Source organism: Nicotiana sylvestris, chromosome 2 (genome assembly GCF_000393655.2).
Source record: "Nicotiana sylvestris chromosome 2, ASM39365v2, whole genome shotgun sequence".
In the NCBI taxonomy this organism is placed as follows: domain Eukaryota; kingdom Viridiplantae; phylum Streptophyta; class Magnoliopsida; order Solanales; family Solanaceae; genus Nicotiana; species Nicotiana sylvestris.
In genome coordinates, this window is record NC_091058.1 from 68,425,479 (window position 1) to 68,488,167 (window position 62,689).

General features: G+C 39.4%; 3 protein-coding genes across 4 annotated transcripts; all 3 read left to right on the forward strand.

The window, feature by feature from the left end:
• The first annotated feature begins 4,926 nt into the window (after positions 1-4,926).
• Positions 4,927-11,338, forward strand: LOC104249617 (diacylglycerol O-acyltransferase 2D). The gene is made up of 9 exons (XM_009806086.2): positions 4,927-5,540; positions 5,640-5,714; positions 5,819-5,904; positions 7,633-7,739; positions 7,834-7,989; positions 9,443-9,529; positions 10,104-10,201; positions 10,710-10,797; positions 11,009-11,338. The coding sequence occupies exons 1-9, from the start codon at positions 5,341-5,343 to the stop codon at positions 11,108-11,110; spliced, it is 999 nt and encodes a 332-aa protein (XP_009804388.1). The 5' UTR covers positions 4,927-5,340; the 3' UTR covers positions 11,111-11,338.
• Positions 11,339-11,381: 43 nt separating this feature from the next.
• Positions 11,382-18,451, forward strand: LOC104249625 (protein PIN-LIKES 4-like). Of its 2 annotated transcripts, none has more exons than XM_070167955.1 (5): positions 11,382-11,509; positions 12,606-12,760; positions 13,170-13,249; positions 13,345-13,470; positions 18,120-18,451. In XM_070167955.1, exons 1-5 carry the CDS (start codon positions 11,416-11,418, stop codon positions 18,166-18,168), a joined length of 504 nt encoding a protein of 167 aa, XP_070024056.1. In that variant the 5' UTR covers positions 11,382-11,415; the 3' UTR covers positions 18,169-18,451. The 2 variants fall into 2 exon arrangements, with proteins under 2 accessions (XP_070024056.1, XP_070024057.1); XM_070167956.1 differs by lacking the exon at positions 18,120-18,451 and adding an exon at positions 14,411-14,850.
• On the forward strand, positions 18,237-24,973 carry LOC104218919 (protein PIN-LIKES 1-like). Its single transcript, XM_009769523.2, has 6 exons — positions 18,237-18,249; positions 19,367-19,467; positions 19,634-19,686; positions 19,770-19,824; positions 24,285-24,350; positions 24,916-24,973. Exons 1-6 carry the CDS (start codon positions 18,244-18,246, stop codon positions 24,971-24,973), a joined length of 339 nt encoding a protein of 112 aa, XP_009767825.2. The 5' UTR covers positions 18,237-18,243.
• The last annotated feature ends 37,716 nt before the right edge of the window (positions 24,974-62,689 follow it).

Consider the following 62,689-nt stretch of genomic DNA (forward strand, 5'->3'; position numbering starts at 1 on the left):
AAAGATATTTTTTGTATTCATTTATTATTTTTATAAATTATTTAGTTATTAAAATTAGCTATTTAAATCTGGCCCTATTTTTATTCAAATTTGACCCAATACCTAGCCCAATTCTTAACCTAAACCTACCCAGCCCAAAACTTAATGCCCGACTCGGCCCCAATCTCATTCAATCTTGGTCGTTGATCATAGAGATCAATGGCCACAATTAACCCTTTTCTAAATTAAACTAAACGACCCCCCCCCCAAACCCGGTCATTCTCACCCACACAGCCGCCCTAAAATCCCTTTCCACTCCAATGCTCTCAAAAACTAACCCTAATCGAACCTCACTGTCGCTCATCTATGGCTATTCATGGTGGTTTCTCACCACCCCCGGGCCTCTAACGACCTCTCCTCTACTGGTATCACCATTTCCAGGGTCCTCAAGGGACCAAGGTTAGTCTGCTTGCATCTATGGCCCTTTCTCGCCTGGTTTCAGGCAGTTCCGGTTTGATTTCGAGTAAGATCTTTCTATATCGCCTTAGATCTATGGGTTTCTAAACTTGTTTCTTCACCTCTGTGTGGCTCTTCTCGAAACCCTAATTTCTTCCTTCTGAACTTCTTAGATCTGTACAGATATGAGATGTTTGGACCTATTTCATATGTTCTTTTACAAAAAAACCTTCTGATTTTTACAAGGATCTTCTAATTTTCGAATGGCTTTTCATTTTACTAAACTAGGGTTTCTCGAAAATTTCTTTTCAAAAAATGTTTGATAGTTTTGAGTGTTTGATCTTCTACTTCTTATGTGCCTTGACTGATTTTGTAAGGTTTGCTCTAACTTTAACTCATTTATACTAAAAGCCCTAATTTTATCGACATTTTTGTTTGGTTTCTGAGTTACTTGTATGTTGACTTTGTCCTTGCTTTAGTTCTTGTGATTTTCTTTAGCTAATTATATGTCTTATAATTTTTATCCTGATATGCCTCTGCTGAGTTTCTTGGTCCAACTTTTCTACTGATTCTACATGTCTATATTCATTTTGGTTGTTCATGGTAAACCTATATTTTTCTCCGTAAATCAGTGTTGTTTTCTTGATTTACCAATTTGTTTCGTTAAAATTATGTGTCAAATCCTGACTATTCATTTCTTGCCTTATTTTTGTCTGCGAGACTTGCCGACTCTTTATGTGATTTTTGTCTTTGATTGAACCCTTGACTATTTTGAAGTTCTTATTTTCTGGTTTGATTTGAAGTTTTTTCCTTAACAAAACCTTTGATTCTTACTTCTCTACTCAGTTTGATTGAACTTCTTGCCTTAATTAGTTTTTTCTTGCCTTATTTGTTATTTACTGATTGTTTCCTTAATTGAAACTCTTGTTCATTCACCCCTAATTACCTACTTTGTACCTAAGTCTTACTTGATTTCTTTTCTTAAACAACTGTCCTACTTTTTACCATTGATTGATTATCCCTTGATTAAGGGGAAGACTTACTGATTTTACGTGAGTGACTGATTCTGTGAATTTCCTTAATTTCTATATAATTGATTCTTTACCTTATTTTTTTTAATTCTTGATTAATATATAAAGTCCCTCTTATTTTAACTTCTGGACACAAACAATAGTTCAAAACTACCACTTTTACACTCTAAAAAGGCTCTCTCTGCACTCCTTGCTGCTTATGATCTCTATTGTTCTAGCCGGCTGCAAGCCAAGGCTGGAAATTGCACAATACCTTTCTCACATCTTGTATATTTCATTCTTTAACTAGGAATGCTTCTGATTAATTTTAAGAATCAAAACATATGTGTTTGCTTACTGCTTTAATCCATATGGCATGAGTCCATTCTTGCCCTTGTTTACTGCTTACCCAGCATGCCTAATATTGCATATTCAAATATGTAATTAGCATGTTTCCACTTTACTTGTTTGTTTGCTATCTTGTTTAACATGTCTACATATAAAATTAGCCTGTTTGACTGATTGTTGTTTATCTAGCATGCCTAGACTCTGCCTTTGTGTAATTAGCATGCCTTCACCTGTTAATACTTGCCTAGCATGACCATCTAAGTCTTTGCCTACTCTGCCTCACTCCTGCTAAGTTAATTACTCTCCTTATAATGGCTTCAACATGTTTTTGTTGTGATCTTTGTTGCATGACTTGCATTCCAGTTCTGTGGAACCCCTTTAAGAGTTCTATTGAGGTGTATCCTCTGTGTTCCCAACCCCTCTTCCCTTGTGTGATGGTTGTTTGCCAAAGTACTTCCTAAAACTGTTTGTTCTATGACTTATGTTCTGATTGCAACTTGGTCCTTTACACTTTCCTCAAACTGTTTTATCACTAATGATTTTCAGAAGTTCTTTTCAGTCCTAAGGCCTTTCTTTTAAACTCTTTCAAACCATTATGCACTTTCACTTACTCTTAGAATACTAGGTCCTGCCCCTCTGGTATGTGTACTGCTTAGAGACCCTTGATATCTCTTTGAACTCTGGCATATCAGGGATGGCACTTCCACACTACACAATAATCAGTTGTTATTTGAGAAAAGTCTAGGTGTGAGCAGTGTCTGGGATCCTTGAGGTCCTTAGGGAACTCTAACACACCTAGACATGAAATTGGTTATGGAACTTTGGGTATTTAAGACTATTGGAGGCTTGGAAATCACTTTGGGCCTACTTCAGGCTCCCTATAGCTTAATTCCGGTTCTATTTATGTAATTTTGTTAATCATTGGTCTGTAATAATTAATTGTAAACGAACAGTGGGGTGATTAGTGAAAAGGGGAGGGTAGTTGTATATTATGAGCAAATTGGGTAGATAACATGCCTATAGGGTCTATTTTGATTCAAATGTGTTTGTTAGATAATATGCCTATAGGATCTGCTTGGGTTTAAATAAATTCTGCATGTTTTACTTTCACACAATTAGAAGTCATGCCTATAGGATCTAAATCAGCTTTTACTTATTAGATACCATGCCTATAGGATTTAAAATCAGTTGTAATAGAAATCATGCCTATAGGATCTAAAACCAATTTAGTTAGATCTAAAATCAATTTGACTCGTGCTCGTCAGTTCTGAATCAGATTAAATAACCTACTTTTTTCGTGTTACTCAATATCACTAGAAAGCATGCCTATAGGACCCCAAATTGCCCTTTTAAAAATTGTTTACTGTTTTACTGCATTCCTAATCAGTAATAGATACCATGCTCATAGGACATCACCATTATACACCTAGAAAATCCTATAGGACGATTAAAGATCCAGCAACTGCAAAATTGTGTTCTGTTATCTGTGACTGCTCATAACCTACAGGTCTAAAATCAGTAGGCAAGCTGAATAGGTCTTTGACACTTTGGTCCAAATTCAGTACTGCATGTTCTCTGCTCACGTAGATATCATGCCCTAAGGTTTTCGCTTAAATACCCGAAACTGTTGTTTGAGACGTGCACTTACTTGTTCTGTTTGTGGAGGTAAATGTGAGCCTTTAATTGTTCCTTCTTTAAATGCAGTCTTAATTGTTTTGATTGACGCCTAGATTTTTCTCCTTTATGTACTTTAGGATGGTCTAGAACTACCTAAATTTGAAGTCCTAGATACCTCCAGGTCCACCAGGAAGGGACGGGCAGTGCACGCATAGGACATCTTTCAAGGTTGCTAGGGCGCTTTAGGCTATGGCCAAGGGGAGGGAATTGGGTAGTAAGGATATGATGACTACGCGCTAATGTCACGTGTAGCCCCTCACTGAGGAGTGATTGTCGGGCATTGTGTGGGTATGATCCTATAGGCTAACTAACCTAGGACCCTCTTTCCTAACTCTCGCTGTTTAAATAAAGTTACTTTTTTATATATATGTGCAACTTGTTCAAGCCTTTTCCCTTGTTTCATTACTTGAATTATACACGTGCTTAGAATGTCAAAACATGTCTTTACTTGCAAGTATGTGTTAAAACTGTTTATTTGTAAAAGGACTAATTCACATAGTTTAAGTTCGATCGGGACCCACCGTTGTGGACCACGAGGGGTGCTTAACACCTTGTTCTCAAGGTTATTTCAAACTCTTACCCTAATCTCTAGTAATACAAACTAGTTACATGAGTTAATCGCTCTAGGTGCCCTAACGCACCATAATTCATAAGGTGACAACTCTTCAAATACCCAATTCCCAAAAGGAAATGAGTTTTTCCCCCATGAATGTCGAAACCCAGACTTCCCCGTCAAAAAAGGAAAAAAGTGGGCGCAACAATGCTCGACTATATCAAGACATATCAGTGGGACGGAAGAGCTTCACATAGCTCGGCCGCAGGAGCAATAATCAGGCAAACCAGCTTTGAGCGCGTCGCTGTATGCCCTCCATACAAACTATTTATTAAACACAAGAATCATGAGTAAACGCAACACATATCAAGCCAGGCCAAATAAACTTAAGTATATATGTACCTGCGCGCCTTCAAGTAAATCCAACAAATTCCTGTAATAAGAGAGATGATGTCGAGCCTCGACCTCGCGGGCGTAGCCTCGCCTATCAACCCACCTCCAAGCTAAAGGGAGAAACGGTGGAGGTGGTGCATCCGGAGCTATCGGTAGCAGAGGTGGCTGGAACTGCTGGAACTGCAGGAACTGCTCCCAGACCCAAACCTAATATAGATTGTGGACATAAAATTTAAGGTATTTTTATACTATGCATGTTATAATCATGAAAAGAATTGACTATGTTTTCACCTGTATCAGCAGTAAAAATTCGGCAACATCTTTCTGGGTGTCCATACAAGCCCGACACATCTACCTATACAAGTAACCTAGAACAATTGTACCCCAGCTGTAACTAGATAAATCATCTAACCGGATAAATCATCTAACCGCTCCAGATGACGTAGAAATCTTAAGCTAACTAGGTTTCCCATATATTTAAGTTAGTGTTAGGCTAAAATGTTGGGTTAGAAAGAGACTTTTGTTGGTAGAGAGTAGAGTTCAATTTGGATTAAAGAATTGGGCGGTCGCTTGTGACCAATAATATTTAACTCTATAATTTAACAGGCTGTGATCCTCTGTTGAAACCACGTGTTTTTATCAAAGTTGTGAATATACTCCGTAAATAGATCCAATCCACACTCTGACTTTCAACTCTCATAATCACAAGTCAGAAAGAAGATTAAAAGAAGACGATGATTTCCAAGCGAAGTCACTGGAACAACAAGAAAGCCTTCTCGTTATTTTAAAACTTAGCTAATTCCCACCTTCTTCCTATAAATTAATATACCTTTCAACCAATTCTTTACATTCACATTCAATTCTGTTTTATATTCGGTTCTGTTTATCTTTATAGTTGTTTGGATTTGGATTTGGATTTTGGCCATGGCTATGGAGGAGGATGGTGTAATTGATCAAAAACCAGCGGCGCCGTCACCTCCAACGCCGGTGGAGTTTAAAGGGACGGATTCTGGTTCTTTGCTTCACACCGTAGTAGCGCTGGTCCTATGGCTTGGCTCTATCCATTTCAACTTCATAATCGTTCTTGCTTCCTTTGTCTTTCTTCCTTTCTCTAAAGCTCTCGCGTTAGTTTCTCTCCAATTTTATTTTTACTTAACCTGCTCATGTTTCTTTATTACCCAGTTGTCTGATTTTGACTTTTCTATTATTGATATTTGTTTCAGAGTGATAGGAATATTGCTTATACTTATGCTGATTCCAATTGATGAGAAAAATAAACGGGGGCGAAGATTATCGAGGTTAGATTGCTGGTGCAATTATGCTGATTATTTATCTGATTAATTGGTAAAGATTGGTTTTTTTTTTTGCTGCTGGGTTAATAGTGATTATTGGGGATCTTCAGGTACATATGTAAGCATGTTTGTGGTTATTTTCCGGTGCATTTGTACGTGGAGGACATCAAAGCATTTGATCCTAACGAGGCCTACGGTATATTAGTGATTTCTATTCATCTTCTCCATTTCGAAAGGAATAAAGAGATCAACTTTCTGTTTGTGTTTTCATTCTTTATTCTCCAAAAATGTTGTCATTTGTTTGAAGACTTTAATTAGCTATGATAATTCAGCTGGAATCAACTAACGTATCATGCACTTCCCATTATAGAACTATAACAGTTATATTTATACTAAGTTGGAGTTGGTTTGTTAAAATTGGTTTGTCAAATTCCAGTTTTCTTTCCTACAGAAGGATAAGCATTTTGACACATTGATAGAAACTAGCAGAAATTTGTGGTCCCCACTTCTCTATATTAGCAGACACTCCCAGAAAACATTACTGTCTGGTTATTGCTCTTATTTTGTGAAAGTGTTAGTGAACTTGTAATTTACTGATCATTTGGAAACATTGGATAAATAGAGGAATATGAAACAGCTTACTACCATCATAAGCCATCCTTTTTTTTTGTTGGATAACCATGGCGTCCAGGCCAGCTTGCGCGCACCTCGATTAATTCCACTGGATACCTGTCACCTCCCACCAGCAACAGATACCAGTTAACTCTATCACCAAGGCTTGGATAGATGAGAAAAAATCACCTAGTGTTTTTTTGCCTCCTCTAGGGATTTGAACGAGGGACCTCATGGTTCTCACCCACTTTATTGACCACTAGGCTACACCTTTGGGTGCATAGGCCATCCTTGACTTTTTTGATAAAGTAAGAGATATTATAAATGGCATCGAGAAGATGCAAAAACATAGATACAAAAGATTTGTTAGCTCCAGTACAAAGAGTCCTATACTAGTGTTAAAGAGCTAACAAAGTCCAAAAAGTTGTCATGGGAGTTTACAGGTGTTAGGGTACGGTACTCCAACTGTACAAAAGTTAAAGACATTTACCCTTAAGGAAGTGGTTAGGAGTTGCTGTAAAATCAAAACATCTCCTGTTCCTCTCATTCCAAATACACCAAAAAATACAGAAAGGGATTAGTTTCCAGATTTTCTTGATGGTTGTACCAACTTTCCAGCTGTTCCAGTTCAAAAAGGCTTCCTTTAAATTCCCAGGCATTACCCAGTCCATTCCAAAAAGAGACAAAACATGTTCCATAAGCCATCCTTTTCTTGCATAGTAAGTATTGAGGTTTTCTGCGTCTACCTAAGTTGAGCAATGCTTTTTGCTTTCAGATGACAAGTTATGTAAACCCGAGTCAACATGCTAGCTTTGCTTTTGTCTAAACCATAGATGACATCTAATGACCATAAATGCTATGTAGATGACATCTAATGGTTTGTGTTCTAACTGACTTGGTCCACATCTCTTACTTTTTTGCTTGTTGAGCTTTCTGTATCTTTTTTTTTTTTGGAAGAAGTAAGGGAATTTCATATAAGACATCACGGATATGCAGGTAGTACTTGTGGAGCTTTCTGTATCTTGGATCATTCAATCCTCTAACTTTTGTTTCTCTCGTTTGCTTCTGTTCTAAATTTTCCCCTCACTATTTTTTGTCCTTTTTTCCAAAGCCTACCGCTGTGTAATTTTAATATTTGATTTCCACTCCTTTCTAAATTGGTACTTATAACTTCTTCTGTGGGCTGATGAAGTCTGTTTCTACACTTCTTGAAGAAACTATATACACCATTCTGTGTTACAACAGTATTAATGAAAAAGCAGAAATCAGTGGCCGCTGTTGTTCATACTAACTTGGATGTTGTTTCTTACAGTTTTTGGATATGAGCCACATTCTGTTTGGCCAATTGGGGTGGTTGCGCTTGCTGACCTTACTGGTTTCATGCCTCTCCCAAGAATCAAAGTGCTAGCAAGTACAGCTGTATGACTTGATGCCTCGTTCTAGTAATTGTAATTTTAATTGTACTTGGTCCTATTTTCAACAACTAGCATTTACTGTGAAGAAAATATGACAGGTGTTCTATACACCATTCATGAGGCATATCTGGACGTGGTTAGGACTTGCACCTGCAACGAGGAAAAGTTTTAAATCCCTCTTGGCTTCTGGTCACAGTTGCATCATTGTGCCAGGTGGAGTTCAAGAGGCATTCTATATGGAGCGTGGTTCCGAGGTTCAATTTTGAAACTTGATTGCAGTTTACAAGCCGATATATTATGCTATACTCACTGCATCTCCTCCTATCCTTGCTCAAACTTAGATGTAGCTGCATAAATGAATTTTGATTAGGAATAGCTAGTAATCACTTATTACACCTTGTTACAAGCCCATTTGATCTAGGCAGCTACTCAACTATTCTAATGAGAGTTAACCTAGTTTGGCTTTTTGAAAGATTGAGAATGTCAATCAACTAATCAACTACACCTTGTTTATAAAACATGTGAATAAACTATTTAGCGTCATTTGTCCCAAGCAATAATAAACTGACTAGAGGTTCTCTAAGTCTCAATAGTTATAGAGTTAAGCTATAGAAATAGAGTTAAGAGATTGTTCAGAAAAATTATATAAATAGTTTGGGTACGTTTTTTGATAAAGTATATAGTTGAGTATGTCAACTCATACCAATTTGTATGTTTTTGTTTTTCATTATATTCTATTGTTAGTCAAGGTTTCGGTGATTATGGAAGATTTTAGGTTGTTTTGGATTATTCTCTTCCGATTTTTGGTCTTCCTGGTCTATTTCTATACTTTTCATCATTTTCACTCAACGGCCAGTGCATCTTTAGCTTTATATAGGATGTGGTCTAACGATCACGAGCCTCTTTTGTCTCCTTTTATCCTCTCTATTTGCTATTTGTGCTCTTTGTTAGACAAGATCATATCCAGTTCTCTAGGATAGAACATCCATCGTTTGTTTTCTTATTTTTGTGTCGTTTCTTATTGATATGTTATGCCTTAGTGGCTGAATGTTCACTTGCTACATTAATAGTCTTACACTCTCACAACCTTTTTATAAAACTGTCTTTCATCTTGTTATTTGTTTTTCTGTTAGCACTCCTATGAAGCTTCTCCTTGTGAATCATTTCAATGTAGTCATTTGTGTTACGTCTTCATGGCTTCATCTCCGTAATCCCAGGTTTTAGTTGTCTCAGTTGTCTATTAGTCTCATCAATTAACAATATAATCTGCAAACAGCATGCACCACAAGAGCTCATTATGTGCATTACTGGTTAGCTCACTCACAACCAGAGTGCAAGTTCTTTCTAAGAGCTCAAATTCAAGACCTCTTATTTAAGATAGATCTTTGGTGTAAGCCTGTAGTGATGAGATAATCAATGGTCGCGTCAGCGTGAAAAGTTAGTTGTGAGAGTGGCTTGTCGTTAAATTTGTTTGAATGCTGGTGGGTAATCGAAAAGGTTTTCCTATTTGAGTAGAGAGGTCAAGTTTTTTTTTTTGGGAGCAGAAAGGGAAGTGTGATTTGGTACAGATGGTGTGGTATTTACTATATATCTTATGTACCTATTGGGGATAATGGTAAGTGAGAGTATGAGATATTTAGTATCCTTTACTTGTGTATGCTGGGATGGGAATGTGTTAAATCTAATTGCCCTATTAATCTGTGATAGATTGCCTATCTTCAAAGAAGAAAAGGATTTGTACGCATTGCCATGGAGATGGGCAAACCACTGGTTCCTGTATTCTGTTTCGGCCAGGTGATATTTTCTTCGTCTTTGGTTTTCTTAGTTTTCGGTTATTCACTTCAACTTTCTTGTGCTTCAATGCTGGCGAACTTGAAATGTTTCCTATCCTACGTGACTATTTCTATCACTTTATGTGATTTAAATTTAAATGAGGACTGAAATTTGCATGCAAGGTATTAAGATACTCAGTTTTCATATCTTTGATATATATTTTGTCTGAGGAAATCTTGTTTGATTTTATTATACTTTGCACTCTTTAAGGAAAGATCATAGCTTTGCATGTGGTGATAATTTCACAAGCATTGGCTCATTGGGTAGAGTTCACAACTGGGTTGTCAAGCTTCTCTTGTTTCTGCTTTGTGGTATTATTTTGTAATCATGTTGCTAATGTGGTGTGGAGAAACTCCTTTTCTCGTGTGTGCTTCATTATTGTCTTTTCAGAATTTTCCTCGGTAAAGTAACTGTCAATCTCCGTCTTGGTTGTGATACTTTTATCTTCATATTGTTCTTGCTTTTGTGCTCATTTTGGTTGAAAAAAATATCCTGATATGTGCTTAGTGCTTACTGTTTTATCTAAATTCTGCAGTCTGATGTCTACAAATGGTGGAAGCCAAGCGGGAAATTGTACTTGGAATTCTCTAGGCTCATTAAGTTCACTCCAATACTTTTCTGGGGCGTCTTGTGGTATGTTATGCGACCTTATTCTTTCAACTTCACACCAGGAAGGCAATATAGAATCTTGACCTTTTTGTTTGAGGTTCTATTATCTCCCACACCAGAAGGCCAGTACTAAATCCTTGAAGTCAGTTATTTTAACTCATTGCTTATGGAAGTAATAGCTGTAAATGGCCTGCTACAGTCATTAGGCATGGTTAATGTTTCCGAGATCATTTAATTTGAAAACTAGAACTAATTGGTTCGAGTTTGTACACTATATACTCATGTAGGCCATGTTATTCCTTACTGCTAAAATTGGTTCCCTATTCCAGTTTAGTAGAGCTGCCACTATCTCCACCAACCGTGAAATAGGACATAGTTGTATTAAACAGAATAGGTAAATTGATTATAGTACATGCGACCAGTCATATGATGGATTGCAACCTATCCCTGGAATGTACTTGGAAATGTCCTTTCTTTTGCCACTCATCTGTTTCTAGTTTCAACTTTGTAATATCTTGGTGTTTTATTGCAGTTCTCCCATACCGTTTCAGCGACCCATGCATGTTGTAGTTGGTAGGCCCATTGTGCTCAAGAAAAATCCAGACCCTACTGCCGAAGAGGTATTCCAGTTGACCCTCCTAGTTTCTGTCTCTCTTTCTGCAGTGGGCTTGTGAATTGTGCACTACTCATGATGCAACAAACAATGGGGTGTTTCCTTGTGATGATGGGGTCGGGGTATTACGAACTATTGTCTAAACAGTTTGCCAGTAATTTTTTTTTTTTTTTTTTGTATTTATTTAACTTCCAGTTTTTTTTTTCCTTTTCCTGAAGGTCGCTGAAGTGCATAGTCGGTTTATTGAAGCACTAGAACAACTCTTTGAAAGGCACAAGAAGAGGGTTGGTTATGATGATCTCCCGCTGAGAGTTCTTTAATGCTTGTCACTTGGCTGTACTGCTTATCATGTGTATCTATTCTTCAGCAGGGTAAATTTGTATAAAAGGATTTGTTCCTTTCTTTTCTTGCTTTCTCTCTCTTGTGTGTGCATGTAACTGTATGCTTGTGCATGTCTTGAAGAGAAGGAGATGGGAAAGAAATAAATGGAAGTTGTAGTTTCGCCCAGCTTCTTATTTTGATAATGAAATTGCAATCTCTAATGTGTATATAGGTCAATCATAATGCGCTTAATTCTTACGGGCGTCAACTCTTACTTAAGCTACAGTGCAGCTTCTTTAAAGAGATGGAAGCAAACAAATGTTCTATATGTTGGGAACTTGGGATCAGCAGTTGTAATGCACATGATATTTCAAAAGGAACCTCCCTTAAATTCACTGGTACGCTCAAAGAATACCTCATGTCTAAAGGACTTAAGAACTAGTGGTGAGGCCCCCTAATTGTTGTATGTCTATTGTAATTAAGGTTGGAAATTACGGGTTTTACCCTATGATCACATCTAAAATAATATTTTCCAAGTCTATGGCAAGTCAATTATTGCAAGTGGATTCTCATTTAGCTATAGAAAATTTGCAACGCGAATGGCGTGGGCAGTAGGTGTAGCCGTGTAGACGCTAAATAGCAGACAGAGACGTCTTCAAGTATCTTAGTTCATCACATGGTTCACTTTCAAAATTGCCTTCCCTTCAAAAGTTCCGCGAGATTTTGTTCTCACAAGAAAATCTAAAAAGAAAACAAACCATATTCTGCGCCAGACGTCGCATTGAACGTGATTACTGTTTTGTAATCCTATACTAGTATTCTTAATGAAATTAGACACATTCTTGTATGGGCCAAAATCTATCTTTAGGATATTTAAGCCATGATAGTACTAGGGGAAGAGTTCTTAAGTCGTCGTTTGTCGAAATGGTCCAAGAAGCGGCGAAGTCTGTGATCGGAGAGTTAATAAGGTCCGAAGTCGAAGAGTCAACAAGGGCAGAAGTCAAGGTGTCAACAAGAGTCGAGGCCGAGGTCGAGTACCTTTAATTTGTTATAACGGCTAGTTTCAAGATAGTATATTAAAGAAAATATTCTAATGGATATTCTCTGCACTTATACTATTAAGGTTTCTTAGGAGCATGTTCTCTATAAATAGAAAAAGACATAATGATATGGGACATATGATATTCATTTTGTAAAGAACACACTTTGACTTGAGGAAGAGAATCGGATCTTACTTGCTAAGATACAAACATCACATTTTCACTGAGATTCTTGTCTATACTTTTCCACTAGATCCGAGAATAACTCAAATATTCAAGGGATTATCTATCATTCATCATTGTCAGAACGAACATCCACTTATTTCATCCTTTCTTGAGTGACCAATTCCTTCAATTTACTTAAATATCATTTATTGTTATTCATTGATATTGAATGCGACATTATTGCCTCTTATTCCCGGATTATTTATTGAAGATGAGTTTCTTTTTGCAGAAAAACAGACATCGGCAATCATGGGATTCCTCGAGTTGTTTGTCGTGGCATTAATGCCTGTTCTAAAAACGCTGATCATAACTGTGGTTGGCTTATTCCTTGCACATGAACGTGTTAATCTCCTTGGATCTTCTGCAAGGAACCATTTGAACAGTGTGAACCTTCATTTTTTCATCTAATTTATTTTCGCGGAAGTTATGTTTCAAGTAAAATATTTTTTGGTGTTTGGTTGGGGAATAGAAAATATTTTTTGAAATATAGTATATCTTAAAGATTATCAAATCGAAAAGTATTTGATGAAAAATTCCAGTCCTAAAGATTAATAGTACTAGTTGTATCAAGTAATATGAAGTTAAAAGTTAAAGTATTGGTAAGCAAAATGATTTCCATCCGTTTAGTAATCAAATACAAGAAAATGACTTTCTCGCAAAAAAGAATTTCAATAAAAATGACTTCCATCCTATCAAACACATCTTTAATTCATAAATTTTATTTAAATAAAAAAATAATACTAGTACTACTACTACTATTATTGAAGTGTTGTTAAAACTTTGATTGGACCAGCTTGTGTTTTATGTTTTTACACCGGCAATGGTGGCAAGCAGTTTAGCTGAAACGATAACAGCGAGCAACATAATCACAATGTAAGTGTTGAATGTTTTCACTTCCTGTAATTGTTTAAGTCCTAGATTCATATTTTTCTAAATCTGAATCAAGATGTTTGGCATTTCATGTGTAGATTGTTCATGCCTGTAAACATTCTTGTCACATTTACTATCGGTTCAGCACTGGGTTGGATACTTGTAAAAATCAACAAAAACTCCTCAACAACACCGTGGCCTCGTCATTGCTTGCTGTGCTGCAGGTAATACATGTAGTAGCTTACTTGACCAAATTAGTATTATTACCAACAGCTCATACTCTGATAAGCAGGGGCGGATCTACGGTGTAAATTGGGGTTCACGTGAACCCATGGTCTTCCCAGCAAATCAGTTTTTCCATGTACATAATTTAAAGAAAGGGTCTAATATTAAATTTGGGAACCCATGCTCTATAAAGCTAAGTGGTTCACTAGTTGTCCGGTTGTTTTACTTTCCCAACAGCAAGGGATAAGGGTGTTTATCGGGTGGGCTGGGACGGGCTGAACGGGAAAAACCCCAGCCCGTTCGGTTAGCGGGCGGGTTGTTAGCGAGCTGGGGTTAACGGGCTGTTATAGGGCTGGGATTTTTCGGGTTTTCGTGGGCCCGTACGGGTTAGGGCTTACACGGGCGGGCCGGGCTCAATTTTTTTTTTTTTTAATTTAAATTTTATTTTTCTTATTCAATGTTATTGATAGTTAAGTATTTGCAAACTTTTAAGGGTTAGAATTAAACTTTGAAGTTTAAAGTTTAAAGTTTTAAATTTGAAATTTGTATTTTATAATTATAAAATTGAAATTGGAAAGTAAGTGGCTACAAAAAATTATTTAATAAGAGTATAAGACCAATAGGCAAATGTAAGGAACAAACTCCGAAGGCTTTCATTTATATTTTTAATATTTCAAATTAATTTGCAAGTTCTTTTTTTATTTTTTTATTTTTGAACTTGCAAATTAAAACTTAAAAGTTTACAATAATTATAAAAAATAAGAAATAGTACATCACATGCTTTGCATCATTTTTATAAGTTCTTCCATGTCAACATGAGGTTCTTGGTTTCCGGGATTGGTTGAATCGGAACCATAAACCATTATATCTCCAATTTCTTGGTCCTCCTCTTCGTCTACCTCGTCACGCCCTTGATTTCGCCGTTCTGATCTTATCCAGTCTCTGAAGCACACTAGAATTTCCAAAGCGTTGCTGCCCAATGAATGACGGGTATCTCCTAGTTGCTGCCTTGCTTGGCTAAATGCGCTCTCTGATGCGACTGTTGAAATCGGCACATTTAGCACGTCTTGAGTCATGGCCGAAAGAACATGAAATTGATTTGAGTTGCTCCTCCGCCAACTCAGCGGTAGAAAATCCTTTGTGAGGGGCTCTGGTGACTTTTGCAAGTAGAACTGTAGTTCATCAATATTTCTGCTACTGGTTTGTTGATGCTCTCCTAGTGTAGACCAAATCTGATAATCTTGAACACAATCATCATCATCCATAGTTGTTCCAGATGTTGAAGGATTAGTTGAAGGAATATTTGCATCTACAACCGAAGAAGCATCAACAATGTTAGCATAATAATTATATAAAGTTTGTAAATGTGTGTGTAGCTCAGAAATACAAGTGTCAATATCATGAGTTTCAGTTGGACCAACATCCATATAAGTATATAAATCTCTAATTAATTGGCGACACTTTATCATTTTGACAGTAGGATTTAAAATAGCACCAATTAGGTAAATATAGGGAATTGGGTAGAAATACTTTTTAAACTTATCTAGCATAGATTCAACAATAGTAGCATATCCTTCTTTCTGCTTCAAATTATGTAGTAAAAGAGAAATTTCAGCAATATGAACTAAACCATTTGAAATGGTAGGATAATAAGCTCCAGAAAATAGCCACATAAATTTTTTGTAAAAATTGTATAATATCATGAATGACTTCCCAAGTTCTAGATGTTAACAAACAGTTAGGATCGGTACAATGAGAATTAGCAACTTCAGTTATAGGCATTCTATATTTATAACAACATCTTAAGAACAAATAAGTATAATTCCACCTAGTAACTATTTCTTCAGGCATGAGTCTTGGTTTTAGTCCATAGTGTACACATTTTTCCTTAAATGCATTTAATCTAGCACTTCTATTATTTCCTTGAATTATACCAACAGCTCTCCTAATTAAAGTAATTTCATATCTAAATAATTCAAGGCCACTCTTCACAATCAAGTTATAAATATGACATGCACATCTAACATGAAATATTTCAGGAATTGGTGGGTGTAGAAGTAATTTTAATATTGTAATAGCAGCAGTGTTGTTAGAAGCATTATCAAATGACATACACAAAACTTTTTCTGCAAGATTATAAAATATAGCAACTTCATGTATAATATTACTTATAAATGCACCAGTATGACTTTGATCTTCATCATATTTAAAAGCAATAATACGTTTTTGCATACAAAAATTATCATTTATCCAATGGCATGTAACAGTCAAATAATCATTTCCATTCACAGCACGACCAATATCAGAAGTAAGAGAAACTTTACAAGGAAGACTTGCGAACAAATAACGTATATATGTCTGATATTGTCCAAAAAGCCTAAAGATATCAGCTCTACAAGTACTTCTAGGAATACCTTTAAACATAGGGTTATAAATTCTTTGAATATAAGTAACAAGATACGGTGAAGAAGCAAAACTAAAAGGTAAACAACCTAAAACAATCATTTTAGCTAATTCTTCCCGATCTTTCTTAATATCGTATTTCCCAAATAACCCACCAGTACTCAGGTTAAGTCTTTGTTGCCCAAATAACTCATCTACTCCCCATTCAAGAGGGTGTTTCTCTTCCATATGCCTACGAAGTTGACCCGTTCCCCCTCCTTTACCGGGCTCATGTTTATAATGTTCACTACAAATTTTACATTTTACATATTTTTTTTGATCTTCTAGTCTTTCAACAGACATCCAACACTTACTTCTTAATCGTCGATTCTTCTTAATAGGGAGAGGAGGCCTACTTGTTACACCTGCACCCCTAACATTTTGAGTTTGACTAGCATTACCAGGTGTAGGTGGTGGTGTGTCAAGATTATCGGGTGATTGAATATCATCTAACAAAGCATCTAAATCATCATCTACACCATAATTTTCTTGCATTCGCTCATAATCTACATTTAAATTTTCAGGTGAACTTTCAGAAATATGTGTAAAGCTACTAGAAGAACCAACACCACCTCTTGTTCTTTTTGAAGTTTTCTTACTACCACCTCTAGTGCACGCTTTTTTGGCCGCTCTAAGTAAATCCATTATATAAATTAAAGTAACAAATTAAAGTAAGAAATTAAATTAAGAAATTAAATTAAGAAATTAAATTAAGAAATTCAAGTAAGAAATTAAATTAAGAAACTAAATTAAGACACTAATTAATAAAATAAGTGTACATCAAATAAGAGAAAGAGATGGAACGAGTGTACCGGGATTCCTTATGCCGCACTAATTTTGAATTTTTGATATCAAAATTCAAACTTCAATTGATAGACCGAAACTTGATAGTTGATAATACTTGAATACTTGATAATTGATACCACACTTCACTTGAATAATTGATATTTGATAATAATAATTTTGTAATGGCTAAACTAAATAATTGATGAAACTTGAAATAATAAATAATTGAGAATTTGAGATTTGAGAATTTAAGAACTATAATATCAAGAGAGAATTGAGAGTTTGATACTTGAGAGAGAATTAGAGTAGTAAGAGAGTGAATTTGTGAGAAAAAATGAAGAAGAAGGGAGGCTATTTATAGATTTTGGGGTGGGAGGGCTATATTATTAATGGGGGGCCGAAATTGGCCATTTTTGCAATTTCTGGTTGTTCCCCAACGGTCATTTCTGAATTTGACCGTTGGGAACGGTCCAATTTAATTTTTAAAAAAAATTCAAACGAAAACCGGGCTGCTAACGGGTTGCAGCCCGTGTTCAGCCCGTTAAGGAAAGTCGGGCTTAACGGGTTCGAGGCACCGTTAGTCTAAACGTGAACGTACACAACCCGGCCCCCATCCCAACCCGTCCCAACGTGAACAGTAGCGGGCTGACCCGGGCCGAAGCGGGCTGAAAACGGGTCAGCCCGGCCCGATAAACAGGTATAGGATCGAATCCCTCTTGGGATTTTGTTGTCTCTATTTGTTTTTTTCTTTCTTTCATTTGTTTTTCCCCCTAAAATCTATTAGTCTTCCTACTCCGAATTTATGCTAACGCGATCTTAATTGCAGTCTCTCAATTAATTTTCTCTTTACCCTTTTTGCTTTTTACTAAATATTAAATTACACAATAACTTGCTTGAATATTTTTGTTTCAATAAAAAATTTTGGACTTTTGTCTATAATGTTTTATTGCAACAGATAGTTTATTTTGTAAGTAATTCACATATATAGAATTAGTCATATGTTAAGATTTTTTTGTGTTTCTTTTTGCACTAAAATTTGCACAAGTTTTAAATTTTACGGTATTAAATTGTTATTAGCATTTTATTTTTCCTCTTTATTTTGAATTTTGATGGTAAGAACTAAATGGTTTAAAAAGTGTATAAGTTATCTCTTTAAATAATATTTAAAATTGACAATAAGTCATAAAACACTAAATGTTTCCATATCTATTGACATTGTTGACCAAAAAAAAAATGACACTATTTACAAGTATCAAATTTGGTTAAAGCTTGTAGTGCACCCATGGACTTAAAAATCTGGATCCGCCTCCGCTGATAAGTTCAAATTCAAAGTAGAATGAGCGTGATCTTATTCAGTTGAACTCATAGAATCAATCCGTCTTTGATCATAATTGATAAAGGCTTTTGGTATTTGCTGCAGGGGAACAGCTTGCCTCTCATTATATATAATTCCTGCAGTATGCATGTGAGGAGAAGAATGGTCTAGTCCCTTTGGAGATTCTTCAATATGCTCCACTAATGGAGAAGCCTACGCATCCCTCTCCATGGCAGTATGTCCATTTCCCACCATTACTACTAATTCTTCTCAAGTTTCATTCTTCGTCATTTCAATTTTCCAAATAACGTAACTCAGCGGATTACTTATTGTTTGATAATTAAATTAAAGAATTTAATTAGTCAAATAAATTTAGTTATTAGTCCAAATGAAACATTATTATATTTTTTGCTAGCACAGGGAATATGATTAATATTGTGAACAAATTGAAGTTTTCTATTTGGAATAGAAAATTATATCTCTGGGTTAAAATATATATTATTTTATATTAGATATGTTATATAAAATATTAATTAAACAACAACATGTTGTTGAAAACTTATTGAGTGAAATCCAACTGAAATTTGGATTCACGGCATATACGTAAATCCCATTAGGAATGGAATATAAGTTTTCCATTAGAAAACCTTTATAGTACTCAATTAGAATTGGTATTTATGGAAAGGCTTGGCAGTTTCGAATGGGAATTCAATTTTCCATCGAAAATTTCCAAAATATGTTTATTTTGGAATAAACTTTTACCTAAGTAAATCATTACTTCAACCAAATAGGAAAAGGGTTTATAGGTGGTCTTATATAAAGGATGATGGAGAAAATTTGCCGTGTTGTTAATTTTTTAGAAGAAAAACCACTTTGTGAAAGTAAGAGTGTAATACAAAGCCAAGAGAGAAAATACAATTACAAGAAAAGTGTTTCTTGTTCTTATAATTTGAGTTGAGATTTTTGAGAAAAATTTCAGCACAAGTTTTCTGTTCAATTTTGTTCGCGGGTTTCATTATTCAAAGAGTTGATAGCAAGGGTCAGTCTCGGTGTGGATACGCATAGAGTTTTCGCACTATCGAAGAATTTGAAACGAGATTTTTTTTCACCAGGTACGTCTTACATCCGATCTACTGACATGTAAATAAATTTTAAACACAAAAATATCTGCCTAGGATTGTTATTGTCTTCAGCTGCGTGTTACGAACACCTATACGCAATCCTTCACCTTCTACTATTGCAACTGTATATATGATCACGTTACTAATTTATGTTTTTTCCGGTCTGACTTGATGATTCTCGATAGCTATATCATTAATTCTTTAAACTGACACTTAACATTAATATTACAGATTGTTGGAATCTTGGTTGGTGTAGTTTCATTGCTAAGAAAACTGATGATTGGAAATGAAGCTCCACTACACGTGATTCAGAGCTCTGCATCTCTGTTAGGGTATGAAAACGCATATTCAATCTGCAATCAAATGAACTTACTAATTAAACTTAGCCGTCACTGTTTCATAGTCAGAGATGGATTTTATTAAAATATGCATATAATAAGATCGCACTTATAACCATTAAGACGTTGACTCAAAATGCACCGTGTTGTGATACTGTAGAGAAGCTACAATACCAGCCATAACATTGATAGTTGGAGCAAATCTTCTTAGAGGTAATTATATCTTTAAAATAGATGTAATGAATATATTTATTTTTTTGGATTTTCTGATACAATTGTATTAATTTCAATGGCAGGTCATAAAAAATCAGCAGCAGGAATGTGGGTTGTAATGGGAGTTCAGGTAGTGAGGTGTGTGGCCTTGCCATTATCTGGCATTGTTGTTGTCAAGGTTGCAAGCCATTTTGTGTTAGTGGGATCAGATCCCTTGTACCACTTTGTTCTTCTTTTGTAATATGCACTTCCTTCTGCAATGACCATAGGTATCTTCTTACCTCTACCTCTCTCTCTTCTTTTTTATTTTTGAGAATATTTTTGAATGGTATGGGATCAACTGATCATCTAATCTAAAAGTTTAGACGGTTAGAGAGTACACGGTGATACGTACACTATATTGAAGTCAGGAGCGAAGCCACACTTAAGTTATGATTGATCATCCTTCGTCGGAAAATTACATTACATATATAAGTAAAATATTCGGTTTTAAAGGTACAAAACATATATTGAACACCCTTTGTTGGAATTTTTTTTTATACTTATTTTAAGTTTGAATACCCTTCCGAAAATTTCTGACTTCGCCACAGATTGAAGTGTATAACTATCTCATCTAAAAGATTAAACCATTAAATTAGATGGTAACACACTTCAACTGATACGAGGCAATTAAATATATATGTCGATTAATTGCTATTAATGCAATTCTTTTTCTTCTAATTTTAACTGGTTGATCTATGAAACAAGTACAATTACACAGTTGTTTGAAGTTGGAGAAAGTGAATGCTCAGTGATCATGCTATGGAATTATGCCTTAGCAGCAGTTGCTCTTACTCTGTGGACCAGTTATTACATGTGGTTTTTTTCTTGATTTCACTGCAAAGTATTATGTAGAAAGAAATATTAAAAAAGAAAAAGAAAAAAGGGGATAGAATAGATCATACACGATACGATAAGGCATATAATTCAACATTTCATTGGAGTGATTTAAGTTTGTAGTTGAATAGTATTATAGAAATCTCAATTACATCAATCTTTTTCAGTGCACTCCTTTCCACTTAGAAAAGTACTCAAATTTTACAGTGTTTATAAGAAAAGCTAAAATAAAAAGTTCCTACTCAAACTATTTTGACTTGTACACAAGCAAGGACTAAGTATAATGGTTAATTATCTCACTGCTTATGTTCTTTTCTTTCCACATTAAGTGCAAACACAACAAAATCTGGTTCTAAACAGAATAGAAATAGTGCATAAGAAACCATATGTAGCCATGCGAACTAAATCGTACCCTATTTAGTTTATCTGATGATCATCTTAGTAACAATTTTTCAATCTTATCTTAACAACAAGTTGTGTAAGCTAAAGCCAAGCTGGTACAAGCGCCAAGTGTCACAGACGTCGAAATGTCGATATGTGTCAATGTTTGCGAGGTTAGGAGCTCTATGATATGATAGTCACAAACAAAAGGCGACCTTGATTAGCTATTTTCAACGATAATTCACCTTACTTCTTAAGAGGAAATACGCTCGTTCATAAAAAGTAAATTGAAGCACAAAACGTTATATCAAATTAAACTTAATAATTCATCGATGATGTACCCAAATGCACCAAAGCTTTATATGCCACATAATTGAAGCATATGACTTAATTACAAATTAAATAGATGTCGGACCTAAGACACCTATCAAAGCTCGTGATAATTCTTATTGGGTTGGAGGAGATTTGCTTTTAAACTACAAGTCTCTTTTACTTTTTTATTTTATTTTATTTGCATAAGAAGGAGGAGATAACTTATGAGATTTAAGAAATATTTCGGGTACTTAATTACTTCACACTAAATCCATTTTTTTCTGAAGAGAACTTGCTTTTATATTTGTTTGACTTGCTATTCATATCAAGCAGTCTGTCGTTCTAATTGCAAAACAAATTAAAGAAAAATACGAATTAACTCAGATAATAAATATAGAATAAACTTTTATTATGATCTAAAGCTTTTTTTAACGAATACTAATCATAACCTTTATTTAGTTCATCAAAGTTGCTTTTTATTTTGTTGTTGTCTAGAAATTTTCCTTATAAATTCTACGTTCCGAGACCTTAAAAACCTCCTTCTATCTCACCTCAATTTGCGTGCGCAGTCCGGACGCATAGCTGGAAAGCCAATATGTAAAAATCTGTGGAAAATGACGAATTTTGACTTTAAAATGAATTAGGTTGACTTCGGTCAACGTTTTGGATAAACGGACCCGGACCCGTAATTTGACGGTCCTGGAAGGTCCGTAGGAAAATATGGGACTTGGCGTATGATCGGAATCGAATTCCGAGGTCCCAAGCCTGAGAAATGAATTTTTAAAGAAAATTATTTTCTGGAATATTTATGAGTTTTTGAGAATGAAATGTGTTTAAAACTTGATGGTATCGGACCCGTATTTTGGTTCTGAAGCCCAGTACAGGTCTTATATGTGATTTAAGATGAGTCTGTGAAATTTGGTAAGAAACGGACTTGAAATGACGTGAATCGGACCGTATTTGAGAAAATTGGAAAATTTGAAGTTCTTAAGAAATTTCATGATTTTGATGCTAAATTCGTAGTTGTTGATGTTATCTTAGTGATTTGAATTCACGAGCGAGTCTGTATGATATTTTTAGGTTGGTGTGCATGTTTGGTTTGAAGCCCCGAGGGCTGGGGTGAGTTTTGGATAGGTCACGAAGTGGATTTTTGGACTTGGAAAATTGCAGGTTCCAGCTGCATGCGAAGCCTGGCTCGCAAATGCGAAGGCTATGTCGCAAATGCGAAAATAGCCCAGGCTAGCCTACCTCTCAAATGCGAGGAATTTATCGCAAATGCAATGTTTCCCCTTTTGGCCAGTCGTCGCAAATGCGACATATTATTCGCAAAAGCGACTTCGCAAATGCGAAGGTCGCTTCGCAAATGCGAGCTTAGCAGAAGTCTGGATTCGCAATTCGCAATTGCGACATCTGCGACCTGCAATTTTATAACTTAGCCGAAAATCTTTCATTTTTCACTCTTTTAAAACTAAAACACTCTTGGGCGATTTTTCAAAGACAACTTCTCTTCCAAATCGATTGTAAGTCGTTTCTAACTTGTTTTCTTCAATCTTTAACATCTTTTCACAGGATTTCAACTTAAAATCAATGATTTTCATGGGGAAATTGGATGTTTTGGGTAGAACCTAGGTTTTTTAAAAATTAGGGATTTGGACCTCGATTTGGGGTCCGATTTCAAAACAAATTATATGTTTGGGTTCGTAGGAGAATGGGTAATCAGGTTTTGGTTCGAACCTCGGGTTTTGACCATGTGGGCACGGGGGCGATTTTTGACTTTTTGGGTAAAATTTTAGAAAACTTATTTTTATACATTAGAATTGATTCATTTAGAATATATTGATGTAATTAAGTAACTTGTGGCTAGATACGAGCGAAGTGGTGGTAGAATCAAGAGGTAAAGCGATAGTAGAGACTTGAATTGTATTCGTGGCATCAAGGTAAGTGTTTGGTCTAACCTTAGCTTGAGGGATTAAGAGTCGAGTCATATTTATTATGCGGTATTTGTTGAGCATGACGTATAGGCATGGTGACGAGTATCTATACGTTGGTGTCAAGCATGGCTGTGAGTCTTATATTGTGATTATGATGACTTCGTTGTATTATTCATGCTTTGGTGATGATTTCTATTGTTGGGCAAAGTTTGTGGAAGTAATTGTGACAATTGAACATTGAGGAGTATTGGCTCAAATTGTATAATGAAATGTGAAAGTATAAGTGGTAATTAAACCTTTTAGAGCATTGGCTCAAGTTGTGAAGTGAGTTGTGAAGTAAAAATGAGAAAAAGAAGAGAATTATTATGTGGCCTCCCTTGCCGGGATATTGTTGCTTTTAATGTTATCTCCCTTGTCGGGGTGTTGATGTTTCTTTTGATGTTATTCCCTCGCCGGGACTTGATTGTTGAACTATTGTTCCCTTGCCGGGATTCTTATTGTAATTTTATTTATTTCCTTGCCCTATTGTTTGTGATTGTTGTTTGCGTGAGGAAGAGTGTTAAAGAACGAAGGGTGATGCCGTGTATTTTTTTAGTGAGAGAGTGTTAAGCATGAAGGGTAATGCCGTGTATGATTTGTGAGGAATAGTGTAAAGCACGAAGGTGATGTCGTGCCGCACGATGTACAATTTTGTGCCGATTATATTGATTATATGGTGAGAACGAGAGTAAAAGGACAAAGGGTGATGTCGTGTACATTTTCATTACTTGATTGCTTTGGTGAGGACGAAAGTAAAAGCATGAAGGGTGATGTCGTGCACTTATTGATTCCAGATTCTTTTTTGATATCTGAGATATGTTGTTCCTTTTAATTACCCGTTGTCTTCCTATTCTAAATTGATAGTTCCCCGCAGCATGTTACCCCTGTCATACTTGACTGTATATTACTGTTCTCCTTTTTCCGTTGTATATAGTTAAATTGCACAGGTTTATTTGGTAGTCTGGTCCTAGCCTCGTCACTACTTCGCCGAGGTTAGGCTAGGCACTTACCAGCACATGGGGTCGGTTGTGCTGATACTACACTCTGCACTGTATGCAGATCCCGGAGCAGCAGCCTTTGGACCGTAGCTTGGGTGGCTACCTTCAGTCCACACGGAGATACAAGGTAGTCCTGTAGGCGTCCGCAGGTGCTGGCGTCTCCCTCTATCCCTTTATCCTGTTTCATGTACTTATTTCAGAAACAGTGTATCTTTTATCTTTCAGATGTTGTATGTAGTATTCCTAGACCGTCTGTGAAACTGTGATACCAGTTTTGGGTAGTCGGTGCTCAAACAGTTGTATTAGATACATATTCAGATAGTTTATTGCTTTTCCTCTGCTTATTGTAAATTCCTTTGTCTACAAGTTATTGTTTCATAATTGTTAAAGAATATAAAATGGGTAAAAAGGTATTTGTTCAAACGGTTGGCTTGCCTAGCTCACATTAGTAGGCACCATCACGACTCCCGAGGGCAAAAAATATGGGTCGTGACAAGTTGGTATCAGAGCTCTAGGTTACATGGGTCTAACAGTTCACATACAAGCTTAGTAGAGTTTGAGGGATCGGTACGGAAACATCTGTATTTATCCCCCATAGGCTACAAAGTTAGGAAAAACTTCACATTTATTCCTTCATGTCGCGCGGTTTGGTTTTTCAATACTAATTGAATTTCTACTCTATTCTTTTGCAGATGGCGAGAACACGCGCTTTTTCATCCACCGATCAGCAGCCCGTGCCCCCAACAGTAGCTTCCACGAGGGGCAGAGGGCGAGACCGAGGCCGTGCTAGAGGCCAAGGTAGGGGCAGAGGTCAGCCCAAAGCAGCAACACCAGCAGCGGAGCCTGAGGTTGACTTTGATGATGAGGTTCCTGCCCAGGCAGTTCCGGTGGGCCCAACTCAGGTCCCAGAGGGGTTAATTACTACTCCAGGACGCTTTGGTCCGTCTAGTGGGCCTTATGGAGAGTGTCACCTAGGCAGGCTTGCTTCCTGTAGCCCCAGCCGTCTCCTAGGCTGGAGGAAGAGCCCAGACTCCTGTTACTCGCACTCTGGAGCAGGTGGCTCCCTAGTTTTAGACAACATCAGTTCAGCCACTTGGAGCAGTTCAGTCGGGTGTGGTAGCTCAGATCGGTGATGGAGCAATTATGTATGTCGATTCTTTGTGGAGATTGGATAGGTTCACCAAGATCTTCGCTACTACTTTCAGCGGTACATCTTCTGAGGATCCCCAGGATTATCTAAACAGCTTTCATGAGGTTCTCAGGAATATGGGGATAGTGGAGACCAATGGGGTCGATTTTGCTACTTTTCGCTGTCGGGATCTGCCAAGACTTGGTGGAGAGATTATTGTTTGGCTAGACCAACCAGATTACCAGCTTTGACTTGGGAGCAGTTTACTCAGCTATTTCTAGAGAAGTTTTTCCCCGTCACTGAGAGAGAGATCTATCGGAGGCAGTTTGAGCATCTCCAGCAGGGTTCTATAACTGTTACTCAGTACGAGATCAGATTCATCGACTTGGCCTGCCAGTGGTGCCTCGTCTGGAGGCAGGGATTTGTATGGTAGAGGCCATCCTCCTAGGCCTTTTCAATCAGCACTTCAGGTTTCTCACGGTGCTTCAGGTGGTCGTGGTTCTCATATGCAGTATTCGGATCAGTAGTCCTACAGTGCACCACCAGCTCTTATCAGCGCACCGCCACTCCAGTGTTTTTGGGGTGGTCATTTAGGTCGTCAGGGTCAGCAGTCTCAACAGCCGAGGGCTTGTTATACTTGTGGTGATATGGGTCACATTGCTAGGTTTTGCCCTTGAGCATCGAGCAGTTCTCAGCATCAGGGTTCCTGTGCCATGGTTCAGGCACCGAGTGTTCCACAGACCGCCCATCCAGCTAGAGGTGGGGGTAGAGGTGCTAGAGGTGGAACTCAGGCTAATAGAGGTAGAGGCCAGCCAGCAGCAGGTCATCCTAGAGATGTAGTTCAGGGTGGTGGGGCCCAACCCCGATGTTATGCTCTTCCAGCCAGGCCCGAGGCTGAGGCTTCTGATACAGTTACCACATGTATTGTTCTGGTTTGTAGCAGAGATGTTTCAGTTTGATCCGAGATCTACATACTCCTATGTGTCATCTTATTTTGCACCGTATCTGGTCATGCCTAGTGATTCTTTGAGTTCCCCTATTTATAAGTCTACACCGATGGGTGATTCTATTGTGGTAGATCGAGTCCATCGTTCATGTATAGTTGTGATTGGGGGTCTTGAGACTCGTGTAGATTTGCTTCTTCTGGACATGGTTGATTTCGATGTCATATTAGGGATGGACTGGTTATCACCTTACCCCGTTATCTTGAATTGTCATGCCAAGACTGTGACCTTAGCCTTGCAGGGTTTACCTCGCTTAGAGTGGAGAGGGACTCCTGGTCATTCTACCCGTAGTGTTATCTCATATATGAAGGCTCGGCGTATGGTCGAGAAGGGGTGTTTGGCCTATTTGGCCTATGTTCGTGATCCTAGTGTTGAGGTTCCTTCTATTGATTTTGTGCCTATCATTCGTGAGTTTCGTGAGGTATTCCCTTCAGACCTGCCGGGTATGTCACCCGACAGGGATATTGACTTTTGCATTGATTTGGCTTCGGGCACTCAGACTATTTATATCCCGTCATATCGTATGGTCTTGCCTGAGTTGAAAGAGTTAAAGGAGCAGTTTCAAGACTTGCTTGAAAAAAGCTTCATTAGACCTAGTGTTTCCCCTTGGGGTGCGCCAGTGTTGTTTGTTAAGAATAAGGACGGATCGATGAGAATGTGTATTGATTATCGGCAATTGAACAAGGTTACAATCAAGAATAAGTATCCATTGTCGAGGATTGATAATTTGTTTGATCAGCTTCAGGGTGCCAAGGTATTTTCGAAGATTGACTTGAGATCTGACTACCATCAGTTGAGGATTAGGGCATCTGATATCCCTAAGACAGCTTTCCACACTCGGTACGGGCATTATGAGTTCTTGGTGATGCCATTCGGGTTGACAAATGCCCTAACAGCTTTTATGGATTTGATAAACTGAGTGTTCAGGCCTTACTTGGATTCGTTCGTGATAGTCTTCATTGATGATATTTTGATCTACTCCGCAGCCGGGAGGAGCATGAGCAGCATCTTAGAGTGGTTCTTCAGACTTTGAGGTATAGTCAGTTGTATGCCAAGTTTTCGAAGTGCGAATTCTGGTTGAGTTCAGTTGCATTCCTGGGTCATGTTATATCAGAAGAGGTATTCAGGTTGATCCAAAGAAGATTGAGGCAATCAAGAACTGTCCTAAACCAATATCAGCTACAGAGATCCAGAGTTTCTTGGGATTGGCAGGCTACTATCGTCGGTTTGTGGAGGGGTTTTCATCTATTGTAGTCCCGATGACCAGGTTGACCCAGAAGGGTGCCCAGTTCAGGTGGTCGGACAAGTGTGAGGTGAGCTTTTAGAAGCTCAAGACAGCTTTGACTACGGCATCGGTGTTGGGTTTGCCCACAGGTTCAGGGCCTTATACAATTTATTGTAATGCATCTCGTATTGGACTTGGTGCGGTGTTGATGCAGGATGTCAAAGTCATTGCCTATACTTCGCGACAGTTAAAGATTCATGAGAAGAACTATCCGGTTCATGATTTGGAGTTACCAGCCATTGTCCACGCGTTGAAGATTTGGAGGCACTATCTGTATGGCGTGGCGTGTGAGGTGTTCATGGACCACAAGAGTTTGCAGTACTTGTTCAAGCAGAAGGAGCTAAATTTGAGGCAGAGAAGGTGGTTGGAGCTGTTGAAGGACTATGATATAACCATTTTATATCATCCGGGAATGGCCAATGTGGTGGCCGTTGCTTTGAGTAGGAAGTCAGCCAGTATGGGTAGTCTTGCTTATATTTCGGTCGGTGAGAGACCGCCTGTTTTGGATGTTCAGGCTTTAGCCAATCAGTTCACGAGGTTGGATGTTTTTGAGCCCAGCCATGTGTTAGCTTGCACAATCGCTCGTTCTTTATTATTGGAGCGTATCCGAGATTGGTAGTATGATGATCCTCATTTGTGTGTCCTTAGAGACACGGTGCAGCATGGAGGTGCCAAGAAGGTTACCTTAGGAGATGTTGGAGTTTTGAGATTGTAGGGTCGAGTTTGTATGCCTAATGTAGATGGGCTTCGAGAGTTGATTTTAGAGGAGGCCCATAGTTCCCGGTACTCTATTCATCCGGGCGCCGCAAAGATGTATCAGGATCTGCGGCAACATTATTGGTGGAGAAGAATGAAGAAGGATATTGTTGCATATGTGGCTCGGTATGTGAACTGTCAACAGGTTAAGTACGAGCATTAGAGGCCAGGTGGGTTGTTCCAGAAGATTGAGATTCCTGAGTGGAAGTGGGAGCATATTACTATGGACTTCGTTGTTGGACTCCCACGGACTCAGAGGAAATTTGATGCGGTATGGGTTATTGTTGATAGGCTGACCAAGTCAGCACATTCATTCATGTGGCAGTCTCCTATTCTTCCGAGAGGTTAGCTGAGATTTATATCTGGGAGATTGTTCGTCTTAATGGTTGTGCCTGTGTCTATCATTTCAAACCGAGGTAAACAGTTTACCTCACGTTTCTGGAGGGCAGTTCAGCGAGAGTTGGGCACACAGGTTGAGTTGAGCACAGTATTTCATCCTTAGACGGACGGTCAGTCCGAGCGTACTATTCAAATTTTGGAGGATATGCTCCGAGCTTGTGTCATTGACTTTGGAGGCTCGTGGGATCAGTTTTTTCCTTTAGCAGAGTTTGCCTACAACAACAGCTACCAATCGAGTATCCAGATGGCCCCTTTGAGCCGGGAGAGGCTCGGTTGTTGGGTACGAATCTAGTGCAGGATGCCTTGGACAAGGTCAGGATCATTTAGGATAGGCTTCGTACAGCTCAGTCCTGGAAAAAGAGTTATGCCGACCATAAGGTTCGTGATTTGGTTTTCATAGTCGATGAGCGGGAATTGCTTCGGGTATCACCTATGAAGGGCGTGATGCGATTTGGGAAGAAGGGCAAGCTTAGCCCTAGGCTCATTGGACCGTTTGAGATTCTTGATCAAGTAGGGGATGTGGCTTACAGACTTGCGTTGCTGCCGAGCTTATCAGCTGTGCATCCAGTGTTTCATGTGTCCATGCTTCGGAAGTATCACGACAATCCATCCCACGTGTTAGATTTCAGCACTGTCCAGTTGGACAAGGACTTGTCCTATGAGGAGAGCCAGTAGCTATTCTAGACCGGCAGGTTCGTCAGTTGAGATCGAAGATTTTTCCTTCTGTTCGTGTTCAGTAGAGAGGTCAACCTGCTGAGGCATCAACTTGGGAATCCGAGTCCGATATGCGGAGCCTTTATCCCCATCTTTTCCCCGACTCAGGTACTTCCTTCTTCTGTCCGTTCGAGGATGAACGGTTGTTTTAAAGGTGGAGAATGTGATGATCCAAAAGGTCATCACTTGTATTAAAAATAAATTCTGCGTTCCGAGGCCTTAAAAACCTCTTTCTATCTCACCTCGAGTTACGTGCACAGTTCGGGCGCATAGCCGGAAAGCCAATATGTGAAAACCTGTGAAAAATAATAAATTTGACTTTAAAATGAATTAAGTTGACTTTGGTCAATGTTTTGGGTAAACGGACCCGGACCCGTAATTTGACGGTCCGGGAGGGTCCGTAGGAAAATATGGAACTTGAGCATATGCTGATAACTAGGGATTTTGATGCATTTTATGCTCCTTCTTGCTTATGTTTTGATTAGAAATTCGTACAAATAGTTCCAAAAGGCTCACAAGTTGTGCTTGATTGCAGGTTTGATCAACAAAGTGACAAGATGTCAAAGATCAGCTCAAAAAGAGTGAAACTTGCACAAGTACCAAGACAAGACAAAGCTTAGGCAAAACAGGCCCAATACGGCCGCACACCATTCTGTGCGGTCCGCACAAAGAGGTTCAGAGAGGTGGCATTCAGGCAAAAAGGGCAATGCGGCCGCACTAGGATCAATGCGGCCACATTCGATTTAGTGCGGTCCAGCATTAAGAAGGATCAGAGAGTTGCCAACATCCGAGTTTCAAGCCAATGCGGTTCGCGCTCCATTTCATGCGGACCTCAATAGAAGCCTTCGCGGCCGCAGTCCATTCTCTACAGTCCGCAGTGCCTGAGTTCAGAATGGGTTTTCAAGTGTAGAGCCTTAGTGCGGCCGCACACCATTTTGTGTGGTCCGCACTAGCCCCGTAGGGGTATTTTTGTCCAGATTTTTCAGCTTAGTATAAATAGTTTTTTCCCATTTTTAGGGTATCAGATAGTTTTTAGTTGTAGCTGCGCTCGTGGTTTCGAAGTTATTAGCTATTTTGGGCAATTTTATCTACATTTCAACATTGAATCTTATTGTTTATCTTAGTAATTAATTAATATATGTTGTTCTTCATCTATTTCTTGTTTTTCTTCTTCAATTATGAGTAGCTAAACCCATAAGTTGGGGTTGTGGCTCAACCCTAGTGTGGGTAATTGATGGGTCTTGTGTTTTAGGGCTAGATTGACTATGTGTGTTTGATATTTAGGCTAATTTCATATTTAATTGTTTGTTGACTTGAGCTCTTCTTGAGAAAGAGAGCTTGAGTCTCTGAAATTGGTCCAACAAGGAATTGGGGCGTACTCAAGAGATTGATGGCTCCAATTAAAGGGTTAAACCTCGAGAGAGTAATACCTGACTTAAACCTTGATTGTTTGCGCAAATTTGCATACCCAATTGGTCTTGAGAAAGTCAATTCGGGCAAAATCACTCGAACCACCGAGAGGTGTAGAGTGGGTAAAATCGTGCAACGGTTATATCATACTCCCCAAATATGTCAATCACGCCTTAGACTCAAGTATCCGTTAATTGACCACCTAGGCGGAAGTCACTACCCTAGTGCCTTTTAAACCATTTGAGCAACCCGCAATATTTTACTCTTATCTTATTCTAGTATAATTCACCATTGTAGTTTGATAAAAGTAGAAGTAAAACAATCAAAAATGTTTAGAAGTGTAATTTGGAACACGTACACAACACTAAATTAGATAGATACCCGACTCCAACTTCTAGCTCTCTGTGAAAATCGATCCCGACCCTAAATCGGGTAAAAACTACTTTGATCCTCTCTCGCTACTCAATAGTAGTGCAGGGTAGGCTTTGATCATATGCCCGGAATCAAATTCCGAGGTCCCAAGCCTGAGAAATGAATTTTTAAAGAAAATTATTTTCTGGAATATTTATGAGTTTTTGAAAATGAAATGTGTTTATAACTTGATGGTATCAGGATCGTATTTTGGTTCCAGAGCCCGATACATGTCTTATATGTGATTTAAGATGAGTCTCTAAAATTTGGTAAGAAACAGACTTGAAATGACGTGAATCGGACCGTATTTGAGAAAATTGGAAAATTTGAAGTTCTTAAGAAATTTCATGATTTTGATGCTAAATTCATAGTTGTTGATGTTATCTAAGTATTTGAATGCACGAGCGAGTCCGTATTATATTTTTAGGTTGGTGTGCATATTTGGTTTGGAGCCCCGAGGGCTCGGGTGAGTTTTGGATAGGCCACAGGGTGGATTTTTGGACTTGGGAAATTGCAGGTTCTAGCTGCTCTATTGCAGACCTGCAGGCTTCGCAAATGCGAAGGCTATGTCGCAAATGCGAGTTCACAAATGCGAAGGCTATGTCGCAAATGCGAAAATAGCCCAGGCCATCCTACCTTGCAAATGCGAGGAATTTATCGCAAATGCGATGTTTCCCCTTTTGGCCAGTCGTCGCAAATGCGACATATTGTTCGCAAAAGTGACTTCGCAAATACGAAGGTCAATTCGCAAATGTGAGCTTATTAGAAGTCTGGGTTCGCAATTACAAACCCTGGTCGCCAAGACCTGCAATTTTATAACTTAGCCGAAAATCTTTCATTTTTCCCATTCTTTCAAAACCAAAACACTCTTGGGCAATTTTTCAAAGACAACTTCTCTTCTAAATCGATTGTAAGTCATTTCTAACTAGTTATGTTCAATCTTTAACATCTTTTCACATTATTTCAACTCAAAATCAATGATTTTCATGGGGAAAATTGGGTGTTTTGGGTAGAACCTAGTGTCACATCCCCTTTTTCCGCACCCGAGAGGTGCAGGGGAGTTTTTTCCAATTAAAGGACAATCGAAACGGGATTTGTTTATTTATTTCAGAGTCGCCACCTGGGAGATTTAGGGTGTCCCAAGTCACCAATTTTAATCCTGAATCGAGGAAAAGAATGACTCTATATTACAGTCTGCGTACCAGAAATCCGGATAAGGAATTTTGTTAACCCGGGAGAAGGTGTTAGGCATTCCCGGTTCCGTGGTTCTAGCACGGTCGCTCAACTGTTGTATTCGGCTTGATTATCTGATTTTATACAAATTGAACATATGTGCAAATTTTAACTTTTAACCGCTTTTGTCGTTATTATTATTTTACAAGAATTGCAACGTCGTGAAAACATATCTCGAACCACGTTACATCAATGCACCCGTGGTTATCGACATATCTCGACTCGGTTGAGATTTGGATTTGGGTCACATAAATGTGCACCGAATTAAGGAAAATAAATTGTTAAAGGCGCGCCTAAAGCAACTAGCGTCTTGTTGTTTGGGGAAGGTCGTAAAAATTCGTTAAACGGCACATCCCGAATTCTAAATACTTTAATATATACATACATTTAGAGGGCCCCGCAGCTTTTGTACATTTTGTTTGTCGAGGCTCGTCTCATTCTTGTTTTTTAAAAAAGGAATTTGCGACGTCATGGACACGCATTTCGAACCACGTCACAATCAATGTACCCGTGATTAGAAACACATCTCGAATCCGTCGAGATTTGGATTTGGGTCACATAAATGTGCACCCGAATTTAAGAAGGTAAAATTATTAAATACGCGCTTAAAGAGGCTATCGCGTTATTATTCCGGGAGGGTCGTGAGATTTGCTAAACGACCCACCTTGGGAACTGAATGCTTCGATATATATATTTAACGAGGGCCCCGCAGTTTGTGCGTTTTTCTTTATTTTTGTCGAGGCTCATCTCGTCCTTATTTTAAAAGGATATCCTATAGCAACTACGTTTCTTGTCGCGTTTGTCTCTACTAATAGAAAACAGAGATAGTCCTAGTTAATTACATGCTTGTAGGCTTATTTATAGCAGGATTCAAAATGCTTTTACAGAATAAGTAAACGTGATTACGCACACGGACAGCTGATTGAACATTACGGGCCCAAATCCAGCTCATGCGGGATGGGCCAGACCTGGTCCACTGTTTGTTCGATGCGGGCCTGCTTGGTCTGTTTTGACCTAGGCTCAACCTTCATGAGGTTGAGATTGCAAGCTTTGTGTTCTTTGTTCTAAAGTATGGTTTACCAGTTATGTGAGACCATTTATCAGAAGGGAAAGAACTTAACTAGTAGTGGATAGTTTTCATGCTTGGCCTACATTAAAGAATATACTACACAATTAAACTAAGTCTAAGATACAACTTATTGCGGTGGGAATATTTTCACCTAACAGCATACATATATGAACTAACATTCAACTAATCTACATTGATATATACTAGGCATACAGGCTACTTCTATTATCCAAACAGGAATGAAAATTATTATACAGTACATGACATTTAATGTAACAATCTATGTATAAAAGTCATTCTTCAAGTCTTTTCTTTTGTATTCATGCTCAATTTTCCAATTACATTGACAGTGTATTAGTCGTGTACCTGATATAGAGAACAAAAGAAGGAAGAGGATCAGTTGAATGATACACAGCAAGCACAGCAGCAGCAGGTAAACAACACAACACAGCAACAACCAAAACAGCCACAATGATGAAGCTCAACAAGTGATCGAGCAATGGACAGACAATCCCAGAAAACAGAGCAGAAAGACAGCAGGAAACCCAAGATATCGAATGTAACAGCAACAGAAAATCCAATAACCACAAAGCTCAGCAAATAAACATTACAGTTCCGACAATCAGGAAGACTAAAACTCAATCCACAGCACACAGAAAACTCAGTGTAGTAACAATCACAACAGAAGACACACAGCCTTCTCTTAATGGAACAGTAATAAACCTAGTTAGAATAACTGACTTGGCCAGAACAGCTCAACCAACTTAGTTCCTTGTGCAGTTTTGGACAGTGTTTAGTTAAAGTGTTATGAAAGTTTTCTCTTTGTTTTCCCTTTTTCTGAAGACTAAAAGTCCAGCCCCTAAGAAAACCCTTTCCCCAGACTCCAAAAATCTCTCCAAAAAAATCTCCTCCCTCTAAATGGAATGTCTGCCTCTTTTATAGCCTGAATTCAGCACTTTACAGTCTGTGTGACAACTCAAAATTCCCCCTCCCTGTTGTTTTTCCACTCAGTTATTTTAAATAACAAAACTCCCATGAGATCCCTGACAGTCCCTCTCTATTTTTGTTATTAAAGTGTCCTAATCTCTTATTTATTTAGCCAATGTATGGGCAGCAGGAATATAATCTGACAGCACATGCTGTCCAATTATTTTAATTCCTTAACAGCTGACCATACACATGCTGCCCACAAGTAAACATGGCATCCATTTAAGATCAAAGTCTGAACTGCCATTATAACCTACCCCCTAGATGTTTTTGATTCAAATCGAACAAAATCATTAGGCAATACAATTCAGTTCCTAATGGGATTCAAATACGATCACAGCAGAAATAAACAACATGAATCAAGTTGTTACCATTAATGACTGAAACTAATTGACAACACACATCGACTCGACTATATTAATCGTAACACATAATAATCAGTCGTTCATATAAACAACACGTACAGAGTCCCGAATGACTTCAGACAACTTTGTTCAATTACTGGGAACCTATATGAATTAACTTATTTGACGATTAATCTAATTGACGATCATGTATATCACAGAATACATTCAGAACACACACAGACAAACCAACGACCAAATAAAGGCCTTACAAAGATGGAAGGAATTAAGAAAAATACCAGAAATAACAAGCAATCACAACAAAGCATGCTAACAACTTAATTACCAATCGAATAAAATAGAAAGGCAAAGAAAAACTTACCGAAAAATGTCCAAACAAAATTCACCCAAGTCCGACTCAACTTTGACCATTTGAGGCCGAACAAACTTTAATCAGGGTGTTCTCACACGAGAACACCTTGATTAAGGTCTATTAGACCTCAAACCCCTGTTAAGACTAGCCGGATTCCAAGGCTATTCGTTTTCTAGGGTTTGGATTTTTAGATCTGGTTTTTTAGGAGTTGTGGGTAGATTCGGACCAAACCAAGCCTGGTTTGGTCACGAGGGAGGTCATGGGAGTGTCTGGTACGAAGATGGTAAGGTTTGGTATAGGTCAGAGTTCGACTCGAATCTTCAAATGAAGATTCGAGACGAAGGAAGGTGATTCGAGGCTAGGGGGTAACAGATCCATGTTCAGGAGAGTGAGGTGGTCCTAGGGTGTTCAGGAGGTGGTCATCGGCGTTCATGCCGCCGGGTTCTGGTGAAAGGGAAATCAGGGCGGCTGCTAGGGTTTCGGGGGGGTTCAGTGTTTGGTGAGGACGATGAGTGGAGGGGGGTTCGAATAGGGGGCGTGGGGTACGATAGAAAGCTTATATACGATCTAGGGGTTTAGATCCTGGCCGTTGGATCAAATGAGATCTATGGCCAGGATCTATTCACTTAGGGAAGACGGTGTCGTTTGGGCTTAATAGTGGGTGAGACCGGGTAAGGCTGGATCGGGTCAAAGTTTGACGGGTTTAGGGGGAAAGCCTGGGTCCGTTGGATCAAAGGGTTGGACGGTTCAGATTAATTTACCTGAAACGGCGTCGTTGAGGTGAAGTGATCAACCTGATCGGGACCGTTTGTTTGAGTCAGATCAACGGTTCTGATAAGGACGCTGATACGGCGTCGTTTGAATCAGTGTTTGGGCAAGCCTGACTTGGACTGGGTCCTTGTGCCGGTTTTGGGCCTATTTTTGTTTCATTTCTTGGGCCCAAATCAATTTTCATCACTCTTTTCTTTGTTTTATAATTTTAAAACAAAAATGAAATAACAAAATAAATAATAAAACAAATGAAATTAAAACAAACAACAATGTAACACTTCAACACAATTATCACACCATATTAAAATGTTTAAGTAAATTAAATCACAACCTAGAACGAACGATGCATATATATATTTTTTATTTTCTTTCAACGACCGAATTACGGTTTGATCTATGACAGATATACTTTGTATTTTGATAAGATCAAATGCAAAATGGGACGAACCACAAATGACTAGCAGTACATGTCATGAAAAATTGAAAATTTGTACAGCGAGGTCACTGGTCACTATTTTTGTTTTCTTTTGGAGCGACTGTCCGTGAATCAAAAATCACGTGCTTACAGCTGCCCCTCTTTGCCCGAAGACACGAAGGGTTTTCGCGCAAAGATAAAGCGGGCGATTTTTGCTCGTCTGAGTACTCCGTGTGAAACATTTTTTTTTTTGAAAAAGATTTGACCGAACCTTTGCTTCAGAGGTTTCCTACATATCCTAGGCTGAACAGGAATCAGGTCAATGTAGTTCGGGAAATTTTGGTAGCTGGGACTACCGTGTGACTGTAGTGCTCGTTGTTGTCGTGCACTGTTGCATGCTGCTGTAGGATGCTACCGCTCACCGATCTCCTTGTTACATTGTTCTGAAAGGAAAAACAAGATGCTAAGCTAGACTATGGATCATGAGATCTCATCTATCTTCAACTTGTTCTTGTTGACTTGCTTTCTTGTCGGCTAGCGCTTTCCTCCGATGCCTTTATTTTGTGAACTTGGGGGATGATACTGGTCCTTCGCCTTTTCTGAATGCTAGTTTTCATCACTTTGCTTGATCTTCTGGGAACATGGCCCTCTTCTTTAAGCCTTCCAATGGTTTCTTCAGTGGTATGGCTTTCTTCATCAAAATTGTTATGTTGGGCATGCTATAACGTTCCCAAACTGCTTCTCTCGAGACGCGTTCCTTCTTCCTTTTGAATCGCGCGCTTGCCTTTGCAGCCTTCTGCTTCTTGGTGCTGGGGATTTTATTGTTTCCTGCTTGGGGATCTCTGTTGTATCCTTCCGCCTTCAGGTGGGGTTACTGATTCCAAAATTTAGAGCTGAAAAGTATTCCCGCATTTTACTGGTGGGCGACCTAGAACTTAAATGTATTCCCGCATTTTACTGGTGGGCGACCTAGAACTTAAATGTATTCTCGCATTTTACTGGTGGGCGACCTAGAACTTAAATGTATTCCCGCATTATACTGGTGGGCGACCTAGAACTGAAATGTATCCCCGCATTTTACTGGTGGGCGACCTAGAACTTAAATGTATTCCCGCATTTTACTGGTGGGCGACCTAGAACTTAAATGTATTCCCGCATTTTACTGGTGGGCGACCTAGAACTGAAATGTATTCCCGCATTCTACTGGTGGGCGACCTAGAACTGAAATGTATTCCCGCATTTTACTGGTGGGCGACCTAGAACTGAAATGTATTCCCGCATTTTACTGGTGGGCGACCTAGAACTGAAAGTAAAAGGACAGAAATGTATGCCTCTATTATATGGGCGGGCTCCCAACTTCAATGCTAACTTAGGAGGGCGACCTAGAACTTAAAAGTATTCCCGCATTTTACTGGTGGGCGACCTAGAACTTAAATGTATTCCCGCATTTTACTGGTGGGCGACCTAGAACTTAAAAGTATTCCCGCATTTTACTGGTGGGCGACCTAGAACTTAAATGTATTCCCGCATTTTACTGGTGGGCGACCTAGAACTTAAATGTATTCCCGCATTTTACTGGTGGGCGACCTAGAACTTAAAAGTATTCCCGCATTTTACTGGTGGGCGACCTAGAACTTAAATGTATTCCCGCATTTTACTGGTGGGCAACCTAGAACTGAAAAATATTCCCGCATTTTACTGGTGGGCGACCTAGAACTTAAAAGTATTCCCGCATTTTACTGGTGGGCGACCTAGAACTTAAATGTATTCCCGCATTTTACTGGTGGGCGACCTAGAACTGAAAAGTATTCCCGCATTTTACTGGTGGGCGACCTAGAACTTAAATGTATTCCCGCATTTTACTGGTGGGGGACCTAGAACTTAAAAGTATTTCCGCATTTTACTGGTGGGCGACCTAGAACTTAAATGTATTGAAATTATTTCCTCGTTCTCCCGAGAAAATTTTTGACAATCGGCAGAAAATTTTCTGCCCCGGTTTTGGTGATTTCCCTGGCATTGCGTCTTGCTGCCATCATCAATCCTTTGTTTTCCTGCACCAGACAAAAGGATTTAGTTAGTTTTAATTGTGGTGGGAGGAGGTGCCTTTCCGGCGGATGACTTTTCCTCTCTTCCCCTTTTCTTGCTTTATGCCCCCCATAATTGGTTGGTGGACAAAATTGCTTGCTGGGGGTTTTCGGCCTGCTGGGGATTGGTTTTCAACTTATCCCCTTTTCTGCTTTCTCTTTATAGTAAATGTTGTGGGAGTCTGCTTTTACTACCGAAACCACTCCCTTTAGGAGTTCACTTCCTCCAAAACGCAGGGCACAACATTGCATTGCCTGGGGCCAGCCTTTAGGACTGTTGGGGTTATCCTGTATTGGATGAATTCCCCTTCGGTCTCTGGTAGTAAGCTTTGAAAAAATCCTTTTCAAGACAAATTTTTAGGAAGAGAAATAAAAGATAGAAAAAGGAGAAAATCTTTCTGAACCAGTATTTGGTGGGAGAAGAAATTCAGAAGAACTTATCTGGAGGACATGACTGGTCCCCGTGATCATGACGTGCACCATAGATTCCCGACCCAGTCTAGTTGTATCAATCGATTGGCCCGATGGTCTGACTTGCCGGGGATGATAAATGAGTGTCCATTTCGTTGCGAATGTGGTCGCTTTTTGTTGATCTGTCTTGGCGCCTCATAGTGCCCTTCGAGGGGTTTTCACTAATGAGACTCTCTCTTTTCTCTCATCTCCCGGCGCCTTATGGTGCCTGTGAAGGTTTTCACCAACAAGACTCTCTCATTTTATATCTCTCATCCTACGTCGCCTTTCGGTACCTATGAAGGTTTTCACCGATAAGACTCTCTCATTTTATTTTTCATCGAGGAATCGGGGTGTTGTCGATACGACCCTCTCTTCTGGAGATTCCTTTGACCATCAATTCCTTCCTAGTCTTATGATCCTCTTCTTTGCTGGGGATCGGTGTATTATTCTCGGCTTTATTTGCCTGACTTGGCATCTCTTGGATATTGATCGGGAGGTCTTTTGGACGTCGATGTTGGTTTTGGTGTGGGGCTAAAGAAAGGCTATCAAAATGAAATAATTTGATGGGTGATCTGCTACAACTTTTGGAATCAAACCTTTGTTGGAACTTAAAATATAACCTCTGCCCCCAGTTTTCTTGCTTGGGGAATTTTATTTTTTTACACTTATGTTGAGCTACGTGCGTTACGCACACTGTGCCTATTATGCACATTATGACCGAGCCGTGAGGTGCCTACGTATCCTCTTCGAGGAATCAGGTCAAACGTAGTTCCCACGGTTTTGTATTTCTTATGATTTTGTCTTCTTTTTCTTTTCTTTCTCCTTCTTTTTCATTTTCCTTTAAAGATTTTTTTTCTTTTTCTTTTCTTTTCTCTTTTTTTTCCATTAGTGATTCCAAAAGAGGGGTATGAAAGAATAACTTAAGGCTCAAAAGGGGGAAACAAGGGTTAAAGTGTTTGGATAGAAGAAAGAATTGCCTCCGTCATCTCATTATCCAATAAATACCAGATACAAACAAACGAACCAATAATTGCCATAATTAAAGAAATTACGCATAATATCTCTTGACTGCATCAGAATTGATAGCCATGTCGACACATCTCCCCTCGATATCTGTCAAACACAAAGCACCGTTGGACAATACTCTGGTCACGATATAAGGCCCTTGCCAATTTGGGGCGAATTTGCCTTTTGCCTCGACCTGATGTGGGAGGATCTTCTTCAATACCTGCTGCCCTACTTCAAACTTCCTGGGGCGCACCTTCTTATTATATGTTCTTGCCATTCTCTTCTGGTACAGCTGACCATGGCACACTGCTGCCAATCTTTTCTCATCTATCAGGCTCAACTGTTCCAATCGAGCTTTGACCCATTCATCATCATTAATCCCGGCTTCAGCGACAATTCGGAGGGACGGAATTTCGACTTCCGCTGGTATTACGGCCTCAGTTCCGTACACCAACAAATAAGGAGTTGTACCTATAGAAGTCCGGACAGTAGTGCGGTAACCCAATAAAGCAAAGGGTAATCTCTCGTGCCATTGTCTGGATCCTTCCACCATCTTTCGCAGTATCTTCTTGATGTTCTTATTGGCTGCTTCGACCGCTCCATTCGCCTTGGGACGATATGGGGTGGAATTGCGGTGGGTAATCTTGAATTGTTGGCATACCTCTCTCATCAGGCTGCTGTTAAGATTCGCACCGTTATCCGTGATGATCACTTTTGGGATTCCAAATCTGCAGATGATATGGGAGTGAACAAAGTCCACCACTGCCTTTTTGGTTACCGACTTGAAGGTTTTAGCCTCAACCCATTTGGTGAAGTAATCAATGGTCACAAGAATGAACCTATGACCGTTGGATGTTGCCGGTTCGATAGGTCCGATGACATCCATGCCCCATGCTACAAACGGCCAGGGTGCTGACATCGTATGTAACTCTGTTGGCGAAGAATGAATCAGATCTCCATGTATCTGGCACTGATGGCATTTCCTCACGAAAGTGATACAGTCGTGTTCCATGGTGAGTCAATAACACCCTGTTCGAAGGATCTTCCTTGCCAATACATACTCGCTCATGTGTGGCCCACAAACTCCAGCATGTACCTCTGCCATAACCGTCGTGGCTTGACCGGCATCTATGCATCTCAACAATCCCAAATCCGGGGTTCTTTTGTACAATACTCCTCCGCTGAGGAAGAAACCATTCGACAAACGCCGAAGGGCTCTTTTTTGGTCTCTAGAGGCATGTTCTGGATATATCCCCATTCTGAGGTATTCCTTGATATCATGAAACCAAGGCTCGCCATCTGCTTCTTCTTCTATGACGTTGCAGTAAGCGTGCTGATCACGGACCTGGATGTGCAGAGGATCAACATATATTTTGTCAGGGTGGTGTAGCATTGATGCTAAGGTGGCCAAGGCATCCGCAACCTCATTGTGAACTCTCGGGATATGTTTGAACTTCACCGATCGAAATCGTTTGCTCAGATCATGCAAGCATTGTCGGTATGGTATGAGCTTTAGATCTCGCGTTTCCCATTCACCCTGAATTTGATGTACCAAGAGATCCGACTCTCCCAAGACCAAAACGTCTTGGACATCCATGTCCGCAGCCAATCGTAGACCCAAAATGCAAGCTTCGTACTCGGCCATATTGTTGGTGCAATAGAAGCGTAGTTGAGCCGTAACAGGATAATGGCGTCCTGTTTCAGAAATGAGTACTGCTCCTATTCCAACCCCTTTCGCATTTGCAGCTCCATCGAAGAAAAGCTTCCAACCCGGTTCTTCGGGTAACTCCAGCTCATTTGTATGCATTACCTCTTCATCGGGAAAATACGTTCTTAAGGGCTCGTATTTTTCATCAACGGGATTCTCTGCCAGATGGTCGGCCATCGCCTGGGCTTTCATGGTTGTCCTCGTCACATAGACGATATCAAACTCTGTGAGTAGAATTTGCCATTTTGTCAACCTTCCTGTGGGCATAGGTTTCTGAAAGATATACTTCAATGGGTCCAAACGGGATATGAGATAAGTAGTATACGAAGACAAGTAGTGCTTCAACTTCTGAGCTACCCAAGTTAGGGCGCAACATGTTTTATCGAGTTGAGTATACTTGACCTCATGTACTGTGAATTTCTTGCTAAGATAGTAGATGGACTGCTCCTTCCTTCCCGTGTCATCATGTTGCCCCAGTACACAACCGAATGAATTTTCCAGGACCGTCAGATAAAGAATTAAGGGCTTCCCAGGCTTAAGCGGGACCAATACGGGTGGATTAGACATATACCCTTTGATTTGGTCGAAGTCCTCCTGACACTCTGTCGTCCAACCTACCGCAGCATCCTTTCTCAGCAGCCGAAATATGGGCTCACAAGTTGTTGTGAGTTGAGCGATGAACCTGCTGATGTAATTGAGCCTACCCAGCAAACTCATTACCTCTGTTTTGTTCCTCGGCGGTGGCAAATCTCGGATGGATTCAATTTTGGATGGGTCTAACTCAATCCCCCGTCGACTGACGATGAATCCTAGCAGCTTTCCTGATGGAACCCCGAATGCGCATTTGGCCGGGTTGAGCTTGATATCATACCTTCGGAGTCTTTGGAAAAATCTCCTTAGGTCTGCTACATGGTCCTCCTAACGCCAAGACTTTATGATCACATCATCGACGTACACCTCAATTTCTTCGTGTATCATGTCATGAAACACAGCAGTCATTGCTCGCATGTACGTTGCCCCGGCGTTCTTCAATCCGAACGGCATTACCCGATAGCAGTAAGTTCCCCATGGCGTAATAAACGCTGTCTTTTCCGCATCCTCCTCGTCCATTAGGATCTGATGATAACCCGCATAGCAATCTACAAAGGATCCGATCTCGCGCCCAGCGCAATTATCGATCAAGATATGGATGTTGGGCAATGGAAAATTGTCCTTGGGACTTGCTTTGTTGAGGTTGCGGTAGTCGACGCACACCCTGATTTTCCCATCCTTCTTTGGAACTGGTACCACATTGGCCAGCCACTCGGGATATCGAGTGACCCGAATGACCTTCGCCTGCAACTGCTTAATCACCTCTTCTTTGATCTTTACACTCATTTCTGTTTTAAACTTCCTTAGCTTTTGCTTGACCGGAGGGTATGCCGGGTCAGTGGGCAATTTGTGAACCACTAAATTGGTGCTTAATCCAGGCATATCGTCATATGACCATGCAAAAACATCTTTGAATTCCATGAGGGTTTTGATCAATTCTTCCCTGACATTCGGCTCAATGTGGATGCTGATTTTGGTTTCTTGGACGTTATCAGCGTCTCCTAGATTTACAGCCTCAGTGTCATTTAGGTTAGGCTTGGGTTTTTCTTCAAATTGGCATAGTTCTCGGTTTATCTCTTCAAAGGCCTTATCTTCGTCATATTCAAATTCATCGTCGCAAACGACCTCTTGCATCATTGAGTCGGATTCAGATTGATTTATTAGACTAGGTCGAAGATCCGTTGTGCATGCCATGTCATTATAACTAGTAAAAAGAGAACTATTCAGAAAGAAAAAAAGAACAAAACAAAATTAAAATGGGACAAAAGAAGAGAACTTTATTAAACTTGCGGGATAAAAGGGTTCACACTTTTACAAAAACGAAAGTAAAATTTGGATTACACCCTGGAATAATCCGAACAAAAAAAAACACACAAAACATAAATCAAAGCCTACTACCAAGACTCCCCTCGGACAGGAAGAGGAGTAACCGTCCAATTGTTGGTTTTGGCCTCAGGCCCCACAAACTGTATCTCTGTTTTGCTGGAACCTTCTCCAGGTTCTACCATACTGACATCAGCAAACAGCCTCTCGAAACCCTGATTCAGGTCCCCATCCATACCAATCAATGGTCCTAGAATCTTTGGGACTGGCGACCCCTTGGCACTTGCTTTGACAAAAGACCTTGAAAGACGTGGCACCGGTTTGGGCAGAAACCAAACCCTCTTCTTCATTTTTCGCGCCTTCTTCCTATCTGCTGCGGTTGGTTTGAACCCCAATCCGAAAGTTTCCAGATTTTTAGGAAGGTAGACAGGTTGGACCATCCCCTGAAGCTCGACTCCCAGGCCTTTTCCTGGCACAAATCCATTACTCAGCATTTCTGAGACCATCATGACTGTTGCGGCAGCTACCCTAGGGTGCGGGATGATTTCTCCTTCAGAAATTTTGTTGGCCGACCCTGTATCGAAAATCTGGTAGACCCAAGGACCTTTGTCATCAGCGGTCTCTATGAAAGGTACAATGGCTCCGCCCATGGTGCACGTTGTATCCTCGCCGTGTAACACGACCTCTTGTCTTTCCCACTCGAACTTCACCATCTGATGTAGGGTGGAGGGCACTGTTTTGGCTGCATGAATCCACGGTCGTCCCAACAAAAGGTTATAAGAAACTGTGGCATCTAACACCTGGAACTCCATGGTAAACAGGACTGGACCGATGGTCCATTCAAGTACAACATCCCCCACAGTGGTTATTCCGTTTCCGTCGAAACCTCGGACGCAGATGTTGTTCTTGTGGATTCTTCCGTGGTCGATCTTTAGTTGGTTCAGGGTAGATAGTGGACAAATATTGGCACTTGAGCCGTTATCCACCAATACTCGAGTTACCACCGAGTCTTCACATTTGACAGCTAGGTATAGAGCTTTATTATGCTCTGTACCTTCCATCGGCAGGTCATCATCTGAGAATGTTACCCTGTTCACCTCGAAAATATTGTTGGCAATGATTTCCAAGTGGTTTATAGAAATCTCGTTGGGCACATGAGCTTCGTTCAATATCTTCATCAGGGCCCGCCGATGCTCCTTAGAATGGATTAGTAATGATAGCAGTGAGATCTGGGCCGGTGTTTTTCTCAGCAGTGAGATCTGGGCCGGTGTTTTTCTCAGCTGTTCGACCACGGAGTAGTCCTGCACTTTCATCTTCCTCAGGAACTCCTCAGCCTCTTCCTCGAATACAGGTTTCTTGGTTGTAGCTAGGTTGGTTCTCCTTAGTTCTACCGGAGCAAAACATCGACCTGATCGAGTCAGCCCTTGCGCTTCACAACTAACTTCTTCCACCTGTTTTCCTTTGTACATTACCACCGCCTTTTCATATTTCCAAGGCACAGCCTTGCTATCAATCATCGGCAGCTAGACTACAGGCTTTACGGTTACCAGTTCTCTATATACCCCCTTCAACACAACTGCTGGTGCGGGCGGAATCCCTAATATTACCAACTTGTTTGGCTCGGGTTTGCTTGTTACGGCGGACGGGCTCTTTCCCAATATCACTACAGGCTTGACTCCTTCTTCCTGTGACTGTACCCTCGCTCCCCCACTAGTTGAGACTTCTTTCGGAGCGGCCTGGATCATCATCACTGTTTGTGAGGGTCTTCTCAACTCTCCTCCCTCATACACCAACTCAATCATGTGAGTCTCGTGGTGCGCTGGCAGTGGGTTCTGGTTGATGTTAGGAGCCTCCGGTGTCTAGACCTCGATCTTATTGGTGTCGATAAGATCCTGTATGGCATGCCTCAATTTCCAACACTTCTCGGTATCATACCCGAGCATCCCTGAGCAGTATTCACAACTTATTGATCGATCCAAATTCTGAGGTGGGGGATTTGGTTCTCGAGTCTGGACAGGACTAAACAAACCCAATTGCCTCAGCTTGTGGAACAAAGCGGTGTAGGTTTCTCCCAACTCCGTGAAAGTTCTCTGTTTCCGCAACCTGTCATTCCTTGCATCTGGATTTCCCCGAAAACCTGCCCCTAGAGGGTTTCTATATGCCCTCGGTGGAGGATAGGTGGTTTGTGGTGGTGTATATATGTTCTGGGGAGCCGGCGCGCACCATTGCGGGCGAACCGGAGGCTGAGTGTATGCTTGGGCCTGGTGACGGAGCAATGTGGTTCTCGAGGCGGATAGAAATGTTGTGGGGGGTTATATGGGTAGTTTGGCCTGTGAGGTCTGGGTTGGTTGTAGTGTGGCTTGCCAACCCTGGACCAACTGCCTGCCTCGACCGTGGCAACTTCTTCTTTCTTTCTTCGCAGCGCACCTCCCGTGCCGCTTTGAATAGCCTGAGTCGTGGCCTTGAGTGCCGAGTAGTTCAAGATTTTGTCAGACCTCAGACCCTCTTCTATCATGACCATTATTTTGACCACCTCGTTGAAGGATTTTCCAACCGTTGTCACCAAGTGACCAAAGTAGGTTGGATCCAATGTTTGCAAGAAATAGTCCACCATCTCTCCCTCTCTCATGGGAGGATTGACTCTAGCTGCTTGTTCTCTCCAGCGGAACCCGAACTCGCGAAAACTTTCCCCGGGTTTCTTCCCAGTTCTTAATAATGTGAGACGGTCAGGGACTATCTCGAGATTGTACTGGAAATGACCTGCAAAAGCCTGCGCCAGATCATCCCAAGTGTACCACCTATTGGAATCCTGCATGGTATACCACTCTAGCGCAGATCCGCTCAGACTTTGGCCGAAATAAGCTATTAGCAGCTCATCCTTGCTGCCTGCCCCTCTCATTTTGCTACAGAATCCCCGCAAATGTGTCATGGGATCACCGTGTCCTTCATATAATTCAAACTTAGGCATCTTGAACCCAGCCGGGAGTTGGACGTCTGGGAAAGGGCATAGATCTTTGTAAGCTACGCTGACTTGGTTGCCCAATCCGTGTAGGTTCTTGAAGGACTGCTCCAGGCTTTTGAACTTTCTCAATACCTCATCCTGTTCAGGGGCTTTAACCGGCTTTTCAATCTCTGTCGGTACCTCCAAGTGTAGATTGTAAGCATGTGGTTCGGGTGCATGGAATGTAGGCTTAGGGGGATAGTATTGTGTATCGTGAGCCTGAAACAATGGCTCACATGGTCGTTCTTTGCAAGGGGGCTGATGTGGGTCCCACAAAAGTGGGAATACTGGGTGTTGGGAGAGGTTGATGGGGTGGTGGAGCTTGGGAATCATGAGGGCTTCTTTCTTGATGATAACGGGGGTTTGGGAGGCTTGTTGAAGGGCCGGAGTGAGGGTATTCCGGCATGTGCCCCAGTGGCTCAGGGCTCTTTTGTGCTTTGGCTAGGGCTAGCTGCATTTTATTCATCTCTAGTACCATCCTTTCAATCTTTTCCATCGCTTCTTTTAACAACTGGCTCATCGGCCTTTCTTCCTCATTACTATTCTCTGAAGTAGTCATGTTTGTTGCTACCGGTCCTTTGGATCTGGTTTGGTAGGAGTGTGTTGCCAGAGTTCTTTAACAACTAACTTGTCTGAATTCAATCAACAAACTTTTTTAGCATTAGAGCTTAACAGATTTGATCATAACACATAGAGGATGCAATGCTCCTAGGCAGTTAACCGTTTCTACATGCTTTGCTTCGAACAACATGCGTCATCCCGGCTTGCTCATTTATCCCCTTTTTAAAGTACTTTGGGAAACCCTGCATTTTGTTTTATTTTTTGTATTTTCTTTCTTTTTTTATTAAAACGGTCGAATCTTATGGGGATTGCTTACGTATCACGTCCCCGCGAGAATCAGACCAGGCGTAGTTCTACCATAAAGTAAAGAAACGCAAAAATTCTTTTGGGATCATTAAATTCATTCTCAAAATTTTTGCTATTACAAATTACTCCAAACAAAGAATAGCAATAGTACAGACTCCTCAGTTCTTAACCTGATTTGACCAAAAGAAAAGAAAACACCATATGGGAAAACATCAAAGCCTAAATAAACAAGACTCGACCAAAGATTAATTTTCCAACTTAAGGGCCCGCGAGGCATCATTCGGCCTTTTCGCGGTTCTAGGTGCGAGATCCCTTTCGAGCTGCTCCAACTCGTGCATGGTTTGTTTGACATAACCCATCACTGCTGAGAGAACGGTAACGCTGGTCATGTTCTCACACCGCCGACACCGTCTGATGATGGCGTGGGCAATGGCCCTGATCTTATCTCTGGTTTGTTTCTTCTCTATGAGTAGGTGTCTTATCTGATCACTGCACGTCTTGAATACCTGTGAATCCTGTATATGCTGATTCTTCAGCTGCCGCACTTCTGTCTTCATTTGGGCCAACAAGTCGTAACAGTATCTACTCTCCAATTGGAAATCCTTGGCCTGCTTAACTGCTTTAAACTCAAGTGTAGCCATCTCTCTCTTTATTTTGGCAATAGTCTTCTCGTGGTCACGTTTCAATTGGTTCAAACATCGGCGATGCTTATCTACTCTTGTTCCCCACTGTGCCTTGAGCTCTGCCATGACCTTTTCGGATTCTTCTAACCCATCTCGCCATTCCGTGATTTCTCTTTTCAAACCCTTTATCAACTGCTGGTCTGATCGACTTCTGGGCTGCTCATCAAGAGACAATCTCAATTTTTGGATTTGGGCCTTAAGTTCTTCATTCTCTCGGATCAATCTATTCTTTTTGCTTCGATCCGCCGCGATTTTACGCTGTTATTGAATTTCAGACTGTCCATTTGTAGCTTCAAATCACCGATCTCTGCCCGATAACCCTTCTCTTTTGCTAACCAGTTCCATTTCCCTTGGGACGATTCTACGAAATCTTTGAGATGCGGTCTCTTAGCCGGTTTTTCGTAGGACAGGCTACCTCTAAACCAAACGTGATATCCCGGGGACGACTTCCCCTTTTGCTGTATCTATTACACAAGTGTTTGCTGTCAGATGTTGGCACTCACTCCAGATTTGGCGAACTTCTTCTTCAGGGAAATGACCGTTCGGACTGATTTCAATCACTTGGGTACTCAAATCTTCATCTTTCAGCACCACTTGATACCTCCCAAGTTGCCTCAAAACCCGATACGGTGCATAGGGTTGGATGCTTTTTAGTCCCATCAACAGAAAGTGAGGCCGGGTTGCCGGCATGTATATGATTTCCTCAATAGGTGACCATCCGAGCGTCCACTGGATTTGGCTGGCAGTGAGAGTTCGGAGAAATGAGGTCCATGATGTGACTCCCTCAGGTAAATTGAGCCCTTTGATTCTCGTGTAGAATTCTCCAATACAAGTTTTCTCGGGCGAACCATAACCCAAGAGCGAGGAGCGATGGCATAAATGATCGGTCATCCACATTTGCAACAGTAGGTTACATCCTTCGAAAAAGTCGCCCCTGGCTCGACAAGCAGTGAGAGCCCGAAAAATGTCAGCCATAATCATAGGCGCCAGAGTACTTTTATCTTGGGTAAGCAAAGTATTGACGACCTCGGTTACCTTTAGATCAATGTTTCCATCTTTCCTTGGGAACACTATAAGACCCAGGAAGGCTGTCATAAAAGCCACTAGCCTGTGTTCGTCCCACTTTTGTCGGTTGCCTCTACTGCATAGTTTGAAATCCGACTTATTAAATCCGCCCACGTGGCCGTATCCAGCATATATGAGGTGGAGACTGCAGAATCCTTTGGCAAGATCTGGATGGTGGAACGTTCGAGGTATTTTTAGGAAATCCAGAAACCGGTGTACCGTGACAGCTCTAGGTGCAATCAAGTATTTGAACCTTAAAGGGGCTTCATCACTTCCGATGTATCCTGCTATTTCTTCCAATGTCGGGGTGAGCTCAAAGTCCGAAAAATGGAACACGTTGTGTGCGGAATCCCAACAAGTGACCAATGATCTGATAATATCACCCCGAGGCTGAACGTTTAGTAGATCCGGGAGACCTTTCAGATATTTCCTTACTTTGTCTTGCCCTTCTTTGCCTAAGTCGTTCCACCATAATCGCAACTCAAAAGGGATCTTGGTCATTACTGAAAAAGGTTCGTTTTGTATCGTGCTCATCCTACACATTTATTAGGGTGATTATGCCAAGTGAATACAATAAAAGAAACTTTATTTAGATTCGTTTTTTAAAAAAAAAAAAATACGAAAGGACTACTTTAAAAGGAGAAAGGAGGTCTTTTCAAGACTTTTTGGCAAGACAAATATTTTTGCAACAAATAAAGACATATATATATATATATATATATATATATATATATATATATATTCGGATTTTCATAAAAATAAAAAAAAACATTTTTTTAAAAAAATAAGACTCTTTTTCATCTTCATTTTTATGACAAAACAAACTATATATTTTGAAAACAAAACAGAACAACGACCCTTTTTTCTTCTTTTTTTTTTTCTATTTTTCCTTTGCTTTTAATAAAACAAACTAATAAGATGTTTTTTTTTTCATTTTCTCAAAATTTCGGCAGAGTTTTGACAGTATTTTGGCATTGCTATTTTTCCAAAAATAAACAATTAACTCCTTAACCGCTATTTCTTCTTCTTTTTGTTTCCAATTTTATTCAATATTCAAACACCGGTCAGCATGCGGGCGCGAGACAAATAAATGCACGGAAAACAAATAAGGATGCATTAGGATGGTCCTTTCATATCCGGTTGCTAGTCCTAGACGGACCCAACCCCTGTGTTGAGTCCCCTAAGTCAAATGCAACGTGATGCAAATAAGCGTTCCTACTAGGGATCCGGCATAGAGTTTCATTATACTAGGTTTATAACCTGGGTATATGTTCTAGACTGTGTACCCGAGCGGACGACTCGAGTCGAGGAGGGGCAACTTACCGGGAACCAAAAGGCCGTCCGACTTCGTAACTTATCCGTCCTCTTTCTTATTTTGGGTATTGACACTAACATAATAGGGAGCCTCGACCAGCGAGCTTCTCCCCGGAGGTAAGAAGAGAAAGGTTTCGGCACATTTATATACAGTTCAAATAATATCAAAGCGGTAAAAGCAGCATTTAGCACATTAGGCTCAAACATGTAAAAATCAGATAAAACCAAATATAACAATTTATCTAAGCTCGAATTTCTAACCCTGAACTAGTGGTTCTGGGTTGCTAATCCCCAGCAGAGTCGCCAGAGCTGTCACACCCCCTTTTTCCGCACCCGAGAGGTGCAGGGGAGTTTTTTCCAATTAAAGGACAATCGAAACAGGATTTGTTTATTTATTTCAGAGTCGCCACCTGGGAGATTTAGGGTGTCCCAAGTCACCAATTTTAATCCCGAATCGAGGAAAAGAATGACTCTATATTACAGTCTGCGTACCAGAAATCCGGATAAGGAATTCTGTTAACCCCGGAGAAGGTGTTAGGCATTCCCGAGTTCCGTGATTCTAGCACGGTCGTTCAACTGTTATATTCGGCTTGATTATCTGATTTTATACAAATTGAACATATGTGCAAATTTTAACTTTTAACCGTTTTTGTCGTTATTATTATTTTACAAGAATTGCAACGTCGTGAAAACATATCTCGAACCACGTTACATCAATGCACCCGTGGTTATCGACATATCTCGACTCGGTTGAGATTTGGATTTGGGTCACATAAATGTGCACCCGAATTAAGGAAAATAAATTGTTAAAGGCGCGCCTAAAGCAACTAGCGTCTTGTTGTTTGGGGAAGGTCGTAAAAATTCGTTAAACGGCACATCCCGAATTCTAAATACTTTAATATATACATACATTTAGAGGGCCCCGCAGCTTTTGTACATTTTGTTTGTCGAGGCTCGTCTCATTCTTGTTTTTTAAAAAGGAATTTGCGACGTCATGGACACGCATCTCGAACCACGTCACAATCAATGTACCCGTGATTAGAAACACATCTCGAATCCGTCGAGATTTGGATTTGGGTCACATAAATGTGCACCCGAATTTAAGAAGGTAAAATTATTAAATACGCGCTTAAAGAGGCTATCGCGTTATTATTCCGGGAGGGTCGTGAGATTTGCTAAACGACCCACCTTGGGAACTGAATGCTTCGATATATACATTTAACGAGGGCCCCGCAGTTTGTGTGTTTTTCTTTATTTCTGTCGAGGCTCATCTCGTCCTTATTTTAAAAGGATATCCTATAGCAACTACGTTTCTTGTCGCGTTTGTCTCTACTAATAGAAAACAAAGATAGTCCTAGTTAATTACATGCTTGTAGGCTTATTTATTGTAGGATTCAAAATGCTTTTACAGAATAAGTAAACGTGATTACGCACACGGACAGCTGATTGAACATTACGGGCCCAAATCCAGCTCATGCGGGATGGGCCAGACCTGGGCCACTGTTTGTTCGATGCGGGCCTGCTTGGTCTGTTTTGACCTGGGCTCGACCTTCATGAGGTTGAGATTGCAAGCTTTGTGTTCTTTGTTCTAAAGTATGGTTTACCAGTTATGTGAGACCATTTATCAGAAGGGAAAGAACTTAACTAGTGGTGGATAGTTTTCATGCTTGGCCTACATTAAAGAATATACTACACAATTAAACTAAGTTTAAGATACAACTTATTGCGGTGGGAATATTTTCACCTAACAGCATACATATATGAACTAACATTCAACTAATCTACATTGATATATACTAGGCATGCAGGCTACTTCTATTATCCAAACAGGAATGAAAATTATTATACAGTACATGACATTTAATGTAACAATCTATGTATAAAAGTCATTCTTCAAGTCTTTTCTTTTGTATTCATGCTCAATTTTCCAATTACATTGACAGTGTATTAGACGTGTACCTGATATAGAGAACAAAAGAAGGAAGAGGATCAGTTGAATGATACACAGCAAGCACAGCAGCAGCAGGTAAACAACACAACACAACAACAACCAAAACAGCCACAATGATGAAGCTCAACAAGTGATCGAGCAATGGATAGACAATCCCAGAAAACAGAGCAGAAAGACAGCAGAAAACCCAAGATATCGAATGTAACAGCAACAGAAAATCCAATAACCACAAAGCTCAGCAAATAACCATTACAGTTCCGACAATCAGGAAGACTAAAACTCAATCCACAGCACACAGAAAACTCAGTGTAGTAACAATCACAACAGAAGACACACAGCCTTCTTTTAATGGAACAGTAATAAACCTAGTTAGAATAACTGACTTGGCCAGAACAGCTCAACCAACTTAGTTCCTTGTGCAGTTTTGGACAGTGTTTAGTTAAAGTGTTACGAAAGTTTTCTCTTTGTTTTCCCTTTTTCTGAAGACTAAAAGTCCAGCCCCTAAGAAAACCCTTTCCCCAGACTCCAAAAATCTCTCCAAAAAAATCTCTTCCCTCTAAATGGAAGGTCTGCCTCTTTTATAGCCTGAATTCAGCACTTTACAGTCGGTGTGACAACTCAAAATTCCCCCTCCCTGTTGTTTTTCCACTCAGTTATTTTAAATAACAAAACTCCCATGAGATCCCTGACAGCCCCTCTCTATTTTTGTTATTAAAGTGTCCTAATCTCTTATTTATTTAGCCAAAGTATGGGCAGCAGGAATATAATCTGACAACACATGTTGTCCAATTATTTTAATTCCTTAACAGCTGACCATACACATGCTGCCTACAAGTAAACATGGCATCCATTTAAGATCAAAGTCTGAACTGCCATTATAACCTACCCCCTAGATGTTTTTGATTCAAATCGAACAAAATCAGTAGGCAATACAATTCAGTTCCTAATGGGATTCAAATACGATCACAACAGAAATAAACAACATGAATCAAGTTGTTACCATTAATGACTGAAACTAATTGACGACACACATCGACTCGACTATATTAATCGTAACACATAATAATCAGTCGTTCATATAAACAACACGTACAGAGTCCCGAATGACTTCAGACAACTTTGTTCAATTACTGGGAACCTATATGAATTAACTTATTTGACGATTAATCTAATTGACGATCATGTATATCACAGAATACATTCAGAACACACACAGACAAACCAACGACCAAATAAAGGCCTTACAAAGATGGAAGGAATTAAGAAAAATACCAGAAATAACAAGCAATCACAACAAAGCATGCTAACAACTTAATTACCACTCGAATAAAACAGAAAGGCAAAAAAAAACTTACCGAAAAATGTCCAAACAAAATTGACACAAGTCCGACTCAACTTTGACCATTTGAGGCCGAACAAACTTTAATCAGGGTGTTCTCACACGAGAATACCTTGATTAAGGTCTATTAGACCTCAAACCCCTGTTAAGACTAGCCGGATTCCAAGGCTATTCGTTTTCTAGGGTTTGGATCTTTAGATCTGGTTTTTTAGGAGTTGTGGGTAGATTCGGACCAAACCAAGCCTGGTTTGGTCACGAGGGAGGTCATGGGAGTGTCTGGTACGAAGATGGTGAGGTTTGGTATAGGTCAGAGTTCGACTCGAATCTTTAAATGAAGATTCGAGACGAAGGAAGGTGATTCGAGGCTAGGGGTAACAGATCCATGTTCAGGAGAGTGAGGTGGTCCTAGGGTGTTCAGGAGGTGGTCATCGGCGTTCATGCCGCCGGGTTCTGGTTAAAGGGAAATCAGGGCGGCTGCTAGGGTTTCGGGGGGGTTCAGTGTTTGGTGAGGACGATGAGTGGAGGGGAGTTCGAATAGGGGGCGTGGGGTACGATAGAAAGCTTATATACGATCTAGGGGTTTAGATCCTGGCCGTTGGATCAAATGAGATCTATGGCCAGGATCTATTCACTTAAGGAAGACGGTGTCGTTTGGGCTTGATAGTGGGTGAGACCGGGTAAGGCTGGATCGGGTCAAAGTTTGACGGGTTTAGGGGGAAAGCCTGGGTCCGTTGGATCAAAGGGTTGGACGGTTCAGATTAATTTACCTGAAATGGCGTCGTTGAGGTGAAGTGATCAACCTGATCGGGACCGTTTGTTTGAGTCAGATCAACGGTTCTGATAAGGATGTTGATACGGCGTCGTTTGAATCAGTGTTTAGGCAGGACTGACTTGGACTGGGTCCTTGTGCCGGTTTTGGGCCTATTTTTGTTTCATTTCTTGGGCCCAAATCAATTTTCATCACTATTTTCTTTGTTCTATAATTTTAAAACAAAAATGAAATAACAAAATAAATAATAAAACAAATGAAATTAAAACAAACAACAATGTAACACTTCAACACAATTATCACACCATATTAAAATGTTTAAGTAAATTAAATCACAACCTAGAACGAACGATGCATATATATATTTTTTGAATTTTCTTTCAACGACCGAATTACGGTTTGATTACTATGACAGATATACTTTGTATTTTGATAAGATCAAATGCAAAATGGGACGAACCACAAATGACTAGCAGTACATGTCATGAAAAATTGAAAATTTGTACAGCGAGGTCACTGGTCACTATTTTTGTTTTCTTTTGGAGCGATTGTCCGTGAAGCAAAAATCACGTGCTTACACCTAGGTTTTTCAAAAATTGGGGATTTGGACCTCGATTTGGGGTTCGATTTCAAAACAAATTATATGTTTGGGTTCGTGGGGGAATGGGTAATTGGGTTTTGGTTTGAACCTCGGGTTTTGACCATGTGGGCCCAGGGGCGATTTTTGACTTTTTGGGTAAAACTTTAGAAAACTTATTTTTATGCATTAGAATTGATTCATTTAGCATCTGTTGATGTAATTAAGTAACTTGTGGCTAGATACGAGCGAATTGGTGGTGGAATCAAGAGGTAAAGCGATAGTAGAGACTTGAATTGTGTTCGTGACATCAAGGTAAGTGTTTGGTCTAACCTTAGCTTGAGGGATTAGGAGTCGAGTCCTATTTGCTATACAGTATTTGTTGAGTTGACGTATAAGCATGGTGACGAGTATCTATACGTTGGTGTCAAGCATGCCCGTGAGTCTTATATTATGATTATGATGACTTCGTTGTATTATTCATGCTTTGGTGACGATTTCTATTGTTGGGCAAAGTTTGTGGAAGTAATTATGACATTTGAACATTCAGGAGCATTGACTTAAGTTGTATAGTGAAATATGAAAGTATAAGTGGTAATTGAACCTTTTAGAGTATTGGCTCAGGTTGTGAAGTGAGTTATGAAGTAAAAGTGAGAAAAATAAGAGAATTATTATGTGGCCTCCCTTGCTAGGATATTATTGCTTTTAATGTTATCTCCCTTGCCGGGGTATTGATGTTTCTTTTGATGTTATTCCCTCATCGGGACTTGATTGTTGAACTATTGTTCCCTTGCCAAGATTATTATTGTAATTTCATTTATTCCTTTGCCCTATTGTTTGTGATTGTTGTTTGGGTAAGGAAGAGTGTTAAAGCACGAATGGTGATGCTGTGTATTGTTTTGGTGAGAGAGTGTTAAAGCATGAAGGGTGATGCCGTGTATGATTTGTGAGGAAGAGTGTAAAGCACGAAGGGTGATGTAGTGCCACACGATGTACAATTCTGTGCCGATTATATTGATTATATGTGAGGACGAGAGTAAAAGCACGAAAGGTGATGCCGTGCACTTTTTCATTACTTGATTGCTTTGGTGAGGACGAGAGTAAAAGCAGAAGGGTGATGTCGTGCACTTATTGATTCCTGATTCTTTGTTGATATCTGAGATATGTTGTTCCTTTTAATTACCCGTTGTCTTCCTATTCTAAATTGATAGTTCCCCGTAGCATGTTACCCCTCCCATACTTGACTGTATATTATTGTTCTCCTTTTTACGTTGTATATAGTTAAATTGCACAGGTTTATTTGGTAGTCTAGTCCTAGCCTTGTCACTACTTCGCCGAGGTTAGGCTAGACACTTACCAGCACATGGGGCATGTTGTGCTGATACTACAATCTGCACTGTACAGATCCTGGAGCAGTAGCTTTTGGACCATAGCTTGGGTGGCTACCTTCAGTCCACACGGAGATCCAAGGTAGTCCTGTAGCCGTCCGCAGGAGCTGGCGTCTCCCTCTATCCCTTTATCATGTTTCATTTACTTATTTCAGAAACAATGTATCTTTTATCTTTCAGACTTTGTATGTAGTATTCCTAGACCGTCTGTGAAATTGTGACACCAGTTCTGGGTAGTCGATGCTCAAACAGTTGTATTGGATACATATTCAGATAGTTTATTGCTTTTTCTCCGCTTACTGTAAATTCTGTTGTCTATACGTTATTGCTTCATAATTGTTAAAGAATATAAAATGGGTAAAAAAGTATTTGTACAAACAGTCGGCTTGCCTAACTCACATTAGTTGGCGCAATCACGACTCCTAAGGACAGAAAATTCGGGTCGTGACATATCATGACTATTTTTAAAACTTCATCATGTTTGTTTAATTATATCATTTTTGTTGATTTCGACGTGTATGTTTTGCAACTATTTCATCAAAGAATTACATGCTTTATTCAGTCTTATTGATACTAATAATAAATCATATCATATCATATATATATATATATAAAGAAAGTAAAGAATTCATGTTTCAAAAACTACAACGTGTAATAGCCAAAGTGGGGAAAAATGAAGAAGAAAAAAAGTATAGCAAAATATTTCGTTGGAATTCTTTTTAGTCACTATTTGGATTTGCTTTCGGGATTAAAGAATAACCTAAAGTTTATATAAATATATATATATATATATATATATATATATATATATATATATATATAGTAATTTTAATCATGTTTCAGAAAATACAACATGTAATGGCCAAAGAGGGGAAAAATGAAGAAGAAAAAAAGTATGGCAAAATATTTCGTTGGAATTCTTTTTAGTCACTATTTGAATTTTTTTTCGGGATTAAAGAATTACCTAAAGTTTATATATATATATATAAATATATATATAAAGTAAAAAAATCATGTTTCAGAAAATACAACGGGTAATAGCCAAAGAGGGGGAAATGAAAAAGAAAAAAAGTATGGCAAAATATTTCGTTGGAATTCTTTTTAGTCACTATTTGGATTTGTTTTCCGGATTAAAGAATCACCTAAAAAGATTAGAACACACTGAACATCAGCGGATATTGTTAATTTATCTTTTGATAAAGAAAAAGAAAACGTATCAACTGTGAAAAAATTCAGAGTGGGGCCAAAATGCAATTTGGTAAAGCTGGGAGGAGGCTGTAAACGAAAATACAATCCCTTGGGGCAAAAATGAAACTTTTCCTTCTAATGTTTTAATCCTATTGTATCCAAAAACAAAAAGGAAATTAATCCTATTGTATAAAAAAAAGAAGATGTTATAAAATAAAGACCGTAAAGTAAAGACAAGTATAGAGAGAAACTGATATATTATTCGAATTCAAACTGATGTACATAATGAACTGAAATCTCTTCTATTTATATAAGAAAGGAAGCTGCTGTGTAAGCTGCTACTGCAAGCTGCTAAGGAAGCTGCTACTGCAAGCTGTTGTGTAAGCTGCTACTATACCAGATATGGATAATCTTCTACTAAGAGCAATGTTTATCCATAACGGAGTACTGAATGGATAAGTTTATTATACCCAGTATGGATAATCTTCTACCTAGGGTAATGTTTATCCATAACCGGGTACCGAAGTGATAAGCTTCTTCAGGAAGCTTATTTCCAATAGAGTACTAAATAGATAAACATATTTACAGTGGAGTCCTATATGGATAAGCTTCTTCATGAAGATTATTTACAACGGAGTACTAAATGAACATCCATAATATAATATATTTATAACACTCCCCCTTGGATGTTCATTAAAAGATAATGTGTCTCATTAAAACCTTACTAGGAAAACCACGTGGGAAAAAATCCTAGTGAAGGAAAAAGAGCACACATATTTAGTAATACGCATTGCTAGGTGTCTCATTAAAAACCTCATAAGAAAAACCCCATAGGAAAAAATCTTAGTAAGGGAAAAAGAGTGCATCGCGTATTTTACTCCCCCTGATGAAAACCTTGTTTCAAATATTTGAGTCTCCGCATTCCAATCTTGTATACCATCTTCTCAAAAGTTGAAGTTGGCAAAGATTTAGTGAATAAATCTGCTGGATTATCACTTGAACGGATTTGTTGCACATCAATGTCACCACTTTTCTGAAGATCGTGTGTGTAGAATAATTTTGGTGAAATGTGCTTCGTTCTATCTCCTTTTATAAATCCTCCCTTCAATTGGGCTATGCATGCAGCATTGTCTTCGTATAAAATTGTGGGTCTTTTCTCACATTCCAAACCACATTTTTCTCGAATAAAATGAATTATTGATCTCAACCATACGCATTCCCTACTTGCTTCATGAATAGCTATTATCTCAGCGTGATTTGAAGAAGTAGCAACAATAGATTGCTTTGTGGAGCGCCATGATATGATAGTACCTCCATATGTAAATACGTAGCCGGTTTGAGATCGAGCTTTATGGGGATCAGATAAATAACCTGCATCTGCATAACCAACAAGGTCTGCACTATCTTTGTTAGCATAAAACAAACCCATATCAAGAGTTCCCTTTAAATATCGCAATATATGCTTAATCTCGTTACAATATATCCGTGTAGGAGAAGAACTATATCTTGCTAGTAAATTAACAGAAAATGTTATGTCAGGCCTTGTAGCATTAACAAGATACATTAGTGCACCAATTGCACTGTGATAGGGTACTTCGGGACCAAGGAGTTCCTCGTCCTCTTCTGGAGGTCGGAACAAATCCTTATTCACTTCAAGTGATCGAACAAACATTGGTGTACTCAATGGGTGCGCTTTGTCCATGTAAAAGCGTTTTAAGACCCTTTCTGTATAGGCAGATTGATGGATAAAGATCCCGTCTGCTAAATATTCAATTTGCAGACCAAGACAAAGTTTTGTCTTTCCAAGATCTTTCATCTCAAATTCTTTCTTAAGATATTCAATTGCCTTTTGGAGCTTTTCTGGAGTTCCAACAAGATTTATGTCATCAACATAAACAGCAAGTATAACAAATTCTGATGTCATTTTCTTTATAAAAATACATGGACAAATAACATCATTTATGTAACCTTCTTTCAGCAAATATTCACTAAGGCGATTATACCACATGCGCCCAGATTGCTTTAAACCGTACAAAGATCTTTGTAATCTGATTGAATACATTTCCTGAGATTTTGCTTCAGGCATTTTAAATCCTTCAGGGATTTTCATATAAATTTCATTATCAAGTGAACCGTACAGATAAGCTGTAACTACATCCATTAGATGTATTTCAAGCTTTTCATGTAGTGCTAAACTGATGAGATATCGAAATGTTATGGCATCCATAACAGGTGAATATGTTTCATCAAAATCGACTCCAGATCGTTGTGAGAATCCTTGTGCAACAAGTCGAGCTTTGTATCTTTCAACTTCATTTTTATCATTCTTTTTTCGCACAAAAATCCATTTATGACCAACTGGTTTTATACTAGCAGGTGTTTGGACTACTGGTCCAAAGACCTCTCTTTTAGCAAGTGACTTCAATTCCGATTGAATTGCCTCTGGCCATTTTGGCCAATCAGATCTTTGTCGACATTCTTCGACAGATCGAGGTTCAAGATCCTCACTATCTTGCATAATATTAAGTGCAACATTATATGCAAAAATATTATTCACCACTATTTCAGATCAATTTAAATTAATCCCATCACCGATCGAATTTATTAAAAGTTCCTCACTCACATGAGCTTCGGGTTCATTAATTTCTTCAGGAATCTCAGAACTAATCAGATTTTGGGTCTCTTCAGGAGATCCCTTCATAGTATCGTTTTGATCATTTGTCGATTTTCTTTTTCGATGATTTAGATCCTTAGAACCCAAAGGCCTACCACGCTTCAGGCGTGCTTTAGGTTCACTATCTCTCATGCTAGTATATGGTCCTACTGGGACATCAATTCGGATAGGCACATTCTCTGCTGGGATATGTGACTTAGTTATCCTTTTCAAATCAGTAAATGCGTCTGGCATTTGATTTACTATATTCTGTAAATAGATGATCTTCTGGACCTCCTGATTACATATAGAGGTACGGGGATTAAAGTGAGATAATGATGAAATTTTCCACACAATTTCTCTTTTGATTTCCTTTTTCTCTCCCCCTAATTGTGGAAAATTTATTTCATCAAACCGATAATTTGCAAATCGAGCAGTAAATAAATCTCCTATTAATGGTTCAAGATAACGAATAATAGAGGGTGATTCAAACCCAACATATATTCATATCCTTCTTTGTGGTCTCATCTTACTACGTTGTGGTGGTGCTACTGGCACATATACAGCACATCCGAAAATTTGTAAATGGGCAATATTTGGTTCATGACCAAAAATTAATTGTGACGGAGAATATTTATTATAATGTGTCGGTCTGAGACGGATAAGTGATGTTGCATGCAAGATAGCATGGCCCCAAGCAGTAGTGGGCAATTTTGTTTTCATAAGTAGTGATCTTGCTATCAATTGCAGGCGTTTAATAAATGACTCTGCAAGGCCATTTTGAGTATGAACATAAGCTACATGATGTTCAACTTTTATCCCAACGGATAGACAATAATCATCAAAAGCTTGAGATGAGAATTCTCCAGCATTATCAAGGCGAATAGCCTTTATAGGATAATTTGGGAATTGTGCCCTTAATCGAATTATTTGGGCTAATAGCTTTGCAAACGCCAGGTTGCGAGATGATAGTAGGCACACATGAGACCATCTTGAAGATGCATCTATTAGGACCATAAAATATCTAAACAACCCACTTGGTGGGTGAATAGGTCCACATATATCCCCATGTATACGCTCTAAAAAGGCAGGGGATTCAATACCAACCTTCATTGGTGATGGTCTAGTGATCATTTTTCCTTGATAACAAGCATCACAAGAAAATTCGTCATTTGTAAGAATCTTCAAGTTCTTTAATGGATGCCCACTCGAATTTTCAGTAATTCGTCTCATCATTATTGATCCGGGATGGCCCAAACGGCCATGCCAAAGCACAAAAGTATTTGAATCCGTAAACTTCTGGTTTACGATAGAGTGTGCTTCAATTGTACTAATTTTTGAATAGTATAAGCCAGAAGATAAAGTTGGTAACTTTTCTACAATGCATTTCTGGCCAGAAATATTCTTTGTAATACAAAGATATTCCCTGTTCATTTCATCTATTGTCTCAACATGATACCCATTTCGGCGGATATCTATAAAACTCAACAAGTTTCTTCGGGACTTGGAGGAGAACAATGCATTGTCTATAATAAGTTTTGTTCCCTTAGACAGAAATATTATGGCTCTTCCGGAGCCTTCAATCAAACTTATATTACCAGAAATTGTTGAAACATTTGCTTTTTCCTTATGCAAATAAGAAAAGTATTTCTGATCGTTGAATATGGCATGAGTTGTTCCACTATCAATAACACAAATATCTTCATGATTTGTCTTTGATCCAAACATAATTTGAGGGTTATCCATATTCTTCAAAATAACATAAATAAAATATATTATAGTAAACATCATTATCAAAGCATAACTTTTATTTATGTACAACAATTACATAACCATACTATCTATTACAAACAACAAAAATTAAAATATTTACATTTCTACAGATTCACTACCGATTACATGACTTGTTTCTCCTTCTGGGAGTGCAAAGTAATCAGCTACATCCAAATGCATGAAGTCTAAATTATCTTCAGAAATAAAATTTGCTTCAGCATTTTTCTCTGTCTTCTTCAGGGAGGCTTGATAAAGCTCAACCAGGTGCTTTGGCGTACGACAGGTACGTGACCAGTGCTCTTTTCCTCCACATCTATAACATGCATTTTCTGCATTTGGCGTTTGCACCGCTTCATGCTTTTGTTCCTTCCTTTTCCACTTCTGGTGGTGAGGAGGTTTCTTTGGTGCATTATTATTACCGTGATTGGGGT

Bases quoted from the DNA above. Each gene is read 5' to 3' on its own strand.
- LOC104218919 (XM_009769523.2), top strand. The intron at 19,468-19,633 runs GTATGAAAACGC...GTGATACTGTAG, and splicing joins AGCTCTGCATCTCTGTTAGG to AGAAGCTACAATACCAGCCA. The intron at 24,351-24,915 runs GTAGTCCTGTAG...ATTCTTTTGCAG, and splicing joins AGTCCACACGGAGATACAAG to ATGGCGAGAACACGCGCTTT.
- LOC104249617 (XM_009806086.2), top strand. From the start codon at position 5,341: ATGGCTATGGAGGAGGATGGTGTAATTGATCAAAAACCAGCGGCGCCG. The intron at 5,715-5,818 runs GTTAGATTGCTG...GGGGATCTTCAG, and splicing joins CGGGGGCGAAGATTATCGAG to GTACATATGTAAGCATGTTT. The intron at 7,740-7,833 runs GTATGACTTGAT...AAAATATGACAG, and splicing joins AAGTGCTAGCAAGTACAGCT to GTGTTCTATACACCATTCAT.
- LOC104249625 (XM_070167955.1), top strand. From the start codon at position 11,416: ATGGAAGCAAACAAATGTTCTATATGTTGGGAACTTGGGATCAGCAGT. The intron at 12,761-13,169 runs GTGAACCTTCAT...TGATTGGACCAG, and splicing joins CAAGGAACCATTTGAACAGT to CTTGTGTTTTATGTTTTTAC. The intron at 13,250-13,344 runs GTAAGTGTTGAA...TTTCATGTGTAG, and splicing joins GCGAGCAACATAATCACAAT to ATTGTTCATGCCTGTAAACA.